General features: G+C 54.3%; 1 protein-coding gene across 2 annotated transcripts; it reads left to right on the top strand.

The window, feature by feature from the left end:
- The first annotated feature begins 24,463 nt into the window (after positions 1-24,463).
- Positions 24,464-68,590, top strand: Wnt7b (Wnt family member 7B). 2 transcript variants are annotated; one of them, XM_075960245.1, is made up of 4 exons: positions 24,464-24,945; positions 45,774-46,000; positions 59,890-60,161; positions 66,177-68,590. In XM_075960245.1, exons 1-4 carry the CDS (start codon positions 24,875-24,877, stop codon positions 66,654-66,656), a joined length of 1,050 nt encoding a protein of 349 aa, XP_075816360.1. In that variant the 5' UTR covers positions 24,464-24,874; the 3' UTR covers positions 66,657-68,590. The 2 variants fall into 2 exon arrangements, with proteins under 2 accessions (XP_075816360.1, XP_075816359.1); XM_075960244.1 differs by lacking the exon at positions 24,464-24,945 and adding an exon at positions 28,350-28,979.
- Positions 68,591-70,118: the final 1,528 nt, after the last annotated feature.

The raw sequence follows: 70,118 nt of genomic DNA, 5'->3' as shown, positions 1-70,118 counted from the left end.
CTCTGACTTCTGAGGCTGGCCACAGTGCCTGGCACCCGGGGCTGGCACAGGAAGGCCTTCAGGGCTGGATAGCAGTCTCTTGCCCAGCCCTGCAGGACCCCTCTTCTACAGGACTCGAGCCCTTAGCGGGATGAGGACACAGGCTGGGAGATGATTCTGCGAGGCAAGCAGGCCCAGCTGGTCCTGTCCCCGACTTGAATTTATTGTGCAATGTCATCCAAGCCCCCTTGCCCTGGCTGGGTCTCAAGTTCCCATCTGCAGACAGGAGGGGGGTAGGAGAGGCCTCAACTGGACTCCAGGACTCCCCAGGTCTGGCGGCCCAGACCTGCAGCTGTGTGGGCGCAGCCTCTCTGGGCAGGAAGTTAATTTCCGCATCGGGAGGCAATGCCTTAAGCAGGCCCAGCGCTCTCTGCATGTTCAGATGAGGGCTGGGCTGGTGAAGTCATGTGGGAGGTAGCAGCAGAGCTAGGATCCCAGCCAGGATTTCTCTGCTGGCCTGGAGTGACCTTGCTCAGCCTCCTTAGCTCACTTCCCCCCCCCCCCCCCCAACTCCCTTGCCTGCACAAAGCACTGGCTCTGGGAAGACAGGTCGCCTCGGAAGGTGGGCCTGCTCCCTCTTCTGCCCCCTAGTGGCCATAAAGTCATATGGCAATTCAATCAGGGCTTTGGACACTACAGGACCATTATCTGCACACGGTGACCACCATCATCCCACACACAGGTACAGACACCTCCAGGGTCACAAGTATACACAGGGCTACAGACATCCACAGAACCACAAGAAAACACAGGACTGGGAACCTACAGGGTTACTGACAGTCACAGAACCACATCCATCCACAGGACTTTGGACACCCACAAGATGGGCACCCACAGGGCTAGGGTACCATCTCAGGCAGCTCTGGCTGTGAGTGGCATCCCCACACAGGATGCTGCTGCCACCTATGTCTGAGAAGTGTGCAGTTCGAGTCGGGAGTGGGTAGGGTCTGCAGGAAATGACAGCAAGTTGGAGCAGTGTTGAGAGAAAAGTGCTTACCCGCCAGTTAGCGGCCCTCTGGTGTCTCAGGCTGTAGCGCTGGGGACCAAACAGAGGGCTGAGGCTCAGGTTTTTTAATTCCTAACAGTGACAGTGAAGGGAACGGCTCCGTTTACTGGTTCTTCCCAGTGTCTGGGGACAGATAGGACGCTGGGGTGGTGCTGCACTCTGCGTCCCCTGAGCCATCATCAGCACCGCAGGACGGCTGGCCACACACTAGCCTTGACCTGGTCACGCAACAACAGGCTTTCAGATTGGAGGACACCTTCCCCGAGGCCCAGCAAGTGCTGAAGGCTATAATACAACAGGGCTACAAGCCAGGTCAGCCAGGTCAGCCGGCCCAGCCTGGCCCCGAGGGACCAGCACTATGCCTCTAATATCACCATCAGGGTTAGGGGTGGACTAGCCAGTCTTTAGGATGTGCCAGAGGGCTGGAGAGATGGCTCAGTGGCTAAGAGCTGATCTTCCAGAGGACCTGGGTTCAGTTCCCAGCGCCCCCATGATGGCTCACAACGACCTGTAACTCCCAGGAGATCTGACATTCTCTTCTGGGCTCTGCAGGCACTAAACATGCATAGTGCAAAGATACACATGCAAACAAAATACCCATACATGTAAAAAAAATTCCCTAGAACCGGTCAGGTTCTCCTGCAGAGTGCACCCCCCCCCCCCAGCAGGCTTCTCCACTCCCAGAATCCTGTCTCGGCCCTATGGCCAAACATCTTCCCTACCTCTGACCCTTACCAGGACACCTGGCTCAGGAAATAATAGGGTCCCACCGAGTGCCACCATATTAGAACTAGACAGGTCATCATTCATAGGGACCAAACATCAACTGCACTGGAAGGTAAACTGAGGCAGCCATAGAGGCTCTGGCAAGGCCCAGGACTAGGCAGACACAGACCTCACTGGTCCAGAGTCTGTGGCATTGACTCCTCAGAGGGAGGCTGGAGACCTTCACTAGCCTGGGGCATCGTCATGCCCGACCCTGGAGGCAGGGGAGGAAAGGCCCTATCATGCTGGCCTGACTGAGGAGACAGAGGACTGGACTGGTGGAAGGAAGGACTGGGGTGGAGATCCAGAGCTTTCCATTTACAAGTCCAGAGGACCTGTATCGAGGGCACAGAAGGACAGTGAATCTTCATGTCACTTCCCTGTCCGATGTCCCCTTTTCTCAAAAATCTGAAGGAAGAGATGCTTGGGTAGTGAGAATGTCCTGAGGTGGGTCTATGGGTGAAGCTATGACCCCAAGATGCTCTGATGTAGAAAGACAGCATGGTGTGACCAGCAGAAGGAATAGGCCTACATGACTGGCAGCCCAGTGGCCTTGTAGGTTATCCAGTGTGTACCAGGGCAAGGTGCGCAGTCATGGGGATAATTGTCCAAGTCCTCTCCAGGCCTCTGCCCAACTCAGCTGTGTCTCAATGAGCAGTGGTCTCAACTTCTCTCCATTACGACCGTCCTTACTTCCCAGATGACAATGGATTAACACATACAGGAAATGGGCAGGGGACAGTCTAGCCATCCTAGAAGCTACTGTTCTTGATGCTGACGTTACAGCTGAGGATAAGGAATCGAGGTGAACAAGATATGGCCCATGCTCTTGCTCTTGGGGTTGACTGGGTTGAGGGGTGGACATGTCAGGCCTCTGGGAAGTCTGGTATAGGAAATGACTCACGTCAGAAACTTTGGAGATGGTCCCTAGACCTTCATGGCATTCCCAATGAGGACAGGAGATGGATGGGAACTCTCTCCATTGGAGCACACCAGGGTACCGGCATGAGCTGTATTGGACGGAAGATGCAGTGAGTAGTTTGAGGGCTGGTGGCTGTGGAGTATATGGCCTGTATCCTCTACTCCAGCCCAGGGCACCCAATGGAATAGGAACTACTGAGCTGTCAGAGGTCCCGAGATGCTAGATGCAATTCCGAAAGCCCAGAAGTTATCATTTGGGGGTTAAAGTAAATCTCAAGCCGGGCGGTGGTGGCGCCCGCCTTTAATCCCAGCACTTGGGAGGCAGAGGCAGGCGGATCTCTGTGAGTTCGAGACCAGCCTGGTCTACAAGAGCTAGTTCCAGGACAGGCTCCAAAACCACAGAGAAACCCTGTCTCGAAAAACCAAAAAAAAAAAAAAGTAAATCTCATAACTCTAAGATGATGACTGGAACCCCTTAGGGGAGGGCTTTGTGGCGCAGATCCTGAGCACAAAGGATTGACATCCCTGTGTTCCACAAACTGGAGGGCGTGGATAGTGAGGAATCACTTCCTGTACCTGTCTTGGATCTCTGGTTCATTCACCTCCCTACCAAGTCGGACAATGCCCTGCTGCTGGGTGGCCCATACCCTGTCTGCCCCTACCCTAGTCTCCTTTCCCAGGCTCTCATTTCCACTTGGCCATCAGTGAAGAGATAGCAGCTTGGTTGTTTGTTCTGAGACAAGGTCTGTCCTACTTCGCTTCTCTGTTGTTCTGGTAAAACACTGACAGAAAATGGCCCAGCGAGGTAAGAGTTCGATTCATCTGAGAGGCCACAGTCCGTCACTGAGGGAAGACCGCGCAGGAGTTTAAGGCAGAAACCGAAACACAAACCGTGAAGGAATGCTTCCTGGCTTACTCCCCAAGACTTACTCAGCAGACTTTCTTATATAGACCAGAACCACTTGCTAGGGGTGTCAATCATTAATCAAGAAAATATCTCAGATTTCTCTACAGTTCAATCCAGTGGAGCCAACTCCTCAATCAAGAGTCCTCCTTTCCAGATGTCTCCAGCATGTGTCAAAGGAACAAAAACCAACCAGCACAGATCTCAGTATGTAGTCCAAGCTGCCTTGAACTCAAAATTCTCCTCCGTGGCCTGCCAAGCACTGGAATTACAGGGATAGCCTCCACACTTGGTGAGGAATATTCTCTTTTATTTTTCTGATTTTTAAATTTTATTTTGTGTGCATGAATGTCTTGCCTGCATGCATAGATGCGCACCATATTCATGCCTGGTGCCTGCAGCGGTCAGAAGAAGCCGTCAGATCCCCTGGAACTGGAGTTATGGAAAGTTGTGAGTTCTGGGCACCAAACTTGGATCTTCTGCCAGAGTAAAAAGTGCTTTTAAGCAGTGAACCATTTCTCCAACTTTATTTATTATTATTAGATTTTAGTTTGTTTGTTTGTTTCTCTGTTTTTTGAGACAGGGTTTCTCTTTGTAGCTCTGGCTGTCCTGGAACTCGCTCTGTAGACCAGGCTGGCCTCAAACTGACAGAGATCCTCCTGCCTCTGTGTCTTGAGTGCTGGGATTAAAGGTGTAAACCACTACCGCCTGACTTCTACTTATTATTTTTAATTATTTTTTTAAATAAAATTTTTTGTGTGTTGTCCTTTTTTGTTTTCATTTCTTTTTATGTGTGTGAGTATTTTGCTGACATGTATGTCTGGGCACCACATGCGTGCCTGGTGCCTAGGGAGGCCAGAAGAGGGTGTCAGAACTTCTGGAATTAGAGTACAGGCATTTGTGGGCCACTATTTGGGTGCTGGGAGCTGAACCTGGCTTCTGGAAGAGCAACAAATGCCGAACCATCTTTCTACCCTGAGTAGAAACGGTCCATTCTTGGGAATGGGAGTGGCCAAGCCTTCATCAAACTTCTGGGACTCCCTCAGCCTGGTCCCTCGCTGCTGGCAACTGCCCTATCTGTTCTTAGGACAAAGGTGGGTGTTACCATTTCATTCTACAACTGGAAATATGGGTGGGGGGGGCAGGGAGACTGTCTCAAGGCAACAAGGTTGAAGTCGAGTCTGGATGGGTCATAAGGGCATCTAGCCCCTCATCTGTGTGCCAGGTAGAGACTCTGGCTGTGGGACCTAGGAGCAGAACTGGGAAGCTGAGGGGGAGGGGAATGTCATCTTCACAGAGGGACATGGCCGCCCTTGGCATTGAGGGGCCTCCACTCCTGTGGGGCAGCCAGACTGCAGGGTGCCGGGAAACAAGACCGACACTGTTTGTTCAGCTGCTGGGCTGGCGCCCGTCGCCCCAACTGGGACCTGGTCTCTCTGGAGTTAACACATGCACTCCTGTCCTCACAGAGCCTGCTCAGGCGGTGGCTGCTCCTGAGTAGAGAGCCTTTCCTACAGACGACATCGTGGGCAAGCCAGTGCACAGCTGTAGGTGAGACTGTAGTGGGGGCCTGGGGTGCTAACCTGAGAGAGTTAGGCACTGGCCAAACACGGTGGTCTTTAACAGAGGAACCTTGACCAGTTACCTCATCCTGCTAGCTAGGATCAAGCAAAATTCCACACTCAGCATATTCAGAGGTCTGGGGACTGCCAAGGTCAGCCTTCGGGAGCTGCGTGCACCGGTGAAATGGATCGGGGAATCCCACAGAGGCAGTTGCCGGGACCCTGAAGCCTGGCTACTAGAATGACCCTCCCCAGGGAGAACAGGCGCCAAGGTTATTCTTCACGGAAGCCACAGGGCACAGCACCACTGAAGCCACACCAGGGGCATCTCCTCCACCATTTACCCTTCATCTTCCGATTCTTCTGACACTGGCCATAACGCCGTCAAGGGTGGTGTCTAAGTCCCTGCAACAAGGTAGGGGCTATGACAGCTCCATGGTGCCACAGAAGTGTCACGTGGTTTCAGGGCTGGGCTGGAGAAGCTTTTGGCTTCAGTTTGGTACCATGGGAATCCAGCTCATGTGTAGCGGCCACTTTGGGGCCACTACCTTACCAATCCTGAGTAAGAACGCCCCTGGCCACCTTCATTTGAGGCCCCCAACCAAGAAGACCCAAGGCCAGGCACAGTGGCAGGAGCCTGTAATCCCAGCAGTGGAGAGGCAGAGGCAGAAGAATCCTCGGAACTTGTTGGTCAGTCAACCTTGCCTACTTGGAGAGCTCCAGGCTAACGAGAACCCTTACTCAAAAAGTGAGGTGAATAGTGTGATGATTTACTCTTTTTACTCTTTTGGGGTGCCCACCACCCAGCTCCCCCCAAAAAAATCACACAAAGAGGCATATGCTTAGTTATGAATGCCCAGCCTTAGCTTGGCTTATCTCTTGCCAGCTTTTCTTAAGTTAAATTATCCTGACTACCTTTTGCCTCTGGGCTTTTATCTTTCTCTATTTCTGTATACCTTTCTTTACTTCTTTCTCCATGGCTTGCTGTGTAGCTGGGTGGTTCCTGATGTTCTTCTCTCCTTGTTCTCTTGCTCCTCCTCTTCCTCGTTTCTCCTTCTATTTATACTCTCTGCTTGCCACCCCGCCTATACTTGCCCCTGCCCTGATACTGCCCATTCAGCTCTTTAATAGACCATCAGGTGTTTTAGACAGGCAAAGAGTCACAGTTTCACAGAGTTAAACAAATGCAGCATAAACAAAAGTCACACACCTTAAAATAACATTCCCCTAACAAATGGTTCCCGAGGAATGCCACCTAAGATTGGCCATTGGCCGCTACATGCACACACATACGTATGCACTTGAACATATATGAACTTGCCTGTATTCCTCCACATACACACATAAAAGCTGGCTGTTGGTGGGGTCTGTTTAGGGGTTCCCTCTTACACGGCAGGCACAGTACCTGGAGCAGACCCCAGGGTACAGACTGGCGCCAGGTATCTAGGCCACTACTGAGAGCAATGTGGTTGCTGTGAGCTTTGGGCTTCAGTGAGGACAGTGGGTAGACTGGATGCCTAGCGTGTCTGCCATGCTTCAGGCAGAGCTCAGAGCCCTTGGCTTTAATGGTGCCAGTGTCCTGGTCCCTGCGTGGAGCTATCGCCTGCTAAGGGAGAAGGGAACAGGGCCTCGAGAGGAAGGGTGGGGGTGGAGTGGCGTCTTTTATCAGTAGCAGTAGGAGAGGCCGGAGCCATTGGTTCTTCCAGCAATGGCCACTGCGTGGGTGGGGACAGCCACACTGAGTGAAGCCTCATGTGTCAGCCGCCCGGACCACAGCAAGACTGGGAGCAGGGCTGGCTGTGGTGGGGGTTGGGGGAGACAGATGTGGTGGTACCTGGACAGAGGGTTAAGTCTCCCAACATAAACTCAGGAGACATCTGGCTGAAGTTGTGGGGTGACAAAGACGTGTTCCAGGGCCCCACATTCCTGGCACAGACATTCTCTGCCAGAGTTTACTGCGTCTCCATGGCTTCATCTGTTGGCTAGAAGAGCAGCCACAGAAGCCTCAGCCCGTGAGAGGGAGCCGATGCCCAGGTGGTTGTGGGGATGGGATGAGGCCCTGTGGCAGGCATGGGCTGAGGGCCTAGCAAGCCTGATTTGAGGTTTTACCAGGAGTGCCCCAGGCCAGCCCCATCAGACCAAGCTGTACCTCAGTATGAAAGGACTCTCTAGAATAGTGTTTCTCAACCTTCCTAATGCTGCAACCCTTAAATACAGTTCCTCATATTGTGGTGACCCCCAACCATAAAATTATTCTTTTTTTTTTTTTTGATTTTTCGAGACAGGGTTTCTCTGTAGCTTTTGGTTCCTGTCCTGGAACTAGCTCTTGTAGACCAGGCTGGCCTCGAACTCACAGAGATCCGCCTACCTCTGCCTCCCGAGTGCTGGGATTAAAGGTGTGCGCCACCACCGCCCGGCCATAAAATTATTCTTATTGGGGGCTGGAGAGATGGCTCGGCGGTTAAGAGCATTGCCTGTTCTTCCAAAGGTCCTGAGTTCAATTCCCAGCAACCACATGGTGGTCCACAACCATCTGTATTGAGGTCTGGTGCCCTCTTCTGGATAACTGCATACAAAATAAATAAAAAAAAATATTTTAAAAAATTTATTCTTGCTGGGCAGTGGTGGCGCATGCCTTTAATTCCAGCACTCGGGAGGCAGAGGCAGGCGGATCTCTGTGAGTTCAAGACCACCCTGGTCTACAAGAGCTAGTTCCAGGGCAGGCTCCAAAACCACAGAGAAACCCTGTCTCGAAAAACCACCAAAAAAAAATATTCTTATTGATATTTTGTAGCTGTAATTTTGCTACTATTATGCATCATAATGTAAATAATGTAAATATTTTTGGAGATAGAAGTTTGCCAATGGGGTCTTGACCCACAAGTTGAGAACTGCTGCCCTAAAGGAAGAGAAAGCATAGAACAGACAGACAGACAGACAGATGATAGATAAAAGGGTCTCTATGGATCTACATGCAGTTAATGGTTGCTCGGAGAGGGAGACACTTTCTTCAGTGGTGTGTTGTTGTGGAATATTATTTTAACTAGGCAAAGATGTGTTACATTTGTTTATGCTCTGGAATATTACTTCAGCTATAAAGGTGTGTTACTTTTGTTTATGCTGCATTTGTTTGACAATGTAAGGATGTGTGTTTAATTACGTAAAGATGAGTTGCGTTTGTTTCACCTTGCCTGCCTAAGGCACCTGATTGGTCTAATAAAGAGCTGAATGGCCAACAGCTGGGCAGAGAAAGGCTAGGCAGGGCTGACCAGCAGAGAGAGAATAAATAGGAGGAGAAAGCTAGGTTTGAGAGGAGAATAAGGAGGAGAGAACATGAAGATGAGAGGTAGGAAGTCGGGTAGCCTTACCAGATACAAGAAGCAGTGAAAGTAATATATATATTAAAGACCCCCAAGGCAAAAGGTAGATAAAGAGAAACAGGTTAATTTAAGTTAAGAGAGCTAGCTAGAAACCAGCATAAGCTAGGCCAAGCATTCAAAACTAGTAATAAGTCATGATTTGAAAGCTGGTTGGTGGCCTAAAAGAAAAATCCTTCTACAGTGTAGCCACTGATGAGTTATGTTCCTGTAAACAATCCCAATGAAACAGACTGATCTGAGGGGGGGGGAGAGAGAGAGAGAGAAAGAGAGAGAGAGAGAGAGAGAGAAGAAGGAAACTAGCTGAGAAGGAAAAGAGGCCCAGTGGGCATGGAAGCAGAGAGAGTAACAGGAGGTGAGTATCATCAAAATATATAATGTATGAGGATGTCAAAATGAAACCCATTATTATTATAATTTGTATATGCTAATAAACTTTTTAAGAAAGATATAGCCAGGCAGTGGTGGCGCATGCCTTTAATCCCAGCACTCAGGAGGCAGAGGCAGGCAGATCTCTGTGAGTTCAAGGCCAGCCTGGTCTACAAGAGTTAGTTCCAGGACAGCCAGGGTCGTTGGCTTACACTAGAGAGGCTGAGTAGCCCCACAGTGGCCTCCTGCACTCTGGGGAGGTGGAGAACTCAGTCCCGGCAGCAGAACACCTGAGCAGACCCAACCCAAGGCCTGGCCCTCCCAGAAGAACCGCTGGTATGGGATGCACAGTAAAAAGGGCCGAGGAAACTGGCGTCAGTGGTTCACGGTGGCAGTGTGATTCACGACCTCCTCAGGACAGAAAAAGGCCATCAGCTCACACCACTGTCCTCGCCTAAGCCCTTTCGGAGGTTGAAGGTCTCACCCCTGTTCAAGACAGGGCATCCCCCACTGCTCATCACTGCCCTGAATACCAGCCCTCCCTAAAAGGGCTCCACGGATATGCAGGCGTAATCCAGAAGTCTTAGGCCAATCTCCTGGCTTTTTTTTTTAATGAGTGTTTGCCTTTATGTGTGTATATGTAACACAGCATTCTGTGTCCAAAGAGTCCAGAAGAGGATGTTGGATCCTCTGGAACTGGAGTTACAGATGGTTGTGAGCTGCTGCGTGGGTGCTGGGAACCGAACCCTGGTCCTCAGCAAATGTTTTTAACCCTAAGACATTGCTTCAGCCCCCTAGGGATTTCTTATTCCAGTCTGGTTGACAACCAGAGAAACTGTCACAAAGGTACCCATGTCATGCTTGTGATGCCTCAATTCCCTGGCACTTTCTCCCACTTGGAGTCTTCAGAATCAAAACCTCACAAATAGGTAGGTATCCCGAAGCCACTACCTCCCCTTTGCCTTGGTTGCTAAGGTTCTCCGAGTCAAACCTGCGAGCTCTTTGGCCGGCACTCTTTCCGTTTTCCCTCTGCCTTATGCTTTCAACACTCATCCTGCGGCATCTTCTTTCCTTCCAAATACTTTTTGGGCCAAGTAACCCTGACTCCTTCCTTTTGAGTTGTCTGTCCCTCTGACTTTTCCGTGCCTCCTTTCCTGTAATGCTGAGGATTCCACCCTCTTCCAAAAGCCATGTTCCATGTCCCTGGAAACACTCGACTCCAAGTTCAGAGCCCCTGTTCCTACTCCTATGCAGCCATCCAAGCGTCTTGTGAGGCCGGGAGAACGGAGGAAGTTTGCATGGCAAGGACCTGTTCCTGCAGGCCTTGCACAGCAGGGACAGCATCATTTCCATCCCCCCCCCCGTGTGGGGACGTATGCTCACACATGCGTGGGCACACGTATGTAGAGGCTAAGTTTGACGTCAACATTGAGCGTCTTCCTCCCTCACGCTTGACCATCTTTTCTGAGGCAGATTCTCTCACCGGACTCGGAGCTCAGATTTGGCAAGCCTAGCTTTTGCTTTGTTCAGCCGGGGTCTCGTGTAGCTCAGGCTGGTCTCAAACTTGTCACACAGTTGAGGGTGACCTTGAATTCGGGGTCATCCACTCTCCATCACCCTAGTGCAGAGATGACAGATCCACACTACTGTGCTGTGCTTAGCCTGTTTGTTGGTGGTTATTTCATCTTTTCTAGCAGACTGGGTCCTCCCGTTCATGGGTCCTCCCGTTCAGTGGCTGCCTCTCATAGGGTAGCGGCCCTGTGTTCTGGGATGTTCTAGATGTGAAGGGTTATGCGGGAGGGGCTGCCAGGCTCACTGGTGCCCACAGGGGACCATTCTGGGAACCAATGGCCTCTCTGCCAGGGGTGTGGCCATGAGTGCACTTGGTGTGGAAGATGGACCTCTGTCCCCAGGACTGGTATCCTACCCACCCTTGCTGCAGAATCCCAGGTGTTTGAGGAGGCAAAGCAGAGACTCTGGTCTGTCTTCCCCCACACCAAAGAAACTTAGGACCTTCCAAGCAAGTACCCTGCCACTGAGGCACAGCCCTAAGCCTTTAAAAAGATTTAATTCTGAGCTAGTGCCTGACTGTGTAGCTCAGACTGGATCTTCCTGCTATGGGAGCCTAAGCGTTGGCATCCCAGGCATGTGCCATGACAGCCTACCCCAGTCAGCTTTTAATCTAAGTGATACTTTGAAAAGCAAGGCAGACAACATTTGAAGGGAAATTAACAGAAGATTCTAGAAACAAGGCCCCTAGCCAGAATGAGTCTGTACCCCAAATAATGACTGTCTATGCAGGTAAGGAGCCAGTGCTTAACCCAGTACTTATGAGACAGGGCTCAGGTCCTCAAGGCAGAACAACAGCGTGCTGAAGGTCAGGCAGGGCTGGCCAGGTTGTCATGCCTGAGGACTCTAGTGTGTGACTGCCCTGTAGGATCCACTGAAGGGCATGAGGAAAGGACACCCACTAAAACTATGACCATAAGTGTGCAACCCAGGGTGTCCTGGCCCCTTAACAGGCATGGTGGCCAAATTGGGGTCCCAGGGCACCCCCGCTAGAACAGGTGCATCCGGGCCAAACAGCCATACTGCTGCAGGGACAGTTGTTTATCGCATGAGGTCATACAGTCAGAGCGGACAGATATTACAGCCGGTTTCTTCCAACTGAGACACACACACCCATTTTTCTTTATAGTTGTCTACACTGGACATGCTCATTGAAGCTCGGTGTGTGGAATGAGGAGGGAAGGAAGGATGAGAGATAGGGACAGAAAGGACCTAACCCAGGTCAGGAGCCATGGGATAAGGTGCCTGTGAGTTCCCAGGCTGGACGTCCACACCCGACCACCCTCACCCCAGGGGAGAGTGTCTAAATTCCCATGGGACCAGCGGCTAGAATGTTCCTCTCAGATGAGGAGATGGCCAGGACCGGAGTCCTTTCTCCTTAGATTAGAGCTTGGCCACTCCCCTTGGTCTTCTCTACTGTGTCCAGGCTGAGAAGTGACCAAAATCCTCCTCCAACTGGTTACCGTTGGCTGGGTGATGGGATGGAGCTCAGGCGACTGAGCAAGTGGACAGATGGACTTACACAATGGCGACCATCAGCCCTCTCGCCACATCCAGTTTCCACATCTCAGACCCTGTGCATGGCTGTCTGACTGGGATGGGCTCTGGCCTCTGCAGCCCTGCAGTCTCCCAGTCCATGGTCCCCGCAGGCCCCACCCGCCCTGGGCAGCAGCTGCTTCCGGCCAGACAAGCAGACAATGTGCTGGCGGGTGGCCCGGGGCCAGAGCCATCCATCCCCCAGCAACACAGGAAGACGGAGCACGAAAGAGGAGCCACCGTGTCCCCAAGTGAACCCACTGCCCAGGCACTGTGATTTAGAACTTCAGACTCCAGGGGGAGGAGCCTCAAGGGTGAATCAAACTGATCCCTCCAGCCTTGAACCCATCAGGACCCTGGAACGGTGCCTGGGAAATGGAGGGGAGTTTGGGGGGTGGGGTCAGAAATCTTGGCTTTGTCTTCCTCTCTTTGGTAACAGCAGCCTCAGACTGTGCAAGCCTTTCCTACCACATGGACTCGCATATGGCCGTCCCCTCTGCACTTTATCTAGGTCTGTTGAGATTGCCCCACCCAGGTCTACTCCAGTGGCCTCCTATGGTCTGCATTCTCCTCCTCGCTTGAGTCCCTTCCGTCCAGGTATTCTTGTTCAAGTGCTGTCTGTCTACTGGGCCCTCCCCTCTCCTGCCACAGGCACCTCCTGAGCCCACACGCCACAAACTCGCGGTGCTCGCTTGTTTGTTAGTCTCCTCATCCTTCAGAAATACCTGGAAGGCCAAAACCAAAACAAAACAAAACAAAAAAGTCAGGCGGTGGTGGCACACACCTTTAATCCCAGCAGTCGGGAGACAGAGGCAGGTGGATCTCTGTGAGTCTGAGGCCAGTCTGGTCTACAAGATAGGCTCCAAAGCTACAGAGAAACCCTGTCTCAAAAACAAACAAACAAAAAAAAGAAAAGAAAAGAAAAGAAACATCTGGAAGGACAGAACCTGTCCAGGTGGGGTCTTAGAATAAAATTCATGCACTTACTAAGTCCTCACAGAGGGCTGACAGATTCCTAAATAAGTTGGTTGCAGCAACTTCCAGGTTGTGCTGGGCTCTTTCTGCTGGGCCTGCCATACCCAGTGGGGTCTACCTCTGCCATTTTTGTCCTGGCCTCTTAGGTGTGAGGATGGCTGTCAGGTCTTTCAAACACCAACTATCAACTCTCAAGGAAAGAAATGCACCCCACTTGCGTCCAGCCTTACAAAGGAGTTAAGCGCAGTAAGATACGGGCTCCCACGTACCTGGATGTTAAAATAACAAAAGCAATGATAGGCAATAATAAAACACAATAGAAAGCAAAGAAACTAAAAGCGAGAGAGCAGAGAAGACACCCACACAGTGGCTGCAAGACTGTGAAGTGGCCACACCGGTAAGCCCCTCAGAAAGGTTAATACGGAGTACTACTAGGTGGCCAGCAAGCCCACTTCCACACCTGAGTCCTAGAGAAGCGACAGGAGGGGCCGGATCAGAGTCCTGAGCACCAGGGCTTACAGCAGCCAAAAGGGACTGGGTGAGCCAAATGTCTAGAGACAAATGCAGGGGTGACCTTTCTACATGATCCCTAGGTAGTCACCTGGGGGCTGGGCTGGCTGCGGCTGTTCCCATTCCAGTACTCTGTACCTCAGGAGTGGTGCCATAGCTTGTAGAACCCTTAGCGCCCCCCTCTTTAGGACTGTAGCTTCAAATATTCACCCCATTAGTCACAGGGATCCAGCCCTGTTCCTGAAATCACAACCCTGCTTGAGTCTTTGTAGGCCAGCACCAACCTGGTCCCTGTGTGTTGTCCCGAGAGCCCTCAGGTAGGCAGCACGACAGAGAGGCAAAGATGGTCACATAGCCTTTATGTGACAGCCAGCCAGGTCCTCGAGAATCCAGAATCTGCACTCTTTATCCTGTCTCGGTGTGCCCATTCCCTGCTGTAGAGCGCCCTCTGGTGGAGCTATTGGGAGTTGTCAGGTCCTAGAGACAGAATCCAGAACTCAGCAGATTCATGAAGGTCAAGGACATTTGGAGGGTCACAGGGTAGAGACTGGGCAGAAGCTAGAGCTGCCTGAATCATCCAGCCTTCTCCATGACTTCCATGAAAAAAAAGGGTCAAAGTTGTGAGTTTTTCTCAGGGACAACAATGTAGTGAGGGCAGACCCAGCTTGCAAACCGGACTCCACAGCAGACACTGCCATCCATGTTATTCTCAAAAGCACTATCACTCTCAAAAATAGCCTCCTATCATCGTTATCATCACCATCACCGCCATCATCACCATCATTGCCATCATCTCCGCCATCATCACCATCACCGCCATCATCACCATCATCATCGTCACCTTAACACTTGACAGAATAGGCTTGTTTCCTAAGTGAGTTTCAATTCCGTTTATTGCCGCGCACCGCGCCTCCGTGTCTGCGCTCTGTGCGCTGGCACCCAGTTCGTGAGCTTTGGGCAAGGGGGCTGGAGGTTAAAATACACAAACACACACACAGACAGAGAGACAGCGACACGGGTCATCCTTGAATTCCCCAAGAATGCCCCCTTTATTGTGTTCAGGGGCAGATTATATAGAGATAGCCACTCCCCAGCCAAACCCACCAGAAACCACTCTCCTGCCATCAGGAACTCCTGAAGGTCTCATGCTCAGAGCAGCTTGTAGGCACTCAGGTCAGGGGATTACAAGAAATTCGGGATCTGGGGTCTCACTGCTCCCAACAGTTTATAAAGGTATTTTTGGAAAGGCTGTATTGAGTAGAAGACCCACCCTGCCTATGGGTAGCACCGTTCCATGGACTAGACTGACTGTGGTCAACTGCCTCACGTTCTTCTTCCTGTCATGCCTTCCTTGCCATGATGGGCTATAGCCCTTCTTAAACTACAAGCCTGTGATGGCTTGAACAAGAATGGTCCCCATAGACTCATACATTTGATTGCTTCATCATCAGGGAGTGGAACTCTTTGAAAGGATTAGAAGGATTAGAAGGTGTGGCCTAGTTGGAGGAAGTGTGTCACTGAGGGTGGGCTTTGAGGCTTCAAAAGCCCATGGCAGGCCTAGGTTCTCTCTCTCTCTCTCTCCAGCCTACAGATCAGAAATTATCTCTACTCCAGCACCTGCCTGCATGTTGTCATGCTCCCCACCAATGGACTAAACTTCTGAAACACTTCTAAGACACACACACACACACACACACACACACGTACACTCAGACATACAGACATACACTCACCACACACATACACACACATTCTACACACACACATATACTCCACACATGTACACACATACACAAACACACATGCACACACATAATCCCACCTGACCAAAGAGTCATGAAATACACGTGAGAGTCAACGGAGTCCCAGCGGAAGGAAAATGTTAGCATTGAGCCATGAGCTGCACCCCCAGCCCCACAAAGTCCACATTGACATCATGGACCCCAGTAGTCAGAGATGACAGAGGAGGATGGTGTCACCCTACACACTCCCTGCAGGGAGTCTAAGAACAGTCATTCACAAGCGGCCTGGGATCCAACTTTCAAGGAAAGTTGCAGGATACAGAGAAGTGGACACAGCAAGCGTTTTCCATGTATGCCCCCATATCCGCCTCCCATCCTCCTTTGCAACAGCTCCAGTTTCTGCTGGGTTGGTCATGCTCAGCTAGAAGGGGACATATTCCAAACAGGCTCACAGCTTGATGTGGCCATTTAGCCAACTACTGGCCAGGGAGAAGCAGAAGTGTCAGAGAGGCTGTCCTTCTGTTTACCTGGGGTCCTCTAGGGGAACAGGATGGACAGGATGAATACACCTTACTAAAGGAATTTATTAGAGTGGCTTACACAGCAGGGGCCTGGGTAGTCCATCCGTGGATCTGCAACCCAAAAGGCTGGGAACCCACAAGGCCAGATGCCTCAGCCACAGGCTTGGGGCTCATGCCAGAGGCTAAAGAACTTTCTGAAGAGCTGTGGCTCTTCAGTTAACACTGGAAGGCCAGCAGGGCGGTGGTGGTGCATGCCTCTAATCCCAACACTTGGAAGGCAAAGGCTAGAAGCAAGGCACATGGCAGACATACTCCCCTATCAAGATAGACCGTGCCTGCTGGGCCCTGTGTCCTCACACCCAGAGAGAACACCCCAATGCCTCTTCTGCATTACACTAGAAGAGAGGCCTCTAAGTTCAGGCCAGATCAGGCTGGACCAGGGTTCAGGAACAGGGTGCTCCTAACCTCTGCTCTCTGCCCTCTGGGCCTGAGGAGGTACTTCTGTTAGAAACGCAGGTCGTCTGTTTTAAAGGGGCAGCAGATCTGTGCACAGAGCGCCCCCTAGTGTCCATGCCTACACAGTGCAGAGTGCCAGCTCCTGGAGATTACCATCCAGGCCAGCCTCTGGCTGGCCCCCTTTCCTGCTCTTGGCCTGTCAAACCCCTGGGCTTGCTCCATGGGAGACTCATCATCCCTCAAAAACCAGTACGTTTGCCTGTGTATCCCAGTAACGGCTCCCCACTTTTACTCCCTATCTCTCCCTAAGGGCTCTGCCCTTCCTTCACCTTACAGAAGTTGGAGTGGGACACACACACACACACATACACACTCACACATATACACTCACGCATGCACAGGATAGGGGCATCCGTGCAAGCTGCCAGGAGCTAGGTGACTTGGAACTACCAGTCACTGATGTCATGGTCCAGATTTCTTCCTAATCAGGTTTTGTCTCCGGCATGCATCTAGGACCTCCCCTCCTCCGCTTCTGAGGCATGATCCCAAAACCTGGCTAGTCAGGTGAGCAGAAGGCACTACATCCAGGGCCCACCTCTGATGCCTTTCTCTCTCTCCAGAAATCCCCAGTAGCTCCTCTGTGCCAGGAAATGAAGTCCCTGCTCCTCGGTCCAGCATGTAGGGCATGTCTGGGGCCCGGCCTCTTTCCTAAGCAATGCCAGGGGCCATTGCTTACACTGTCTTGGGGTTTGGGCTTCTGTTTCCCTCTCTGAGTGTCCAAACCCTGCCACATTGGTTTTATGTTTACCACAAAGTGCATGGCTTCTAACCATTGCCCCATCAGGAGTCCAGCCTGGCATGGCTGAGGGCTGGCAGGGGTGGGTGGGGGCCACCTGGAGGTCAGCAGGAGTGGGCCTCTGAGCTAGTCCTGGTTGCAGGCACAGAACTTTGTTCATGGCTATGGGAGGGCTGAGGTTTCCAACACCTTCTGATCCCTAGAGGCCCTGAGCCTTCTCCTGAGACGCTGTGCCTCCTCAGGGCGGCTGTCAGTCAAGTTCACCTGTCCCTCAGGTGGTTCCTGCAGCCCCTCCAGCTACAGCTGCTGAAGTTTCTAGGGGGCTTGGAAACTCAGACCCAGCCTGTGAGGGTACGCTCTGATGGACTCAAAAGATTATGACTTTACATGCATTGGTCTCACAGGCTACCACAGTCTTGGGGACCACTGGAACAAGGACAGGGCATCTTGAAGAACCCACCACATCTCCTCTTTTTCCCTCTGCCTCCATCTGCCTCAGTCCCTCAGGGACATCTAACCCCTCCCCCCCGCAACACCTTGCTACTGACCTCTGGCCATCCTTAGTGTCCCTCACCTCACTAGACTGGGGCTCCCAGCAGCGGCTGCCAGGACTTCCTCTCTGCTTCTGCCCCAGGAAGAGGTTGAGCGGCACAGGGGCAAGAGCCTAGCTCTCTGATTGACAGGCACAGGTGAGAATCCTACCTCCCCATCTCAGTTATCGTTTCTATGGCTGTGATAACATACCATGACAGAAAGGATTTATTTGGCTTACACATCCCAATCACATCCATCACTGAGGGAAGTCAGGGCAGGAATGCAAGGTGGGAACAGAAGCAAAGGTCATGGAGGAGCTCCATTTATTGGTTTGATCCCCATGGCTTCCTCAGCCTGCTTCTTACACCATCCAAGACCACCTGGCCAGGGATGGCATTGCTCACAGCGAACGCAGATCAATCATAAATCAAGAAAATGCACCACAGGTGTGTCCACAGGCCACTATGAGAGGGGAATTTTCTCAGTTGAGGTTCCCTCTTCCAAAAGGACTCTGGCTTGCGTTGAGTTGCCATAAAACCAGATAATATATTGCCCCAGCAATGTGAGCCTGGCCCCGCCCACCACTTTCTGCTTCCGATCTTTCATCTGCCCGAGCTTAGCGGTACATGGCTGCTCATCTAGGGCCAGTGCACACTCAGGGCAGGTGGGGCCGGAGCCGCTGAAGTTTAGGAAATGTCGGTGACCACATCACTCACATGTCCCTCACAGGATGCTACACAGAGGCTGCAACAACCAGAGGTGACTGATGCTAGAGACGGGAGTGATAAACCTCGGGGTTTGGGGGAGTCGGGTCAGGTCCCTCTCTTTTCAACCTGGAACACTGCAGGTCACACGTGCCTACTGCTTCCTGCAAAATCATTTATTCACCCCTTCATTCATTCAAATAATTATTTAATAGAGCACTTGCCTCCAGGAGAGAGCATTGAACAATCACTGCCATAGTCCCTGTGGAGTTCACATGTCAATGAAGCCTGACAGATAAAGCAATGATGCCTTTGGAGGAGGGTATCAAGTGTCATATTAAAGAATGCCAGTGGGTATATTAGGGGCCCTCTGATGTGGGATGCTTAAGCTGAGGCCAGACAGAACCAGAGGAAGAACACTGCTGGAAGGGACAGGGGATACAAAGGTTCTGGGACAGAAACTAGCTTGAAATGTCAGACCAACAGAAAGGACATAGTTGTCAGGAGAGACAAAGATGGGCCTTTATTCATCTACTTTTTACATCCATCTGCTCCTCCGTATTCTGGGTCTGTGCCCGACCTAGACTGGACTCGAGGCACTCAGCTATGGAAGACCAATGACTGCAGAGTGTGGGGACAAAGGGAAACCCATTTTGTTTTGTGGTGTCTAGTGAGGACTGTGCAGAGGTGGAGCCCAGCACACAGTGCCTGCCAACTGAATGTGAGCTGGTATTACCTTTCAAATCCCCTCACCCTCACTGCCCAGCCCTGTGAGATCATTCTCAGACACTTCTTGCTAGGGTCCCAGAGAAATGAGTTGCTTGAGGAGAATTCTGGTTTCTTTCTTTTTATTTTAGATCTGGGGTGGTTATCAAGGACTGACTAGTTCCTGCGATGGAGAACTTTCAGTGCTTAAGACTATCTGCCAGTCACGGTGGCATGCACCTTTAATCCCAGCACTCAAGAGGCAGAGGCAGGCAGATCTCTTTGAATTCAAGGCCAAACTGATATATAGCAAGTTCCAGGACAGCCAGGGTTATGTAAAGTACCCTATCTCTAAAACAAGAACAAAACCAAATAAATAAATAAATCAGACAAAAACAAAAACCTGGGAATGTGTAAACTGAGACTTTTCTGTCTCACCTGGTCCTGCAGCACTTTTAAAATAAAGACGCAGAGGCTTATTATCAATTACAAACCATTTGGCCTATTGCTCAGGCTTATTACTAACTAGCTCTTACAATTGATTAATATCAATTACAAACTGGCCTATTGCTCAGGCTTATTATTACTATCTAGCTCTTACAACTTGAATTAACCCATTTCTATTAACCTATATTTTGCCACGTGACTTTGTATCATTACCTGTTCTCTAATATAGCTTGTTGCTCCAGCAGCTTGCCGGCATCTGCCTAGACTCCGCCTTTCTTCTTCTGTATCTCTGCTTGTATTTCTCACCTGGTGCATCCTATCTTGCTATAGGCCAAAGAGGCTTCTTTATTAACCAATGGTAATAAAACATAGTCACCGCACACAGAGAGGGTATCCCACCGCAGAAATGTACCAGGCAAAATACTAAAATACCTAGACTTAATTCATCTCCATAGCCCACACTGGTCTACACGGGGATGGCTTGCTGCATCCTCCCACAACAAATCCATCCATGAATCCATCTATCCACCCAACTATCCATCCACCAATGTATCTATCCATCCACATATCCATTCATCCATCAATCCATCTAGTCACCCATCTGCCCAAACATTCTAAATCAACACATTCACATACCCATCCACCCACATACCTACCCATTCATTTATCCTTGCATGCATACATCCATGTATGTCTCACCTACCTTTCCATCCATGTATTCATCCATCTATGCATGTACCCATACATGCATGCATGCATCCATCCATCCATCTATCCATCCCCTACTCATCTATGCTAGCTAGTTTTATATCATTTTGACACAAACTAGAGACATTTGAGAAGGGGGAACTTCAATTGAGAAAATGCCTCTACTGGATTGGCCTGTGGGGTGTTTTCTTGGCTGATGACTAATGTCATAGAGCCCAGCTCACTGTGAACTGTGCTGTACTTTTGTGCTGGTAGCCGAACTTGATAATGTGTAAGAGTCTCCCGAGTGGCCGGGCAATGGTGGCGCACGCCTTTAATCCCAGCACTCGGGAGGCAGAGGCAGGCGGATCTCTGTGAGTTCGAGACCAGCCTGGTCTACAGAGCTAGTTCCAGGACAGGCTCCAAAGCCACAGAGAAACCCTGTCTCGGAAAAAAAAAAGAGTCTCCCAAGTGGTACTAGTTTTGAGGCTTGAAAGGGCTTGGCACCGGAGAGGCCATGAATTCGTAGATACATGAATTCATCCATACATGCATCCACTGACTCGCCTATTCACATATCAGTGCAACACCTTAGTTGAAGTAAAGCCCCAGGATTAAAGGGGTCATGGAAAATTGAGGCTTGGCGTCACGTGGTAGGATCACACTCCCTGATGAGAACCTAGGAAAGACTGTTGGTAAAAGTGCAGCCCAGTTGCAGAGAGGACCCCAGCATTTTGGAGATGCCAGTATTGTGAGAAGTATCTTGCACCTGCTGGTCTTTGGCAGCCAGAGGATCGTGAGTAAGTCCCGGATGTCAAGCACTAAACTCTTTACACCGTTGGATTTTGGTTTTGCTTTGATTTGATTGTGACGGTGCCCTGGTTCCTCCCTCTTAGAGTAAGGACTATTTAGCTTGGTTTTTGATTTTTATAGGAGCCTGCAGTTATGAGACCTTGTCTATTTTAGAGAAACTTTGGAATTTTAGAGATTCTTAGGATATTTTAGAGAGGCTTTGAACTTTTAAAGAAATCTTGGGTATTTTAAAGAGACTGAACTCGTAATGTGTTTGAGTTTTTAAGGACTGTGGAAGTTTTCAAAATTAGAATGTTTACCAGGAGTTGTGGCGCACACTTTTAATCCCAACACTCAGAATGCAGATGGAGGCGGATCTCTGTGGGTTCAAGGCCAGCCAGGGCTACATAAAGAGATCCTGTCTCAAAAACAAAAACAAGGGGCTAAAGAGATGGCTCAGAGGTTAAGGGCATTGCCTGCTCTTCCAAAGGTCCTGAGTTCAATTCCCAGCAACCACATGGTGGCTCACAACCATCTGTAATGGGGTCTGGTGTCCCCTTCTGGCCAGCAGGCATACAGGCAGACAGAATAGTATATACTTAATAAATAAATAAATATTAAAAGCAAAAACAAAGTTGGAGTGTTTATATTATGGTATTAATATTATGCCATCTTAGGGATAAATGAGAAAAGGAAAGTTCCAGTGATGTGTTCGTGTGTCAAGATGACAAGGGACCAGCTATACTGGCTTATTTTGTGTCAGCTGGACACAGAGTCATTTTGGAAGAGGAAACTTCAACTGAGAAGATGCTCCCCACTACAGGAAATGGTGTGTGGGCAAAGTCGATGGAGCCTTTTCTTGGTTGATGATTGCTGTTGGAGAACACGGCTCACTGAGGGCAGAGCCTGAACACCCCTGGGCTGGTGGTCCTGGGTGCTATAAGAAAGCAGGCTGAGCGAGCCTAGGGGAGCAAGCCAGTAAGCAGCATTCCTCAGCTTCGGTGCCTACCTCTTTCATGCCTTGAATGCCTGCCCTGTTTCCTGCGATGGTTGGCTGTGATGTGCTACTGTCGGCTGAAATAAACCTCACCGAGTCGTTTTGGGTTATGGTGTTTTATCCACAACAGAAACCCCACCTAAGACGCCGTCCATCTATGTCCGCACTCACCCATCTATGAAGGTGTGTGTCAATCACTCCTATCCTACCCATGCATCCAGGCACTCGCCCATCCACCTGCCTACCTACCACTCCATTCACCCCTGCGTCCATGTGTGCATACACCCACCATTGCATCATCTACCTGAATACCCACTCATCCAGACAGGCACCACTGTTCATACTCATTTCAGAATATATTCTTATACCACGGAGTATAAGAATGATGATAATTTCCAGGCTGGGGATGTTGAAAATTTTGCCTGAAGTCACACAGGCAAGGATAGCTGAGCCTGGCTGTACCCACAGATAACCAGGCCCTTAAGCTGTCCTGGTTCTGGAGACTTCTGTCTTTTTCTTACCAATCTCAACCCAGCCCTATGGAGAGAAGCGCCCCTCAGCAGAAGTGAGTCTCCACCTTGTTCCACAAAAAGTTGTGTGGGGGGGTGGGGGTGAGGGAGGGATACTGGAGCCAAATCTTAACCATATCTTCTTCAAACTGCAAGGTTAAAGGCCCACAAGAATGCCTAGGCGATGTCACTTCCCCAGATGCTGCCGGCAGGGGGCAGCACGACGCTGTACCTCAGACCTTCGGCGCTAAGTTTAGCAACCCGGTATTCTGTTTTTGGGAAACTAAGGCATAAAAGTAGGTCGGGTCCCATCTACCAACAGAAGTACCCACTTTTCTCGGCCACACACCTCCTGGAGAATCCCAGAGCCAATCCTATCTTGGGCCTTCGGATCTGACTGGACGGGAGAAAGGGTGGGAATCCCAAAGCCCCAGGTGGAGGACACGTGGGAATGTTCTTGTTGCTCCAGCTCCCGGCTGCAGCCACACAAATCTTTTGTCTCGCTAACCGACTCCAAGACTGAGGCTGTTGGTGGTGATGGGTGGAGTGGTCCCCAAACTTCCAGGCATGGAGGGGAACCCCTAAGTATCTCAAGCCCAGGTCCAGCTGCAAGCGTCGCTCCCTGTTGCCACCGGGTGGCAGCATCCGCCTGCCAAGCTGTTCTGCTCGCTCCCGCCATCGGGGCCCAGCACAGCTCCCTACCCACTAAGTTTTGCGATGTCCTGAGATTTTTGGTTTCAGGAGACTGTGGTGTGGGACTGCTACTGCTGTTTGATGTCTGTGCCTCAGTTTCCCTGCTCGTGATGTCCAAAGTCTCCTTTCTACAGAGTCCTCCGACCCAAAACGTTCTGCACAGCTGCACCTGCCAGCTTCTGAACCTGGGGCCCAGGAGCAGCTCTCTCCTGGGTCATGGCAAAAGTTCAGAGGATTTAAAGAGATTAAAAGGGGATTAGGGACAGGGAAGATAACTTCTGAGCTCGAGGTTACTGGCCGAGCTGAGCTAGGTAGGCCTGAGGACGAAGCCCCTCTTACCCCTCCTTATTCCCACACCAGACAACTGGGTACTGAATAGTCCTTAAAGACTAAGCGCTCTCGGAGTCTATTCCCTTGTCATAATGGCTCCATTTGATGCTATCCAAAGCCGAAGGAAGACACTAGGAAACCAGGAAACCTGGCTTGCCCCCCCCCCCAGCAGGTATCTGGTTACTGGCTGGGTCCACTGAGGTAGGACAGCCTTGACAGGCAGGGTCCCTGGTTCCCACTTGTCCAGGATAGAATCAAGCTCGACCCATCCAGAATGTGCCAGGCACCAAGGCTAGTCTAACTGCCCACTCTGGCTGGTCAACAGGAATCAGATCCCTCATCAGACAGCCCTGTGGAGTGGAACAGAGAATCCTGACTGGGATTTTCCAGGGACACCTTCCGATACCCTTCTCTGAGTCTCTGTCATGGTTACACTCTTAATGCTGGCCAGGCTAGGGTGAGGACCAGTGTTGAAGTCCCACACTCTGCTTGCGCTCTCCAGTGCGAGTGCTGGAACGATCTTTCACTGGAGTTTGCTGGGCAGGCAGCGATGTCTGATCGGGGGTGTGGCCCTGGAAGCCCCCATGTGAGTAATGTCTAGGGGGAGGATGTCTGCACTTAGAAAGGAAATGATGATGGGTGGTCTCTGTCTCCTCGACTAGAAACTGGAAACCAAGTGACCACCAGGCCCTGCAAGAGTAGTTTCTTAGCCCCCGCCCCTACCCCCACCCTCAGTGGTTCAGAGGAGCGCAGGTGTCTCTTCAGAGCCGCACCCTCCTCCTTCCCTCCCCCCCTTCCCACGCAGTCCTGGGAGGGCGATCGGAAGGGAGCTGGCCTGGGGAGGGGGGGCGCGGGGTTAGATGCGTTCGTGTGTCACGGGGGAGGGAGGAGAAAAGGGAGGGGAGAGCCAGGGAGCGCGCGAGAGAGAGCGCGCTGTGAGCGAGGAGGGCGGGCGGGAGGCGGATCCTTCTACCTGGGGCGCGCTCGCCCGCCTGCTTGCAGCTCGCTTGCCGGGGCCGCGAGTCACCTGGGGAGGCGGACAAGTGCGGACACATTGGCCGCCGCGGCGCACCGCGAGGAGCGCACGGCCCCAGGCGGCTGAGCCCAGTGGAGGCAGCGTCCGCCCACCCACCCGCTCACTGTGCCCGGCCCCGGCCTGCGCTCGCAGAGCCCCACGGTCACTCCGCTGGGCTCCGAGGTCGCGGTTCCCAGTCCGGGTCACTCCCCCGGGCGCACGGGGCGGCTGCGGCGCCCTGGGCTCACCATGGTGGCAACGCGTGCCGGGTGCCCGCGCGTCGCCCGCCGCCCGAGCCGAAGTGCCGGCTGAGCGTGGTCCTCTCACAGCCCCCTGGCCCCTGCCCGGCCCCTGCCCGCCCGCGCGTCCCCTCCGGCCGCAGCTGTCTATGGCGCAGCCCCCCTCCCTGGATCATGCACAGAAACTTTCGAAAGTGGATCTTTTACGTGTTTCTCTGCTTTGGCGTCCTCTACGTGAAGCTCGGGTGAGTATTCCTGTGGGCGGGGGCGGTAGAAGGGGAGCCGGCAGCCTCGAGAACCTCCTCCAGCGGACTTGGGGACCCGAGTTTGGGGGGGGAAGGGCGTTTCTCGGAGCGACCGGTGTGTCCGGCCCTCGCCTCAGCCTGGCAGACTCATCCGAGCCCAGGAACCCAGGAGTGCTCCCGAGGGGCGCGGAACCCAGAACGCAGCAGGAACAGCGCGGCCCGCGGACGGCCGCAGCGGGGCTCGCGGGTAGCGGCGAGCGTGCCGGGCGCGTACTTTCACCTGTTTGGGCTCCAGGCCCCGGGGGTGGGACGCGCCTTCCCTCCCCCGGGCTGCGCTGGGCGCTGAGCCCGGGCCGAGCGCTCGCCGCCCTCGGGCGCGCCGGGCCGGGGGGCGGGGGTCATCCCGGGCGGGGGAGATCGGAGCGTGCACCCGCCGCGAGCGCGCAGGCCCCGCACCCTCCGTGGCCCTGCGTCTCTATCCATCACCCGGACATGTTGAAATTACCTTGACAACTCGTCCGGCTGGCTCAGGATGGGCCGCGGGGCTGGCGCGGCAGCCTCGGGCTCCGTCCGGGGCCCGCACCCCCGCCCGCCTGGGACCCTGAGCCCGGCCCCCTCTCGCCGCGCTCCCCCTGGCGCGGCCGGGCGGGCGGGCGGGCTCCAGGCGGGCCGCGCTCGCTGCTCGCCGCCGTAGCTGCTCCGAGTCGTATTTCCACATTCCTGAACCTAGCCGAGTCCTTACCTGTTGAGCCGCGATCTCCTTTAGACGGAATCTGTCTCGGCCTCCCCGGATTGGGGGTGGAGGGGCAGTGTGACCGAACGGGGCGCAGTGCACCTCACAGGCGTTAGTCACTCTTGGCGGCCCAGGCCAGACCCCCCACCCCCACCCGAGCACCTGCGGGCATCTGTGCCGCGCCCCGCGCCCCTACTATGCGCCGCCAGGCCTCGGAGGCCAGCCTCATCTTGGCCCTGGGAAGGCCAGTCACCGACCAGACCTGTAGGAGGGGTGGGCTCCGGTACCTGGGAGACTGGCTTTCCAGGCGAGAGGTAGAAACAGTAGCTGAAGATCAGCACCCCTCCCAGCCCGTTGCACCTCCGCCATCTTACAGGTGAAGAAATTGAGGCCCCAAGAGAGGCAGGGACCAAGCCTGGTGGCCTCAGAGGCAGAATTGAAGTCCCGTCCTAGCCTTATTCCTGCAGACCTGGGCGGGAGTGTCTACGGCTGCTGGTGGCTGTGTTTATTGTAGGTTTGTGTGGGTAGGCTGTGTCCCTGGGTGTTTGTTTATGAAGGTGAGGGGTGCGGGCTTTGAGCCTGCTGGGGGGTGGGGGCGGGGTGGGCAGGCATGGCTTCCCTGTACTCAGCGGCCTGCAGTGATCCACCTAGGCCAGTAAAGAGATCACAGTCCTTTAGGAGAAGGCTCCAGGGTGATCCCAGCTACTGGCTCTGGCACAGAGGCCTTTGAGTTGGGTGCCTCACTTCACCGGCTCTGGCTTCCACTGCTGACCAGTCTTTCTTAGCCCCAGTTCTACAAGAGGCCTCCGAGAAAGCCTCCTATTGGACAAATGAGAAAAGGTATCAGAAGAGGGACCTGGTTCCCAAGGTTGGGCCCCCCTCTGGAGTGTTTCCTGGGTTTTATCTCTATACTTCTTCCTTCTGCTTCTGGAAGTAGGATTTTGGCTCTGGCTGTTTTGAACAGCATGGTGGTCAGTATTGAGTAGAGAATGGGTGAGTGAGACCCTGAAGGTCTCTCTTATAGCCTAGTCTGGGCACCTAGTGCCTATGACCACTACCTTCTGGAACCGAGCAAGCTTTCCTTTGCATGGTGGCAACTCTGCCCATGAACCCAGAAGGGGAACTCTTCCCTCTAGAAACTGCCCCCACCTCGACTTAAAAAGAAAAAATATTGCAAAGGCCTAATGGAATGACCTCCAGGGAAAGCAGAGACTGGCCCTGAGACCTGCAAAGAGAAAGCATGGACATCTTTGTAATCTCCCCCCCCCCGTGTGTGTGTGTGTGTGTGTGTGTGTGTGTGTGTGTGTGTGTGTGCATGTGTGCATGTGCTTGTGTGTCCTCCATGGTGGGCAGGAAAGTCAACTGGGAGAGCATGTGTCCTGAAGGGACAGGTGGCGTGGAAGCCTTGTGGTTGAGATCTCTTTGGAGGAGGAATCTCACATCACTTCTGGCAGGTGCCTCCGTGAACTCTTGCCCAGAGCAGCCTCTCACCCTCATCTGAAGATAGTGGAGTGGTGGTAGAAGCCCCTTCGGGGCAGTGAGGCATTGGTTCTGATGGCTTTTGTCCTGACCATAAGCAATGGTGGTGGAATAGTGTGACTCTCAAAGGTGTGGGAGCCCTAGTGGGGGCTCCTCCAGATAATTTGTTCCTGGGAGAGTGTCTTTTGTGATCTCAGCCCCCGAGCCTGCCTCTGCTGCATGTTTCTGTATGTGTGGTGGGGCCTCCAGAATTTCCACCCAGTTACATTTATCCTATGTGCCCACCCCCCGTACTAGCAGAAACCAGAATTTAGCCCTCACAATCCCAGAAGTGCCTTGGATTCTCAACAAGTTCCAAGTATAATAACATTAGGAAGTCACAGTGCCTAACCTAGGGTCCCCATGCATGGAGCTGCTGTCCTGAAGGAGGCCGAGGTGGGATAGGGAACAGCCGAGGTCACTGAGATACGGGGACCAGCCCTTCCCTGGCTTCTCTGTGCTGTTGTGGTAGGAGAACCAGAGGGGCAAACGACAGGGAAGTCTGAAGGTAAGGGAGGTTCCTGCCTGGATGGCCAGATATATCCTTGCCAAACCCAGGCGCCAAGGATCCCCTCTCCAGGATCACGATTGTACCAATACACAGCCCCCCTTTCCTGCTGTCCACCTTTCTCTGAGACTCCCCCAGCTGACATATACCTCTATATAAGTACATTCCATTACAGCCAGGCTCAGCAGAAATAGGAGATGGGACCCAAAATCTATTTGTAGGCTCTAAAAAAATATTTACAAGAAAAGGGAGGGTTCTTAAGAAGAATCCCTCCGCACCCACCCCAGCCAACTTCTCAAAGAGCAAAAGATGAGAGATAAAGATGCTAGAGGTGAGGGTCCTGTATGATAAGAGCAGCAACCGGGGGCCTTCACCTGCCTTCCTCCCCAAAGAGGTGCATGAAGTGGGTGGGTTAGAACATAGCCCCGGAGCAGGGCTGGCCCAGGTGCAGTAAGAGGGACCCACACCCAGCCATCCCTAACCAGTCTGCATGCAGGCAGAGGGGCAGCACACACAGGGCATCTGTGCACACACACCTGCGGACTCATAGACCGCCCGTGCTCCTGCAAGAACATGCAAGCACATGCATGCACACATGAGCACACGTTGCTGAGTACAACCCCTAAGAGGCGCACACGCCTCCGCGCAGTGCCTCCCGGAGATGCGCTCTCAGTAGCGGTGTTTCTAGCCAAAGGTTGTGGCGAGGGTATCCCGGCCAAGGCAACTTGGGCAAACCCTGGGGGCGGCACCCGCTGAACATTCTGGTCAACCTCCCCTTAAGAAAGAAAAAAAACCCGCCCGCGGAGGAGGCGGATGTAGGGGCGGCCTGTCCAATGGCAGCTGCGCGCTTCGGGAGACTTGGAGACTTGAGCCAGTGTGAGCGACAGAGCCCGTTCGCACAGACAGACGGACAGAGGACCAGACAGCCGCTAAGGAGCGCCCACTGTCCCCCGCCGGGCCCCCGCCCTGAACTCCAGCCTCAGCGCCCGCTGCTGCTACAGATACAGCACGATGCGCGGTCCTGGCGTGGAGACACGGGCGACCGCTGTCCCCCGGTCCCCGAGCCCTGGCCCCTAGCGCCCAGCGCTGCTGCCCTGCATCAGGGAGGGCCGCGGAGACCCTAGCCTCGTTGGCGCAGGAGCCCTGCGGGTGGGGCCTGTCCAGCCCAGCCAGCCAGGGGCGCCGGCCCATCATGCTCCTCCTGTCGCCGCGCAGCGCGCTGGTCTCCGTCTATTGCCCGCAGATCTTTCTCCTTCTGTCCAGCGGCAGCTACCTGTGAGTGCCGCCGGTGGTGGGTAGGGTGGATGGGAAGGGAGCCCCTAGCCATCTGCTATTGCTGTAGGAGGGAGGGCGGGAGAGGTGGCAAGAGGGTCCCCCGGGTGGGGAGCTGGGTGCCCTGCGTGCAGCACAGAAGCTGGTTTTAGGTCACTTTGCTGGCTTAAGCCGTCGAGGTAGAACACCTGGGGGTGCAGCTGTGGCAATAAAAATTTTAGCTTAGGGGATAGAGAAAAGGTGATCTAAGAGGAATTCGACTGCCTTGCAGATTAGGCTGTGTGCACTGAGCGCCAGGGTCAGAGCTAGCCAGTCAGAGCGAAGATTTCCTTCGCGTCCCAGCAGGATCCTGAGTTGGCGAAAGATCTTCTCCCTAGGCCATATTAACTCAACGCGGCGCATACGACCCGGCCCGTGCTACACTAAGGAGAACTACACGCACAGATCTGCTTCCCAACACACACAGTAGCAGACACGTGCATGTTGCACCCCACCAGATAGCGCACCCAGGTTGTCCCCCAAGGTCTCTGGTCACTCGCGCCATCCTGCCGCGCCTGAAGGCCTTGGCCCCTCTTCTGCTTGACGCCTCTCCTGGAGGCGGGGAAGGCGCGCATTGTGCGCGCTCAGGTCTAGGAGCGCCCAGGTATCAAGGCCTGGAGAGTGCGCTTGAGTGAGGGGTAGGGTAGCGCCCACCAAGCTACGGGAAGCTGGGGCAGGGCCCAAGGCGGCCGGCCCTGCGAGCCGAGGGGGCGCATCCGCACAGCGGTGGCTTCGCCCGATTCCTAATGGGACGCATATGCTCTGGCCTCCGATTTAAAAAGAAGTTTGATTTATGGAACCGCCGTTTGGGGGAATTGAAGCTGGATGCTACTGATTAAACCTCAGAGCCAGCGCTCCCTCTCCCTCTTCTCCCCTCCCCCGCCCCCTCCTTAACACGCGGGCCACGTCCGGGGTCGCCTAACGCGGCCAGAGGCGGCAGCCACTTTCCCGCTCCCTGCACTACCCCCTCCCCGCCCCGCGGCCACAGTCCTGATAAATTGCCCCGCCCCCACCCCTTTTAATAAAGACGCGGCCAATTTCTCCTCCAGCTCCTAGGAAATTACTATCCTACCAGTTTTCCTTCTATAAATAGTCGCGCATCTTGAAACAAAAGTTCGCAACCGCAGCCAGATGCTGCGAGGCCCGCGGTTTCCCCGGCTGTGGAACATAATTACAAGGTCCGGGCAGAGGGAGCGCTCCAGGCCCGGCGGGCAGCCCTGGCTGCGGAGGCATCGCCTGGGGTGGGGAGTAGCAGGCCTCCCGGGGCAGGGCGCAGGGCCCGTGGGCACCGCCTGATCAGTGGGGACCTGGCCAAAAGAATCCTGCTTCTGTAGTCCTTCCTTGAAATGGATCAACCAAGGACTCCAATGCTCCTGGTTCTGGAGTTCCTGAGCCTCCCCCCCACTCCATCCTGGCCATCCCAGTCTTAAGCCTTGCTGAAAAGCCTGCAGCTACTCTGTCTGAGAAATCATTTGGGGAAGCTAGTAGCTGAGGTTTGGTATTCCTGGGGAGGTGTCCAGGGGTGGAGACCAGGAGTTGGGTCTGAGAGGAGAAGATGGCAAGAATGATTGGGCAAACGGCAATTGCAGGGCTCCTTGGCAATGGTAGCCAGTCTACCTCCGAGGCCCCCAGTTTTCTCCTGGAGGGCCCTCTCCAGCTTAGCGGTGATCTCCAGCAGCTGTACCCGCCATGAGTTTCTTCCTGACTACACTGCCACTCTGGGGGCTGAAGTTCTTTTTAAAGGAACAGCTTCTCAAGTGTATTCAGGCCAGGGCTGGGACCAGCATGAGTGGTGGTAGCTGGGGGGAGAGGGAGTGGAGTTAGGCAGACCAGGTTCCTTTCTTCAGCACTAACTAGTCCTGCCTGGTATTCAGCCATGGGGTTCAGAGAAAGAGCCTGCTCCGGCCATCATAAGCCCTATTCCTGAGAGAGAGAGGGGGGCGGGCCTAATGATTTGTAGTGCTGGGCCATCCTTACCTTGCTGGTTATCATAGGGTTGGCTGTAAAAGATGCCTAGGAATGAAGCTACCTCTATGCCCAGAATGAAAGCGTGGCGTGCTAACCCACCCTGGTTTAGGTGCCCCTGAACTGAAGAACTCTGCTAACCATGGAAGGTGGTAGGGGTCAATGCGAGACACCCCCCTCTCTCACACTGCAGGAATGTCCCAGAGGATGCCACAGCTAGGAGGGGCCCTGAGTGGAGGCTGTGTTCTGTTCCAGAGAACTTTCCAGAAGGCATCTCATGGCTGGGATCGCAGACACTGGCCAACAGTTGATCCTGCCCCTTTCAACTGGGCTGTTCTCTCAGCTCCCCATGCGGGGCTATCATGCGGACATAGTGAATCCCAGACACATGCCTGGGTCCCTGCCACTGATCACACTGGACGGGTGTGCTGGCCTGGAAGAGCCCTGAGCCCCCTTAAGACCCAGCTGGGAGAACAGCTCTGGCTACCACTACCCATGTTGTAGAGTGGGAACCACGTGTAGAAGCAGCAAGAGACCAAGGGAAGGCAAGTGGGAGCTGAGGCCACAAGCAGCATTTGGAGTGCTGGGTCAGCTGGTGTGAGGGCCTGGCCCAAGCCTGGAGCCAGAACCAGCCTGAGCTACTGTAAGGGCAGGTCCTTTCCGGTCTTGGCCTCCCTGGCCTAGATGTGGTAGTTGGTTGTGATGACCCCCCCCCCCCCCATTGGCTTCCTGTATAGCCTGTCATGGTAACCGCCTGCTCTGGGGAGCTGTGAGTCATGGGTGACAGGATGGTTACTCACCGACCACCTGGCTTGGGGGGTGCAGAGGGTGCTCACCACTGTCCTCCCCAGGCCCCGGCAGGCCTCTTCCTGGCTCCTGTTGTGGCTTTGCCGGTGGTGCTGACCACAGTCCTAAAAGCCCTGTGGGCATGACCCTTGGTGAGATGGGAGCTGAATCAGGCTGCTCCTGTGGCATCACAGTCCGGGGGGTTGGGCAGTGTGGGTCACAGGACTTCAACATGGACAGGTCACCTGAAGGGTGGTAGGTCTCCTCACCAGTCACAGGGCAAAGAAGCTCAGGTCAGGCCGTTGTCTCTGGGTCTGGAAGCATGTGACACCCCATAGGACATTGGCACAACAGCCTTAGAGCTAGAACACCCGAGGACAGCTCCCAGGAAACCTGCCAACTGGAGCCCCTGTAACCACAGAAAGCTACCCCAAACCCACTGCGGTATTAGGACTTACCAGCTGAGAGGGGAGTGAGGTACAGTCTGGAATGGACTTTCCCCAGCTTGTGTGTGCAGAGGGGTTCGCCTCTTTGGGCTTTGGCTGTGGGGGGGGGGGGGAACTGGAGGGTGGGGCCCTTTCTAACCTGGTTTCCTTGGAGTCCTGGAGACCATGAGGCATGCCAAATCTGAGTTCTCATCCTCGGGCCACCTCTTCCCGTCTGACTGTATCCTGACCTTAACTAACACCTCTGCTCAGAAAGACTCAGTGGCGCTCATGCAAACCTCACGGGGTGGCCTGGAGCACTCAGAAGATTCAGGGCCAGTGCTCAGTTCAGATCCTGATGTTAGGGGTAGTTCAGGGGACAGGTGGCTCTTGGATAGCATGGGCTCATGGTATGTGTGGGGGGGGGAGGTGGCCTCTAGTGACACAGAGGGAGGTGTAGAGGGAGCAGTCGGGAGGGCATGGTGTACTCTCTAGGTGTCTCAGGGGGCTTCCTGCAGGTGAATCTAAACAGGAAGTTTAGAGGGGTGGAAAGCAGTCTTGGTCAGACTAGGTAAGATCACAGTAGAGACGCCTGAGTGAGCGAGCATGACTGTCAAACACATTCAGGGGTCCCCGTGGGAATGGAGAGGCAGACACAGTACTGGGGTCCTCAGAGATGAGCTCACCCAGACTCCATGCCATCACCTTGCCCTCCTAGCTCTAACCCCCACGTGGCTCTCCCGCAGCGATCCATCCCAGAGGGGCGAGGTGGCACTGCCAGCTGTCACCAGTGCAGAGAGGCAGGTGATCAGCGTGAAGGGAGATGTCTAAAAAACGATGCTTCCGGCTCTGTTTCTCCTCTCGCACTCTCCTGCTGAGCCTCCGAGCCTCGGGCTGGCCTGGAAGGGCACCTGGACCAGGGTTCTATTGCTGCAGGTGTTCTGGTGGACATGGATGCCCTGCTGGGGTTTGGGCCAGTGTTCTGAGCTGGGATGGAAACCAGTATTTTGGACCCAGGTTGTTCCAGAGCAGGGCCCCTCTGTGCAGCCCAAAGCCAGCCTACTAACCTCTCTGTCTCCCAGGCAGGTGAAACAGCTTCATCAGGCTCCCTGGAGGCCTCCATTTTGCACAGTCCTGAGTCCGGCTGGGATAGGGCTCAGCTCCCCTCCCAAGGGGACAAGAGGCTGGCGCCCTCCCTTGTCAGATGAAACCCCGGCCCAGGGCTCCCTCAGCCTGATGAAAGGGTCATTGTGTAGTACAGGCCGCCCGCTGTCCAAGGACAAAACGGCCGTTTGTCCTCTCTCCTTGGTGTGGGGCTGGGGGCCTCCCCTCAGGCTGGCCGCTGGGTGGGGGTGGGGACAGGTGCTCTCCAGGCTCCCTCTCTTTCCTTGTCTTCCAGCACAGTCTGCCCCTCCCCCCCAGCTCCCCTACCCACCCAGGGTCACCTTGCCCTTGAGTAAGTATCCCCAGACTTGGGCCAGGCTTGCTGCTGTCTGAGAGACAGTGAGCTTTCTGGTCCTAGAGGCATCCAAGTAGATGTAAGCATGACACCAGGGATTCTGAGGAAGGGCTCTGCTGGACCAGCGAGTCCGGCGCTCTGGGCACCTAAGCAGTTAGGTGTGCAGCTGAAACGGCTGTACCGGTGCAGATACGCTGCAACCATGGCCGAGACTGGGAGTAGACAATGCTAAAGTGCAGTGGTCCCGATGTGACCATGGCAACTATCGTAGTAAGGTTTTATATTACAGTGATTACAAGCAAAAGCAACTTGGGGGAGGAAATGGTTTATTTGGCTCACGTCTCCCAGATCAGTCTATTGGGGGAAACCAAGGCAAGACCTGTACTCAGGAACCAAAGCAGAAGCCATGGCAGAATGCTGCTTACTGGCTTGCTCCTCGTGGCTTGCTCGGCCTTTCTTAGAGTACCTAAGAGCAGTACCTGTAGGATAGACCCTCCCTTTTCTATCCTTAATCGCAGACTTGCCTACAGGCCATTCTTATAGAGGCGGCGATTCTCAATGAAGAGTCTCTTTGCTCGGATGACCCTAGCCTGTATCAAGTTGATGTAAATATTAGCCAGTACTACAGCTATAGGTTGTGAAGCTTCCCAAGAGCTGGAGCAGGACTAGGGACAACAGCAATCACTCAGGCAGGCACCTAGTACATAGGTGGAGGAGAAGCCAGAACCCCTGACTGAGAGTCCCATCAGCTGATACTTCAGGGCTTCCATCACCTTCCAGAATCCTCGGCCATTGTGCTCCCAGAAAGTCTACCACCAAACCCAGGTGAAGCTACTACATGTGGCCAGGTCCCTGGGAAGCAGAGGACAGGTCGGAGTCCAGATTGCTCTCAGTAGCAGGCCGTTGGGTGTAAAACTGATTTGAAATGCCCTTTCGGGGTTGCACACCTGTTATCCTAGCACTCAAGGCTGAGGCACGAGGATCACAAGTTTAAAGCCAGCATGGATTTAAATTGAGGCTTGTCCTAGATGAAAGTCTTTAGAATGAGAATGGATCGGCTGTCTTGTTGACTCCAGACTGGGAACATAGGTCCCAAGTTTCACAGTTTCCAGAAGGCCCTCACCTGGGAGTCTGGCGTGACCAGCCTGTCTGGAGTCTCTTCCCTGACTGCTGGCATGGGGGCTAAACCAAGCCACCTCTAGCGTAGGAATGTGAGGGCGGGGCAGCCAAGGCCAGGCGTGTCTCTGGTCAGGGCGTCTGGGGCTGGATTTGAACCCAGGGACTGGTTGGGCGGGTAGGTTGTGTGGAGAGAGCACTAGTCAGGGCCTGATAAGTCTAGATGCTCTTTACATTGCCAGAGCTCTGGGACAGAGCGGCGTGGCTTGAGGGACCCCAGAGGCACAGCCCTCAAGATGGCCAGAGAGAAGAGTGTTTAGACTTCCGTCTTGTCCCCCTACAACAGGAGGTCCTAGGGCTGGACAGGTTCCCTTCAGACTGTGGTACACCTGTGGTGGGGGCTCCTGGCCCTGCCCGAGGTTCTGTGTTGCTTTCCCGCCATCTTTGCAGTAGAGTACGCGGTGACTCCACCTGAGGGAAGTCCTCCTTTTGTGCGATGGCCCCATCTGAGGAGCAGCAGAGGCTGAATGGCCAGTGTTGCCCTCTGGCAGTTTGCAGGTCAGCCTGGACTCCTCACAGAGTAGTGCAGAGGGGGTGGGCGGGACTAAAGCCTTCTGAGGTGGGGATTCCTGTAGCGGGAAGGAGCAGGGTAGCCACAGCTGCCTTGGGAGGCAGAGGCAAAGCACTAGGCTTTATCTGTGTCAAGCTGCTGTTCAGCCTTGGGTAAAACACTGCCCTCCATTGAGTCTCCTCTGGAAAATGGGAAGAGTGAACTCCTAGCCAGGCTGTCCACTAGGATTGAGTGGCACCTTTCCCAGGGCATTCGATCAGAGGCAATTGGCTGGGGAGGCCACTGAGGTCATGGAGAAAGCCAGAAGGTGAAGGATCGGGGAGCAGTGCCCAGGGGTCTTCTGACTCAGTTTCCCAGTTATGATGACAGCAGATGACAGGGCTGGGTCTTGTTGCTGTTTCAGGCTCACACTGTCCTGGGTGCTGTGTGGCCAGCAGGCCCCATCCTCTCTAGGTTCTGTCTCTCATCTTACGCTGGGTAAGAGCTCAGCCCTGCCCTGAGGTCTGTGAAGAGATGGCGACTCGCTGACCTCTGTGTGTGGGACTTGGTCCCCAAACTTACAGCTCACAATATGCTCAGAGTGTCCCAGGAAGTGCTGGCTCAGCCATCCAGCGTTTAGACTCCCAAACTGGCAGTAGGCCAGTGGGTCCTGCCAGCTCCCTCCCACCTTTTACACCCACCTGTCCATCTGTCGCTAGGTCTCAGGTTGGTGTCTTGGCCAGCCATGCCTCAGGGCACCCCATATCACATAGGCTGTATAGTCAGTGCCATGATGGACTGTCGGGGGGCTCTCAGCTCCGGTTGGGCTTCAGCCATCTCAGGAGCCCTGGCGTCTATGGATGTGGTGATTTACATCTGTACTGTGGGAAGCAAAGAGAAAAGCTAGGGCTCAGGCCAGAGAGATGCCACCTCACCCCATGTGCCGGACTGGGCACACATGGCCATGCTAGGAGCAAGAATGAAGCAGGGCTTCCTGGAGGTGGTGGCAGTGAGCTGGGTAAAGATTGGTCCATTAGGGCCAGGACCTGGCACATTATGGGGGGCCTTGTGTGCTAGGAGAGGTCCTGAGACTTCTGAAGTTGGAGGCCAGTGGCATTACAGTGACCCCTATAAGAGCTCCGCGAATCCATCAGCCCCCTTGACCCCTCTGCCCATTGCTTTGTGTACCACTCTACGGCTGTGGCTTTCCCATCTCCAGCAGGCCTGCTCACCGTCCGCTTTCTCCCAGACTGCTTTCTTTCTCTCCAGGGTGGGGTCCCGGGATGCCTGGATGGAATGCCAGCTATGTGGAAGGGTGGGAAAGCCTTTAGCAGAATCTCTACTCTCTTGCCTGGGAACACCAGGAGCAGCTGAGTGGATCAGTGGCCTGGAAAGACGGGAGCCAGTGGGAGGGGCTGCCTCCAGGGGACCCAACCATGGGCAGGCTGTTCTCTCTCCTGACAGATAGGTAGACTGAGGCCCAGGTTGGTCAGAAAGGGTCAGAGATTGAGCAGAACTGGACCCAAGACCCCATAGGATCTAGCTTCAGGTACCCTGGTTTTCACCTCAGTCCCTTGATATTCAAATGGGGAACTGAGACCCAGGCAGGTCAGGGAGGGGCTTTAGGATGGCTGAATTCCTAAGCAGAGCCCTAGAAGTATCTACCCTCAGCCCTTTCCAGTCCCCGGGTACCTCCAGGCCCTTCTAGGTTTCTTTCAGTCTGTGTTTCCTTCTGAAAGTTTAGGCTTTAAGGTCCACTGTGAGGAGCCACTGTGGGGATGGGTAGAACAGTAGGCACCACTGTGGGTGCGTGACTCTTGTGGCTCTGTGTCTATGGGTGCAGGCTCTGTGTCAGGGCATGCTAAAGGGCCAGTTGGATGGCCAGGCTGGACCAACCCTCTGGCACTCCCTACACAGCCTCTCCTGGGTCCAGGTACTTCCTTCTGAGACGATGCACACCTGTAGCCCCAGAACTTTGAGGTCTAAGCGGAGGATCAGAAGTTCATTGTTGCCCTTGTCTACTTAGTGGTTTTGAGATTAGCCTGGTCTACATGAGACCCTGAAAGGGAGAGATGGGGAGGGAGGGAGGAAGAGAAACAGAGCTCAGCTCTGGAGCGGCGTGCTCTGCCCACGTTTCCGAGCTGGGGTTACCAGCAGAGGAAAAGAGGCTGAAGGAGGACCAAAGGGAGGACAGGTGGCCTGAAGGTAGTGGCCTTGTTACCTGTTGTGTTCTACTCTGACCACTTCTGCCCTAAAGACTTGCCTAATGGCCTGGGTGGCCTCTATGTGGTCAGTCTTGCCTGATTCAGAGCGTAGCTAATGCTGTGTGTTGGGGGACTCTGATCTGGGGACCAGTCTACACTGGGGAGACATTCCTATCCCCACTTACCTGCAGCAAGACCATTGAGGTTCCTCTACCCCTGTCTTCCAACCCCTCCCCCCCACAGTACCCCTCTGTGCTCCAGAGCCTGGGAAGAGCCCTTGGGCCTCTCAGTGGCTGGAAAAGCCCAGGACACACCTGCCCACCCGAGGGAGAGCTCAGCGCCACCCTCCAGGGGATTTGCTCAGTTACTTCCTGGATGAGTGGACCCAGGCCCGCCTTCCTGGCTGATCATAGATAATTAGAACATTCCTCAAATATTTTGCCGGAGGATGCCCAAGAAGGAAGAATTACAAAGCGCCCTGGGCCAGGAGCGTGGGCTGGAGTTGCTGAGCAGCTGGGCAGCTGGGCAGCTGGCCGGGCCAAGTCTTGGGGGCCCAGAGGGGAGCTAGACCAACCTTTCCCTACCTTCCAAAGTTGGGACCAGGGCAGGAAGGCATGAGGAATGGGCGTTTCAAAGCCAGGGCCATTTTCGGACTGATCCCTGGCAGGGATGGGGAATACGTGCTCTGAGCAGTCAGCAGCAGGCGAGAGGCAGAGCCTGCTGCAAATGGCCTTTGGAAAGGACTTAGGGTCACATACTGAGTCCAGGAACCCCATGGGGGCTGGAAGATGCGATGCCTATGAGGAGAGATATCCACAGTGGGAGAGTAGATGAGAAAGTAGGGTACAGCAGGAGGGAGAAGAGAGGGGCCCAGTGCTGGTGCCACGGGGTAGGTGGAATAGAGCAGAGAAGGTTGCTCAAGAGGCTGCGTCTAAGGCTGGGAGGGCCGGGCCAGGTCCTGAGATGGGGCAGGTTGAGCGTAGTGCAGACAGGGCCTGGGGCTAAGCCAGGAGCTGGAGCATGTAGGGGTAGTGGGACAGGAGGGTTAAGGGGCCTGTCCTGGGGGAGTTTCTTAATAGGCACCCGCTTCTGAGAGAGGAGTGCCCAGGTCCCTGTGAGCGTCCAGGCCAGGGTGGATTCAGTTCCAGTTCTAAACTGGATTCTCTGTGTGTTTGTCCCAGCCCAGCAGCCTGGGGGCAGCCTGGTCCCACGTGGAAAGGGCTCGGGCCAGAGAGAAGAGCCCTGCAGAGGTCACTGCTATTATGGAACCATTTGCTCTTGTGCGTAGTAGAGATTTAAAGGGGATTCTGGGGTGAAGAGGCCTGGCTCCATGGCCACCTTAGGACCCATCTGGGGATTTTGGAGGTGGCTGGGGGCTTCCTCTGGGTGGGAGAGACTGCTTCATCACGGTCCCCTCTACGGCTAGCAATGACACCATTCCTCTCTGGCCATTTCCGTGGAAAGGGACCATATAAATGGTGTGGTTTTCACGGACCCGGCACCCAGGATGAAGAGAGGGAGCCCCATGACTTCCCTACAGCTATCGCTTGCCCCGCTACACTGAGGGTGTCCCATGTTTCACTCCGCTGGGCGTGTGAGCCGTGAGTCAGGTCTTGTGAGGGGCCCCTGGTGTGTGTCAGTGCATCTGAGATGCCTGTGGAAGGCCTTCATCCCCTCACAGACCTTCATTCGTTCACCCAATGAGGTGTAGGGCAGTGGGCTGGGCTGCATTCCCTGCTCCTTGCCTGCCTGCCTGCCTAGGAAGCCGAGCCCTCTGAGCCTCTGGGGGAAAGCAGTAATAATTGGTATCACGTTTGGTCCCCGATGTTTTCATATAGCAACATTAAGTTCAGTCTAGCACAGAGTAGGTCAGTAGGTCTTTTCTCACTCAAGCATTTTAAAACTTGGCCATCATGAAGGATAGGTTCGATTCCCCCCCCCCCCCCCCCAAGCAGAGGCTTTGGAGGGCCTGTTTCCTGAAGGAAACAGGAGTGTTCTCCATACCAAGTAAGGAAAACACCACCTCAGTCCTGGGCCTAGGGAGTACTCTTTCCCCAGACTTTAATGTGAGCTGATGCTGGAGAGAGGGTACTTGGAGGAGACCCCAGGGTGAAGCCTGGCCTGAAGAAGGGATCTGGCCCTCCCCCGCGCACAGCCACGGCTCATCTGGTGGTTGGTTGGTCTCCATACTGTCTGGGGTCCCTAATACTGTTTTCCCTTGGTTCTCAGACCGTGAGTGAGCTGACTAGATGGGAGGGAGGAAAAGCCTGAGAGGACTTTGGGTGGGCATGGAGCCCGCAGTGGGCACAATTCATTGCTTCTGGTTCCCACTGGAGGTGTGGGGCACTGCGTATCCCAGAGGGACTGGTGGAGCCAGGAATGCATCAGCCATGTGTGTCCAGTGAAGGACCGAGCGACCCCAATCTCAGGCCTGCAGGATACAGATGACCCCCACACACGGAATGTCAGCACACGCTAGCTGTGGTGTGGTGCGCGCGTATGTGCCAGCGCAAGGCTTCTGACATGTGTCCAGGATGTTCTCACATCCCTTTACTGAGGAGGAAACCGGAGCACGGAGAGGTTAGGGAGTGTGCCTGAGCCTTCCCATTCACCCATGAAGAGGCATTGTTAGGGTTCCCACAGAGCTTGTCCGCACCGGAATTTGTGGCCCTAGCCACTGTATTAGAGGACCAGGCATAGGTAGCCTGTATCTACCACTGGGAAGTGGCAACAAGGTTGAGCTCTTCTGTGCCCTTCACTCCTTCCTCTAGCCCCTCGTCATGAACACAGTCCCATCCCCTTAAGTTTCTGGATGGTAGAAGGGTCATCTTGTTGTCCAGGGCAGTGCCCCTTGTCACAGTGCCAGATTGTCAAAGCTGGGCAACCCAAGACTCAGGTCCCCCTGGTGGCCTCTCCTATGAGCCTGGAGGTCTCGTCTACAGCTCCTCTGAGCTGTTGCTAGGAGCCTGATCCAGGCCAGAGGTGAGGAAGGTTTGTAGGCTCACAGTGTGGCCCACTGTTCCTGGCACTTGGCCCATGTCCTAAGGCTCAGGAGCAGTTTGAGGGACAAGCCCAGAACAGAAGAGTTCCACGGAAAAAGTCAACCACAGCGGCACATGACCCCTGCCAGCCAGGCTTCTCTGCTCACAGGCCACCCTGGTCTGGTCACTTGGACACCTGAGCAGGCAGCTGCTGGCTGAGAAGAGGGTTTTCCCAGGTGGGATGAGAGCCGGGGCCCACCTGCAGGGTGGCCTGTTGAGGAGGCCAGGCAAGCTCTCATCCCACTGCCAATAACCTCGGCAAGGCCCCACACACCACTAGTCTCCTGCTGGCACAGGTTACTTCGGTTTTAGAATTTTAACCATGTTTCTCATTCGTGGGCTCTGCTTGCAGCCCCCTTACCCTGTCCCAAAGACTTGGATCAGCCAGGGTCTAACCTGCACTGGGAGCCTGGGATCTGATCAGTCAGTGCCAGGGGCTAGGGTATGGAAAATTGCAAACGGATCTCTACACCATAAGCACAAATGAATGAATGAATGAATGAAGGCTTTTTCAGCAAGGAGGCAGCCCAGATTGGGTTTTGAGAATGCACCCCAAATTGGCTTTGCCCAATAGGGTTGTACTCTCCTACAACCCCAAGTAAAAGGGCCAAGGTGAGATTATAGAGTGAATTCAAGGTCGGCATGGGTTACAGGGTGAGACCCTGCCCCCCTGCCCTGTAAAAAGATAGAAGAGGTTACTCAGCAGATAATGGTGCTTCACCAAACCTGACATGAGTTTCACCGCATGGTGAAAAGAGAGAAAGGACTCTCGTGAGTTACCCTGTGATTTCCACACATGTTCGGTGGCACACCCATACACATACGAGCACTAAATAAATAATAAAATCTTTGGAAAAAGAACGGAAGGAGGCCTGGCCCCCTCCCCCACTCCCTGGTCTCTCTCTGGGCTCACCGAGTCTGTGTGGTTTCCCAATGCACAGTTCAGCCTCCACCCCTGAGCTCTGGAAGAGGAGTGCTGGCTCCGAGTGGGACTGGAGGCCTCCCAGTGCTCTCTGAGCACTCGTCCCCACCCCTGCCAAGCAAGAGTCCTTGCAGGGATGGAGTGAGGGAGACCCCACAGAGGCTAGCCTCAGGAGAGTGTCAGTGGAATTCCCACTAGCGCAAAGGAAGACAGGTTTGATGCCTTCTTCAAACTGTAACGGTACCTGGTCATTTAGGCTATGCTCCTGAGAGCCTATGATGCACACACTGGTGAGAGTGTGTGGGCACAGCAAACTGGGTTGTGGGGCTGGAATTCTCATCCCGGCAGCTCCAACACACACATTTGGTGAAAGCTGACTTCCGGCGGGTCCTGTGTATTGAGGTGTGTAGAGTCCTGGGAATTGCAGGTTGCTTTTTTAAAAAAATTGAGAGACACAACAAATGAAATTTACTGCTCTGTCCATCTTAAAGAACAGAATGGTGACAGTTCGTGTTTTCCTAGCACCCCACGACCACCAGCCTACATAGCTCCAATCACCCGGATGGGAATTCCACAGTTACTCAGCAGTCAGACTCTGTCCCCTCCCCCTCCCCTGTTTTCTGTCTCTGTGGGTTTACCCATTCTAGACATTACCTTTAAATGGACTCAGGTGACATCTGGGATTCTGTGTCTGCCTTCTTTCTCATGGCATAATGTTTTTTGAACTTTTCCCATATTGGGGCATGAATGCATGCTTCATTCCTTTTTATGGCCGAATAATATTCCATGGTATGGGCATACCACATTTTGTTTTCATCCACTCAGCCGTCGATGGAGAATTGAGTTATTTCCATCCTTTGGCTACTGTGAATAGTGTTGCTGGGAGCATGTATACAGAAGGTTTTGTTTCAACACCTGTCTTCAGTTCTTTTGGATCTATGCCAAGAAATGGAATTTCCGGGCAGCTTTGTGTGTGTGACTTTTAACTCTCTGCCAGACTACTGCCCACAGTGACTGTGGTGCGGCGGGAGGACCCTGCTCCTCTACCTCCTCACCCGCAACTGGTGCTTTGCAGATTCTCAGTTTTGCTCACAGGGATCCTGGTGGGTGTGCGGTGTTTTGCATTCCTGGAAGGATGGGCGAGGTCACATCTACTGTGTGTGCTGCTTGCTTCTCCCGTGTCTCTGCGGGAACATGTCAAATCCTTTGCAAAACAGGGTTGTTGTCTGGTTGCTGAATTCCAACCGTGGTTTCCTGTGGGCTTCTGGGGCGTCTAATCTACTTGTTCATTTATTCAGGCATCCTATTTGAGCTGAAGAGGGCCCTTTCTCTGCAGATCGCTCTTGGGGCCCCCAATTCAACTGGGATTTGTCATTGTTCTTGAGGCACCTACATACTTTTGGAGGTGGCATAAATACAGTAACATCAGGGCAAGCAGGACTGGCGTTTAGACTCTCAGAACACATGCCCACTGTTCCCCTCCTCGATGCCAGGGCTTATGGAAGGAGAAGTAGTTTTCCAGAGAGGAGAGACAGCATGCTAACAGAGGGATATGTGGACAGAGTCAAGGTGGACAGTGGAGGCAGAAGGGAGCGATCATGAGAGCCAGCTCCTAGGCTTATATTTTTAGACAGAATCAATGGGGAGCTATGGATGAATATTGAGCAGGGGGAGTGATGTGGTCAGATCTGGGTAGTAGAGGGAGCTGCCTGTAGGTGGGAAAGTAGGCCAGAACCACTGCAATGGTTTCTTGCTGCCCGCAGTTCACCCTGTATCCCCTTAACGTCCCCACGGCTTAGCCTGTTGATCTGGGTAGGCAGTTGAGGCTTTGAGGTCCAAACCTATTGCAGGAATTTGGGATCAAGGATCGCCCTTGAGGTCTGGTCCCAAAGTGACTGCTTTGCCGTGGCGGTGCCTGGTGGAGTTCTCATCCATCTCGTTTCCCCGGCTCGGTTTCCGAGGATTCTACAGTTACTTTGGGCTAGATTCCCCAGATTCCAGCCCGCTCCCAGCTCCACCCGCCCAGATGCCCTTCCTCAACGCCAGCCTGGGGCGTGTTCACCCCATTGTGTCACAGGAGACGCAGGGGGGCTCTTGGCCAGATTAACAGGTAGAGCAGGTGGGCGGGTCACAGAGATTGAGTGTCACCGAGGTTGCGGCACATGCTGGGGGCTCAGGCCACACGGGGACTGCCCAGCTGCCTGGGGAATACGGTGGCCTGGAAAAACACAGAGTTCTCAAAGAACAGGCAGTGGGCAGAGAAGGGCCCCCATCTTTCCAAGGGCCCAGGGCCTAGTTGTCAACTTTGGGGACTCCTGGGCGTCCCTCTTCACCATTGCTCCCACTCTGTTTTATCATCATCATCATCATCATTTGGTTTTTCAAGAAAGCGCTTCTGTGAGTAGCCCGGGCTATCCCGGGACTTGCTCTGTAGACCAGGCTGGCCTTGAACTCAACAGAGATCCACCTGCCTCTGCCGCCCGAGTGCTGGGATTAAAGGCGTGCGCCAGCACTGCCCGGCTCAGACTGTTGTTTTAAAGCTGGAGATTTTTTTTTTTATCATTTTTTAGTCAGAGTCACCTGTCGCCCAGACTGACTTCAAACTCTAAGTAGTTGATAATGATCTTGAACTCGTGATTCTCCTGCCTCCACTTGCAGTGTGCTGAGATTACAGGCATGAGCTGCTGCACGTAGTTTATGTGTTACTGTGTTTTAGCCTCGGGCTTGGTGCATGGAAGGCCAGATCACCACTAACTGAGCCTGAGCCTTGGCCATTAACCTGAAGACTAGCTCTCTGCTTCCTCTTGATGCTCCTTCTCTGAGTACCTAGAACCAAAAAGATCAGTAAAATGGCTGAGGCAAACTTTTTTTATTTGTGAAATTTATTTTATTTTTTAATTAATTAATTTATTTATTAAAGATTTCTGCCTCCTCCCTGCCACCGCCTCCCATTTCCCTCCCCCTCCCCCGATCAAGTCCCCCTCCCTCATGAGCTCAAAGAGCAATCAGGGTTCCCTGACGTGTGGGAAGTCCAAGGACCACCCACCTCCATTCAGGTCTAGTAAGGTGAGCATCCAAACTGCCTAGGCTCCCCCAAAGCCAGTACGTGCAGTAGGATCAAAAACCCATCTGAGGCAAACTTTTAGCAATTCTTCAGGAGATCAGAGGATCGCCAGATGATCCGGGAAGTCCATCCCCAGTGGTAGGGTACTCAAAAGATCGAAAACTCAGACAGAAAGCAGCAGACGCGTGCACCTTCACAGCCGCAGCTGAGAGGTGGAGCTGGTGTCTGTCTATGGGAATGGATCAGCCAGTGAGGGCACATTGTGCAGGTGGAATATTATTCGGCCTTTAAAAGGAATGAGGCACCGATGTGTGCTGCGGCTCGGATAAACTTTGAAAGCATTTATTTTACTGAGTGGAAGAAATCCGGCCCCAAAGACCACATGGATTGTAAGATTCCACAGACTGTCCAAGTGAGCGGCAGCCCCGTGGGAACAGAGACAGATTAGTGGCTGCCGGGGGCTGGGGGAGGAGGGGCTGGGAGTGTCTGCTCATGGGTACAGAGTTTCCTTTTGGGATGTTGAGAAAAGCTTGGAACTTGATAGAGGCGGAGGTTGTACAATACCACGTGTGTGCTAAAAGCCACGGGGCTGTACATTTTTAAATGGTTAATGTTATGTTATGTGAATTTCCCCTCATTACAAAAACAAACAACTGTGTTGATAATACTCCAAGCTCAGAGTGAACTTGGCAAGAGGCTTCCTCCTTGGGAGTTGCCAGAAGTCATTACAAAGGCAGCCATAGGCTCTGAGCCCAGCCCAGCACACAGTAGGTGCTTACCTCATGTTGGATCCTGTCTGTTCAGAGCACACCCCACTCATGTGGAAGTCGGGGGCACTGTTTCAGGTGTGTCTGTTTGCATGCTGGGATCAGCAGGTGTTTACACCCATTCTCTGAATGTGAAGCTTAGAGTCACACACAAGTAGGAGCTGGATGTTCTTGGGGCTCAGAAGGAGGAGATAGGAAAGCCCAGTGGTCTGGGAGTTGAGCGTGCCACTCCAAAACCACCGGGGACTGTGCCAAGGCTGTCAGATCCCAGGTGGGTCTGCTCAGGGGGATGTATGCCTGACTCAGACTTGGGGACCATGGCTTCTGCAGGTATGAACTGGTTTGTGGTTCTAACACTTCCAGGGCCAGTGAGGTTCAGCGGAGGGAGTGTTGGGTGTCAGTGGGGGACAGTAGACTACCCGAGGGGTTTTAACCTCCATCTTCTCTCTGCCTCCACAGAGCACTGTCGTCCGTGGTGGCCCTGGGAGCCAACATCATTTGCAACAAGATTCCTGGCCTGGCCCCACGGCAGCGTGCCATCTGCCAGAGCCGACCCGATGCCATCATTGTGATCGGGGAGGGGGCGCAGATGGGCATCAATGAATGCCAGCACCAGTTCCGATTCGGCCGCTGGAACTGCTCCGCCCTGGGCGAGAAGACCGTCTTCGGGCAAGAGCTCCGAGTAGGTAAGGGTGTCTCTGGGCCTGTGGGCTGGGGGCGAGGTCACCCACCAGCCAACCCAAGTTCAGGCCAGACAGCCCACACAGCTTGTGTGTATGGATGAGCATCCTAGGTCTGGGCTGTGAGGTGGGGGCACAGTGACCCCTGTAGACAGGAGCAGAAGCTGGGGAGTCAATGCAGTGGGTGGGGCTGTTCTGTATCTTCAAGTACCCAGGCCCCTCCTCTGCTTTCTGTGGCTGCCTTGTGGAAAGCAGGGAGACGGTGTGGGGCTTTAGACAGGAGCTGAGATGCCTCCTGCTCCTTGCTGAGGGATTCCAGCAGCAGAGCCTACAGGATGCTCAGGTGTGATCGCTACGACCCTGCAGGAAGGATGCCACATGCTTGGGTGGATCTGGGCGAAACGGGTGGTCTTCTATTTGAAGACAGGGATCGTCTCAGGTGGGGTGGCTGCTGATGTTACAGCCCTTGGGGGTGCATGGTGGTGCCTGCCCCTGAAGCACTGCATGAGCAATATGGTGCCCATTTCACAGATAGGGAGAATGAAGCCCAGGAAGGACCCCACTCAGGATTAGAAAGAGGCTTAAAAGAAGTTTACAGAAAGTATATAGATCTTTATCCAGCTGTGTGATCTTGGCTGTGTCTCTCAGGGCTACTCTGAGCTTCGGTTCTCTTACTTGTACTGTGAACTCTAAGCCCGTAGGCTCTTGTCTGGGTTTCAAAGTCAGTAGGTGTTCAATAAACACTGTGGACAGCATGTGGGCAGGGACAGTGAGTGACTCTGGCTTCCCTGTAGACTATCTCTAGGTCAGATGGGAGAACAGTCCAAGGCTTGCTGGCTGCCTAGCCTTCAGGCCCACAGTGTCCCCTATACCCCAGAGGACTGCAGCTGCCACAGGGCCCAGGCAGGAGCCGGCTCTACAGGGCTGCAAATGCCAGCGTAGGGCTGGGGTGGTGTAGGGGAAAACTCCCGCGGGCCCCTTTGTGGTGAGCAGCCTGTGGGTGGCACCTAGTGCAGCCAGGAGCGTGGCGCCGCCCCCTCCCTGGGGCTCTGCCACCCAAGTGCAGATCACTCCCTCCAGGTGCCAGCTGGGGGGGGGGATGGTGGGAGGGCAATAGTGGGCAGAGGTACCCGCCTTGTGTGGCTTCCCACCCACTTCCCCAGGTGCCATGTTTGGAGGCATCTGTGAGCACAGGGAAGAAACTGACGTTGTAAGGCCATCTGCTGTCACTCAGCCTGCCCAGGGCGTAGACCCAGAGTCTGGTGTCACCTCATCTGGCAATCAGGGCAAGCCTCAGAGAAGTGGGGGCTTGAACTTTGGGAACACAAGATACAGGGAGAGAGACACGTAACAGCCCTGAGCCTTGCCCAGTATGCCAGAGACTGCACACTGTCCTACCAGGAGCAATGCTATCCCCCACTCAGTTGTCCCCTTACCTCAGTGTCACCTTTCAAAGAACTTCATAGCTTGTCCTCAGGAAGTGGGCCCACCGGCAGCCAGGAAGGGCACAGCTCTGTCCACGGAAGGAGGCCACCGAGGGAGTGCTGCCCCGTGTGTCCCTCCTGCTCCTTGCTCCCTCGGGACCCAGGCTGCTAATGTCGCTGTTGTTCAAGAGTTTGTATTTCCCCCTGTTTGTGCCCCCTGCTCTTGAGAGGCTGTTCCTGCCGCCGGTGCTTCTCCTAGGGAGAGCCTGCACATCAAGAACTTCAGGAAGACTTCGGAGTCCTCAGCAGACTCTCTCATGCCCAGCCCATGGCTGTCTGCGTCCACACAGCTCCTTGTCCAGGTCATTAGTGACCTGTGTTGCTGACTGTTCCCTTTCCTTGGCTTGCATCTGGACTCATCAACTTGGGTTCTCCCGCCTCTTGCTCTTCCTTGCCCTGCCCTAGAAAAGGTCCTGTCCCCAGGCACACATGGATGACTGTCTTCACAGTTACCCCTGACAGCTCATTGTCACCTGATGCTCTGAGTCTCACTGGTCCACGGACACCTTGGCTCTTCTGCATGGCATCCGGCTCCTCAGATGTACTCTCCCATAGCCCTCTACTTCTTTGTTCCTACCAGGATCTCTTCTCCGACCCTCCCCTGGAAGTTCTGAATGGCCTCTGGCCGCCACAGTCCCAGTTACTGGGTCAGACAGAGGCCACCCTGTGTCCTTTTCTTTCTGCTCTGTAAGTAGATGTCTAGACTAGTACATCAAAGGATCTAGGTTCGATTCCCCAGCACCTCCTAAACCAAGGGGCTGCAGTAGGGTCCTGTCACCCCCATATTTGCCAGCTACTGACCCTCTTAGTCTGTATGAGACTGTTTCAAATCCATTGCCAACAACAACAAAAGCAATGTTTAATCTTTGCTGTAGCTGTCTGCTGCCCTAAGGTAAGGTTACCTTCCTATCCCAGAGCCCCTCACCTTGATTTTCTCCCACCAGAACCCCCAGTCCCATTTGACTCTCCTGTCTGCCCAAGTAGGCCAGATCCCTTCCTGTCTCGTTTCTCAGCCCGAGAGGCCTCTCCCCGTGTTATACCTCTTTACAGTTCATCTCCCTCCCTCCTGGGGGGGCTTTTCCACACCCTCAAGCTGGGTCAGCCTGTGCCTGTCCCTAGACCTTCCTGGCTTCCTGGAGCCCAGCCTGGGTCTTGCTGCCCTGCCTTAGCCTCCTGTAGCTTCCTGCTGCACTCAAGCAGGGCAGCTCTGGCCACAGGCCGAGCTGATGGAGCAGGGGCGGGAACCGCAGGGGCTTTGCCTATATAGTCTCAGTGGCTGAAAGTCAGGATCAACAAGCAGGCTGTACTATGAACAGGCCACTTTGAGAGGCTTGCTGGGTGCCTGGCAGGCAGCTGGGGCGCTCTCTTGGGAGCAACCTCTTAAGCAGGGCCAATTAATGATGGTCCCCAAGAGGGGCAATGGTCTGGATGGTGGGACAGCCCCCTTTAGGTCTTGCTCTAAAACTTATGTGTGGAAGAGAAACACCCTGAAGACAGCAAAGCCCCTCAGCAAAGTCCCACTCCTTCCCCAACACGTTTGCAGTGACTTGTATACCTCCATGGCCAGGATGCTCAGTGCTCCCATGCTGACCAGGACACTAGTCTTGTCTGGCACACTGATAGTGCTAGTGGATTTGTTCTTTTGAGAAGGTCAAGACAGTCTTTAGATTCCCAGTAGCTGACATGGTATTCCATGTTTGGTACCCTCTGCTCTCTGGCCTGACTAGTACAGTTCCCACAAGGCTCCAGGGAGGATGGAGCCCTTTCTTCCATTGACTGAGAATGAACTTGGGGGTGATGTCTTTTAAGTACGGCCCAGCTGTGTGCCCTGAGATGGGAGGGCGAACAAAGGTGAGGGGTGAGAGTGTATGTGTGGGGTACCTGTATATTCCAGGGGTCCCCTTGCAAGTGTGGCAGCTTCTAACAGTCACCGTAACCAAGCCAGGACTTCCATCGAAGTCTTCCCTAGAGGAGAGCCCAGGGAAGGAGACCAAGAGAACGGAATATGCCAAGGCCCTGAGGCCAGGAAGCAGAAAGTGTGTTTTTGAAGCACAGGTGCTTTGTAGGGGCAAGCTGGGATGGCAGTGTGGGGGACCTGAGGCTGAAGGGTGCAGAAAGACAGATGGAATGCCATGAGCCCCCCAAAGAGCTCAGAGCATCAGGAAGATTCTGAGCACACCTGAACCCCAGTTCCTCCTGAGCCTAAAGCCCCTGACCCGCTAACCTGGCCCCGACTGCGCTCTGTAGTCCCCAGCTCCCGCATGCAGCGTTCCGCCCTTCATGTGCTGGTCTCAGACATGACCAGGCATAAGGGCCGCCCCTAATCTGTGCTCACGTGAGCAGACCAAGGCTGACTCCTGCTGAGCTTTGTTATGGGGACAGTGTCCCTATAGCAAGGTTTCCCCCCCCCGCTTCCCGTCACCCATGTTACATCAGGAGAGCAGCTGAGGCCCTTGGGGAGGGGGTAGGTTGACCCCTTTTTGGTCACCTGAGAATGGAAGGTCCTTGGAGAGGGAGGGTGGCTCCTCAGCACGTGCATGTGCTGGTTGCTCTTCCAGGGCATTGCACACAGGCTCCTGTGGAGCAGGGAACACTGTCCCCAGAAGGTCACTGACTGCCTGATGGATGGCTGTAGGCCTCTGCTGGCAGGTGTGCTTCCTCTGAGTGCAGAGCAGTGTAAGACACAGCAGGGCTCAGACCCCAGAAGTAAGCTTCCCTTTATCCTGCGTTCTATTAGAGTGATACTGTTTGGAAATACCGGCTAAGTGAAAGATCACCCATATTGGCCTCCCATGTTATTTATGTTTTGCCTTAATGTGACCACATTGGGAAACCACAGAAGATACCCATGACACTGTTCTGAGAAGGGATGAAAGCGACTTGGCTCACCTGGCCAGGGCAAAGGCAACATTTGAACTTAGATCTGATGGTCTTTTTCCAGGGCATTATGGGTCAAGGCAATGTGAGGGACAGTGGTTGCCATTATCAGCCCCTGTGGTGGTTCAGCGTGCTGGCATTAAACACCTGCAGTATGCCAAGCCAGGGCCCTGCCTAGGGATGAGACAGGAGCTCACTCTCTTTCAGTTTGAAGATTTGTGTAGCGGTAAGAGCTCTTTAGTGGTTGGCTGCTTTGCTTCTCTGATCTTTTAACTTGAACCCCAATATCTATCTCTGGGTTTTTATTATTGGTGCTACAGTCGCAGGGCTAGAGGGACCCTAGCCTTGAGGTCTTCAGATACCTGGTCTGAGAATCTCATACTACTGTTCCATTGAACCAATACCAGGGCCAGCCAAAACAGCGGAACAGACATTTCTTATGCATGGGATTCTGGTTGCTGGGACTCTGGGGACAGTCAGGAGCTTGAAAGTCAGTTGCTGGCTTGGGATGTGATAGGGTCCCAGACTAGTGCCTGAACTCCACCCCTCGTTGGAAGGTAGCTCACAGATGGGAGGGCTGCTCCCAGAAGACCATTGTCACTGACTGAGCTCTGCAGCCTTAAGCAGCTGGGCATGGTGGCCTGGGCCATCCCTCAGCCCCTCAGAGGCCACCTGGGACTTGTCCAGGATTGGAATTTTCACCTCGTTGGCAGGCCCTGTCAGGAGCATAGTCAGGCAAGGTCTGGGAGGAGAGATCTTTCCTGGGCCAGTGTCCTAGCTCACCCAGATGACCTTTAAGATAGCCTCATGTCCTTGGGGCCTCCATTTCCCCTACTGTGTCAGGAGGGGCTGAGGTCAAGACCCCACTTCTCCCCAGAGCATTGGGTGGCTTTTGTCAGTAACCCTAAGGGAGGGAGAAGTGGAGGTGGCTAGCATTATCCCAAGGCAACATGGATGAGAGACCATGGCTGTCCGGGGACCTTCTGCCTTCCCTTAGAACCTCGACACAGACCCCTTATGTCTCCAGTCGTATAGCCAGGTCCTCTCCTCTGGGCCCAGTGCCCCCAAATGGGGCACTATCTACAGGGCTGCACAGCAGCTTGTGCGGGCCACCCTGGGTCGGAACAAAAGCCTGGGGCGCAGGCAGGCCTGCATGTTCGGACCTGGCAGGCCTTCCCCTGGTGCTCTGTTTATGACAACGGCAGAGAGGAGCTTAGAGTGGAGTGGAGACACTGACTCAGCCAAGCCGGGTGGGGCCGGGTGGGGTGGGAGCCAGAAGGGACCAAGGGACACAGAGAGATAGAGAAGGACAGATAGGCACATGGAAACACACACACCATCTGCGTCTAGACAAATGCATCTGTACACGCTCATAGATGCATACTTGTACAAACACACATTCACGGACTTCCACACAGGTATATACCTACATACATATGGAAGCACGCACACAAACAGTATACATCTCTGCATACATACACACACACGTGCGCACACGCACACACACATATATACATATGCACACTCCTCACTTATACAGCACCTATGCAGGCCCAGGGTCAGACTGTCTCTGAGAGGGTGGGGTCTGTAGCACATAGAGTATTCCTCCGTGGTACTCAGGCCCTGGCACATGTAATACCTCTCCAGCTCTGTCAGAGGCCTCTTCAAGGGGTGTTTGCTACCACCTCATTTTACTGGGGTAGAACTAGGCAAGAGTGTGAGGATGCCAGCTTAACCTGCACCAGGCAGAGCCCGGAGATCCCCATGGGGTTAGAGGTATCATGTGTCGGCCCACCTCACCGTCCCTGTCTCCACCCCGTCCCCTGCTACACACAGATGCCCCTAGCTTGAGACACTTGAGTGCTAGGGTGCCCGCCTGAGACCCACATAAGCAGGGTTTACATTTAGACCCTGGTGACTGAGTCCGTGCTAGGAGTAAGGGGCCAGGCTGGGGCGTGGACAGTCATAAGGGATATACTGGGCACTGCTCTGGCTTCCAAGCTTTCTTCTTCCCAGTTCCTGTGCCCAGTAGCCACTCGGGGCCCTGTTCAGACAAAAGTCCCCCTAAATGTAGGCACTATATCCATTGGCCAGTGGCGCTACCCACAGGTCCCAGGTACGTCCTTATTTCTGTGGGTCTCAGTTTTTCAATGTGTAGACGGATCCTGTTGGATCCTGATACTCCCTGATCAGTTCTACACTTAGGAGGATACTGGGGACCTGGTAGGCTGGGTGAGGGAAGGGATCACCAGTCGTGTCTCACTACCAAGGCCCACCCTCTTACATCCCTGCCCGCTGCAGCCTAGGAATTCTTCTGGAAGGTGCAGAGAGCACAACTACCTTTTGAAGGAGATTTTAAAGGGGACCCATTACACATAAGAACACTGAGGCCTTAGAGAGAGGGGTCCAGCCGGGGTCTCATAGCACAGATCCAGTACTTCCTGGGGCTGGCTTTGATGGTGAGGGGTGGGCACGGTAGGGCTGTCTTCTTGAGACTAAGTCTGTGTGCCAGTTGTCCCTTCTCCCTTCCTGTCCTCAGGCCCCTTAAACTAGCTAAAACTTCCTTTGATTCCCCTAGGCTTGATCCCACCCTTCATGATGTCCTCCAATACTACGTCTGAGGCCTTCAGGAATCTTCTGTCCCCTCCCTCACTTCCCTCTGATCCCATTGGCTCACCCATAGGCACCCTTGCACCTGCCTCTCCTTGATGTCCCCAAACCTCAACAGTTGGCCAGAGGGTTCCCTTCAGTTCAGATCAGAGCCACACCCCAAAGGATGTCCTGTCTCTCAGAAGAAAGCCCTAACCCTTCCTGATTCTCTCCCAGAAGCAATGATGTGGGGCCCCTGAGGACCATCCCTAATTTCTTGGGATAAACAGTGAGTTGTTAATACCTTCCTCCTCCAGACTTCAGTCCTCCTGCCTGAGGCACTGGTCCCTGTGTCTTGGCTACGGTTTAGGGCTCACCTTCAGTACATTTCCTGCCTGGCTTTCCTAGTCCCTCCACTGCCCTCCAGCTGACCCCTGCACAGTCTGACGGCTGCCCTCTGCCTCAGCAGCTAGGAGCCTTGTCTAACCTGTCTGCCCTGGGTCAGCATATTCTGCCACCATCACATGCTATCTTGGCCTTCTGAAAAGCTTTGCCAGATGGGGTGGACATGTAGATGTCTCCCCCGGGATCTGGACGCTCTGGCCAGGAACAGAGCTACATTTGGCGGTGTGGGACACACAGGCTCTGACATAGTATATGATCAGGAGGGGATGAGATGTGGGGTTGACACAGGTGTACAGGGTTCCAGTCTGAGGCAGGAGGCAGAGGATTCAGGTTTTCCAGTTTGGCACTTAGGCCTCAGGGACATCAAGAGCTCAAGGTTCCCAGATCAGACTCCAGCTCATCCCTGTGTGCCCTGAGGCTAGTCACCCGTTCTTCTTTGCCCCACGTCTTAGCAGAGCTGAGCACCTACTGAGGCTGATAGAGCCCTTCAGACCATCAAATGCTACACTTCTGTAATGGGCTGCAGCCATACGGCTCCGGGGGTGGTACTGCAGGTCTGGAGGCTCCGCAGTGCCACCAGTATAGATCTGAGACATTTTCTCAGCCGCAGAAGAAACTGTGCGCCTTGAGTTAACTTTTCCTCAGTTCACTTCCTCTCTGTGGAGTGGCCAGCTGTGCACATCCCTGGAAATGGGCTCCTGCAGTGTGAGGCCTGTGTGTCTGGCTTTATTCACTTCATCTTTTCAAAGCCCAAGATTTGTTTTAGCGTTACTTCTCTTTGAAGACTAAGTAATAGTCTGTTATATGAATGGAATGCATTTTCTTCTTTTTTTTAAAAAAATGTGTGTGTGTGTGTGTGTGTGTGTGTGTGTGTGTGTGTGTGTGTGTGATGCCCTGGCGCTGGAGTTACAGGCAGTTGTCCCACCCCACATGGATGCTGGGAACTGAACTTGGATCCTCTGCAAGAGCAGTAGGGCTCTCAACCTCTGAGCCATCTCTCTAGCCCCAGTAGCCTGCATTTTCTTTACCCATCTTTGATGCATACTTGGGCCTTTTCCACTGTGAGCTGCTGTGAATGTTTGTGTGTGGGGTTCTGTGGGTGTGTGACTTCATTTCTTAGCATTTACCAGAGCTGTGCAGCCGCTGCATCAGGTAACTCAGCCGTTACATTTCCAAAGACACGCCAAGCTTTTCCATGGTGGCTTCCTCTTTCCCATCCCCAGTGGAGTGTCCAAGGCCATGAGGCGTCAGGCCCTCACCAGCATGTGAGATTAACGGTCTTTGGTTTCAGTTGTCCTGGTAGGTATGGGCTGCATCTCACTGTGATTCAGATTTGCTAAGGACACTGGGCACTAAGAATCTCTTCGTGTGTTTATTGCTCATTTTCATACTCCTTTTGAGAAATGTCTCTTCAGAATCTTTGCACACACATTCCCTTCTCTGCTGCCTTTTTTTCTCTTTCAGTCCTGGGAATGAAACCTGGGGGCTCCCGCATGCTAGGCAAGCAAGCGCTCTCCACTGGGCCATGCCCATTTGCCCTCCTTTGCCCATTTTTAATTGGTTGATTGCTTTTTTATTAGGGACCTGAAGACAACTTTTCTAAGGAGGAGGGAGCAGGGTTGGTAGGTAAAGGCGAGTGGGACTTCCTTGGTCCCTAGTGCAGGTCACACACTCCCAGCTCCTTTGTGTGCACTCCCAGGCGCTGAGTTCAAACAAAAGCTCACGTATGTGCAAATACATGGACATGTGATGCACACACACCACATGCAGTTGCTCAAGCATGTGCATACCACAAAGACCCTGTCTGTGTAACGTATGTGGGTACAAAGGCTAGCCTATCTGGGGGAGCATGTATGACCCCCCCCAGGACCAGTCACCCAAGGAGCCGATTTTAGGATCTGGGCTTTTAGAGGACTCTACGCCCTGGGTGACCCCTCACCTTTGACCTCTGACCTCAATGAGGTGTCTATGAGCCCTGGGTCCGCCATATCCTGAGTATGATATTGGGCAGTATGCTATCCTTCTCTGGACCTCACTTGGTCTCCTTGCTTAAGGTGCGTTACTGGAAAGTCCTCGAGGCCCTTCCCAGAACTGATTTCCTGATCCCTGACTCCTCTTTTGAGAGGGAGCTTTTGTAGCCCGACCTCCCCAGTGTAGCACATGGGGTCATTGTGAGCCCAATTCTGGCTTTTATAGCATTCTAAAAATAGCATGTGGCCCATGGAGATGCCAGGAAGTGGCAGGTAGCTTGACTGATAGGTCTGGGATAGTCTTAGCCCCAGCTCTGCCCTGGGGCAGGAGGCCCTGTCCTGCCTCTACTCTGGGCATCAGGCCCATTGTTTCTGCCTACTCTGCCTGTGTTCTCTGGGGGTCAGTGTGATAGGCCAGCAGGCACATGAGTCTCAGCTCTAGTCCGACACTGTAGGTAGGTGGCAGGCAGGGGCTGAATCTGTTGTCCTATGAGCCCAGCCTGTGCCAGCTGGGTGGAGAGACCACGCGCCCAGTGAGGGCTAGAGTTTGAATAACCTAAGGAGAGCACCGTACTGGACAATCCCCCTGTGGCTGGGCCAGCCTCTGCTCTGCAGCTGTGGTTCTCCCACATGGTAGTGGACTCAGAATCTGCTGCCTTGGTAAGCCGGGTTAGCTTAGGATGAAGACAGTGGACACTGCTGGGAAGCGCTGGAAGGACCAGCCTGGAAGAGGATGTTCCCAGCCAGCTTCACTGAGCCCTGAGCAGTACCCAGTCATCCTACGGTTCCTTCTGCTGGCCTCAACCCTTTTCTCCCTCGTAGTGATGGTTTTGTTTGTCGCTGGTGTTGTTTGTACCCATAGCTGGCTCCAGGCAGAGGGGCACAGTTCTAGTCCCGCAAGGGTAGTAAGGACATGGGCTTCTAGAGGAGTTGTGGTTTGCTTTCCCACCCCACCCCTCAGTGCTCCTGTACCTTCCCTGCTCCAAGTCTCCCTCCATGCTCCCCTCTGCTTTCCCCTTTATTGGCCAGGGCCCCTTAGCTAATAGTGCTTGCTTTGATGTAGCCAAACATCATGGACACGGGGCTCTGTATCTCCTTGGTCCCTTGGGGACCATCAAGACTCAGAATCCATCCAGGGACCCTGGAGGACCAGAAATAAGGGCTGGACACTATAAATCCTACACGTCCATCTCTGGTGTTTTCCTGGAATACTGGGGGCTCCAGTCCTTAGGCGTGCAGACCCACGGAGGAATTATTTCAGGTCCCAAACAGCTCCTAGGTTTCTGGGTCAAGTGTCCTCTCAGGACAGCTGGTGACTGCCCAACAGATTGTGAGTGCTGTCACCGTTCACATCATCCTTCTTCCTGCCATAACAATCCCCCAAAACAGCCCGAGCCCAGGCGGCAGCCACTGTCTAGAGCAAATAGTTTACCACTAGGAGGCTCAGTTTTCCTGTCTGAGAAATGTGCCCAATTAAAATGACCCATTCTTGGGGTTGTGGGAAAGATAAGATAAAATGAAGTGGTCAGGTTCACCCATGTCCAAGGACTTGGGAAAGGGCCTTGGTTGGGAGATGCGTGAGAAAACAGCCTCCTTGTTGCCCAGAGGAAGCTACCTCTGCCTCCAGGATACACTCTGGATCAGGGAGAGTCCCGGCTGCATCCAGAGCCTGTGACATGGGGACACTGAGAGTCACTAAAGGCAGAGTTGCCAGCACCTTCCAGGCAAGAGGCAGGGAGCTGGGGGTTCCTTTCTCCACAAATAGAGTCTCTGCGCTGAGGTGACTACAATTATCCCCAGATGGGCCACCATTCACCCTGGCCACGTTGGGCTGCAGCTCATAGTGGGAGAGGGTACACTATCAGGCCTTGGATGCTTTGGGGACAAGGACAGGACACTGGAATTCATCTCAGAGATCGTGGGAGCCATGGATGGCTGTTGAACTAGGTCCTTGAGCCCAGGCTGTCTGCGTCTGGAAAGGTCAGGTTCTTCTGAGTCAGTTCTTCTCTCCTGGAGGAAGCAGGCTAGAGCCCTGAGCAGTCCCAGCCAAGGCCCCAGGAGGATGGGGAAGCCTGGAGTCCCTCCCTCCCTACTCAACACTTGGGCATGCCACAGCCTGGGGCGAGTTACCAAGCCCTCCGAGCCAGGCTCGTTCAAGCCTTGAAAGCGAACACATTACAGCATGATAGTTGCGGGGACCCTCAGCCCATGGCAGCCCCTCTTGCTTGACCTCACGTGGGTTGTTCTTCTCTACAAACTACCACTGGCCTCTTGTTCCCCCCTCCCTGTCTCCATGGCAACAGACGGAGGGCTTGGCTCATTAAAACCAAATAAAAAACGGCCCTAGCAGGAGTGGCAGCCTGATGAGTAACTGCTGAGTAACTGAGTCGGAGCAAGTGTGGGCATAAGCAGGTGAGAGCTGAGGCCTGAAGCAGAACCCATGTGGGATGCCTTGGGTCGCCCCGAAACACACCTGCCAGCCAGGGCATCTGCCTGCTTGCCTGGGGCTTCAAGATAGGCTTCCTGGATGGACCAGAAGAGGTTGAATACCTCCAGTGGCTGCTTTGGCCTGGGTAGTGGTGGCGGTGTCAGCGGTGGCGGCGGCGGCGGTGGTGGACGATGACACCCACTGCTGTTTGCCCCTGGTGCAAAATGGTTTGAATTTTCTAGACCCCTACATTGGATACTTGCAACATGGGTACACTAGAAAGTCAGCTTGGCCTCCACAGAGCCCCCATCCTGGGGTCAGTGGCTATGTAGTTCCCTTGCATTCCAGGACCCACCCTGAACTGGCCACCTCTATCATCCCTCAACAGTTGGTCAGACGAAGTTGCCAGACCTGATCAGAGGGCAAAGGGAATCTGCAGGCTTCCCTTAGGGACTTGGTGACCTAAGTTAGACCCAGAAACATTGATTCCTGCACCTTTCCAGTTTCTGCTCTGTCTGGGGCTCCTGGCCAGCATCCACCAGGGCAGGGACAGGTCAGTCCTGGGGCCTCTGAGAACGACACTAGCCACACGGGACTGTGCAGAGCCCATCGGGCTTAGGGGTGATCTCTTATCTCTCATTTCTCCTGTCATAATGGGAGCCCAGAGCCCACAGATCCTGGGACTGTTCTGGCAAAAGAGGTGACGGTGGGGGGAAGGGCAGCCCAGCAGGGCATCAGGGTGGAGGGGAGACTGCTGTAGGCCTGAGATACTGGGCTCCACCCTGTCTTCACCTTGAGGGAAGAGGGTCCCCCAATGAGAGCCAGCCGAGGAGGAAGATGCCCTCCTGTGCACCCCCGCTGGTTGGTGGGTAGGGAGGAAGTTAGGCTTAGGCCAGGCATAGAGTTGGTCCTTGGTGTGGCTTATGGACCTGACTTGACTCAGAGCCATTGTTCTGTATTGGTGGGACACAGCAGACACAGCCCCCAGTAGCAGGGCCTGCAGCGAGGTACCGAGGACAGGCCAGGACAGGCAGGTGCTGGCCCCTGGGCCTCGCTAAGGCTGGGTCTTGGTTTTCCACCACCCTACCCATATTTGACTACTGGCCCTGCTGTCTGCAGATGAGATGGTAGAGAACCATTTCTTACTGGAGCTTACCCTAGGGTCCTGAGATGCCTTTCATAGCCTGCTGGGCACCCATCCACCACCATGAGCTTGAGTCCTGAAGGAAAGAGAGAGTTGGTGAAGAGGGAGGGAACTGAGAAGACTGAGCACAAGATAGAAGGCTTGCATGGCCCAGCCTGGGGCTGAGGTAGATAAAGAAAACAGGGCAGGTCTTGCCCCTCTTGAGGAGCCTTTGGACCTACAAGGACCAGGCATCCCCTGTAGGGCTAAGCTGGTAGAAACGGTCCCCATGCCAGCAGTGAGGATTTCATCCTAAGAAGGCTGCCTGGAGGAGGAGACAGTAGAGCCTGGCCTCAAGAGGTGCAGGGACTCTCATCCCCAAAGAAGAGTAACTCTGCAGGAAGTGTGAGACACACCCGGAAGGCCTGAGTCATCGTCCCTGATGGGGAGAGGGCCCAGGGAGGCAAGCAGGTGTCAGCAGGGCTGGGGTGGGAGATGGCTTCCCTTCTTAGCTCTGTTGGTCATGGGCCTGGCTCTGCAGCAGAGACGGGTGACAGTGTTAAGGTGTGTGGGTGGGCGTTCTGACTAGACTACACCTGGGTAGTGGCTACTGATGCATGTCTGCTGCCCAGAGGCTGGAAGGAGAGGGGACCCTGGGAGAGACCGAGGCCTGAAACGGACCGAAGATGAGCAGAGAGGGAGGCTTCTGAGCTCTGGAGTACAGAGACTCTACTTCCTCGTGGCCCAGAATATCACCTTTCACCCAGAACACAAATGGCTTGTCCCTTGGGAACAGGAAGACAGAAAATGACAGTGGGGTGTGCAGGTGGGTCACTGCAGAAACAAATGCCATTCGGATGTCCTTGTTGCCCCGTTTTAGGGTGGGGTTCATCAGCCCCAGTGTAGTGAGTTCCGAGTTCTTAGAGGGCAGGTTCTCAGGCTAGGGACTACATCCCCTGTGACCACCTGGCTCAGGACTTTAAGGCCTCACTGCCCAAACCCTTTGTGTCTTTCCACAGGGAGTCGTGAGGCCGCCTTCACGTACGCCATCACCGCGGCAGGCGTGGCCCATGCTGTCACCGCTGCCTGCAGCCAGGGCAACCTGAGCAACTGCGGCTGTGACAGGGAGAAGCAAGGCTACTACAACCAGGCAGAAGGCTGGAAGTGGGGAGGCTGCTCAGCCGATGTGCGCTACGGCATCGACTTTTCCCGACGCTTCGTAGATGCTCGCGAGATTAAAAAGAATGCCAGGCGCCTCATGAACCTCCACAACAATGAGGCAGGCAGAAAGGTAGCATGCGGGCATGGTGGGCATAGTGGGCACAAGGGGCATAATACCTGCCTACGAAAGCGCTTGCACCCGACCCTCTTAGTGTCACTTCCGTACCTCTCTGCAGCAATCTTCCTGCCTGGTCTACAGGCGTGACATCTAGGGTTTGGACTTGTGGGACCCATTTCTATGTAAAGCATGAACTGGGCCTGGCTAGGGACCTGCAGGTAGGCCAAGGCCATATCATAACAGCCAGATCACATCATATTATGATCCAGATCATAACAGCCCACTTCGTGGATCTAGAAGCTACTCAGCCAGCTGACCAAACAAGCAAAAAACAAACAAACAAACAAACTGCCCCCCAAACCACACAAAACACAAACAAACGAAAAACAGACAGCTGAGGACAGAGGAAGAAGAGAGATCACTGTCTCAAGATGGGCAGGTCCAGTCAGCTGTGACCTCGTGGAACAGTCAGGTTTGCATATGGGTGGGGATGGAGGACAATCAGGTCAGGACACACTAGGGAAGAAGTCAGAAGGAGCCCAGCTGCCACAGGGAGATGAGGGCCGCAGATAATGCGCTAGGAGGAGCGGCTGCCACGGCGGCAAGATGGCCCGAGATAGGGCAGCCAGCCGAGCAGAGCACGGGCTGAATCTGGTTCCTCAACTCTAGGGACTGCACCCATGCCTGCAGGGCCTAGGGGCTTCTTGGGTCTGGGATGAACTGGCCTTCCCAGGCAAAGAAGAGGGAATGAGTCTCCTCAGGGAACGGCCAAGCCCACTATCTCCTTCATTTATTCAGTTAACACTCTGTGCTGGGCAGTAGAGAGGAATTCATCTGGCTAGGAAGTCTGGGCTCACCTGAGGGTATAAAGGACCCAGGTGTCCCTGGGAAGGCCCAGGAGCTCTTTGGAGAGGGTGGCATGGGAGTGGGGTCTTGAAGGATATTCAGGGGAAAGGCAAGATCCTGGAGGATGGCTGCAAGCAGTTCCAGCCAATGGGAGCCAGATGGGTGCATGAGTCAGACCCCAGGAAGCTAGAACAGGACCAGGGTTGCCTTTGATGTGTGGTGTCCCCCAGAGGGGGCTGTTAGATTATGGTAACAAAAGGATGAGGAAAGCGTGACCCTGTGGAGGCAGTGCATGCACAGAGAGCCACCATCTACAGACAAAGTTTGGTTCCTTAGCATATGATTAAAACCGCCCTGGCAGGGAGGCTGACAGGGACGGGGGGGGGGGGGGCTCTAACATGGAGGGTAGGCAAGGCTGGACCCTCATAGGAGCCCCTCGACTCGCTTCAGTGGCATGTTTCTGAGCAGATTTTTTTCTTTCTCTTGGAAGGAAGATTTCACCATCCCTCATTTGCAGATAAGGACAGTGAGCCCCTGGGTGAGCTGCTGCGGAGCTGGTCAAGTGGCCCCTCAGGCCTGAGTTCTGGTCCTGGTCATGGGGGCAAGGGTTTCAGGCAAAGGGCCATCTGAGGACCAGCTAGCATTATCTCCAGTTTAGGTCTGGGATCAATCTGGTAGAAAGGTGCAGGTGTTAAGGCAGAGTGGTCCCTGGAGATATGGGAAGAGGGAGGCTGGCAGTGGGACTGGGGACCAAAATGAAGGGCAAGGGGTGAGTCCTGGCAGCTGCTGGCTGAGGGGATGAGGGCATAGAAACAGGCCACGCACCATACAAAGGGTTTGGGGGAAAACAGTACCACGAACCAAGATGGAGAATAGGCTACTGGAGAGCAGGCTAGGTGGAGGCTGGTTAGGAACAGGGAGGCCATGGGAAAAGGCTGTTAAAGGGTCAGTGGTACCCAGGCATGGCAGCACATTCATTGAAGCTGAGATGGATTGTGAGTTTTAGGCTAGCCTGAGATGGAGAGAGAGAGAGAGAGAGAGAGAGAGAGAGAGAGAGAGAGAGAGAGAGAGAGAGAACAGGATGTGGTAGTGTATGCTATTAATCCCAGCATTCAAGAGGCAGAAGCGGGCAGATCTCTGTGAGTTTGAAGCCATCCTGGTCTACATAGTAAGTTCCAGGCCAGCTAGGGCTACATAGTAAGACACTGATTTCCACCCCCATCCCCTAAAAGAAATACTGATTAAAGGTCACACTCCTTATACCGGCTCTGCCCTTGGTTGTGTGGGGATTGGCCCTATCCCTCTTCTGAACCTTAGTCTCCCCTTTGGTGCAATGGATGATACTTTGCCAGATTCCTCTGCTGCACCTCTAGTAGCCTCACCCCCCTGAAGCTGTGAGCACACGTTGGCCTGAACCCCTAAAAGCCAGCTGGTGGCTACACATGAGCTTTTTCTTTCAAGCAGCTTGGTGCTAGCACTGGCTGTGGTGGGGCGGGAGAGGGGGTTGAGGGCCTGAGGTCACGGGACTCCAGTGCTGGGTCCTAGGGCATCAGACAGATGTCTCAGGGCACCTCAGACTCACAGTATAAACAGGACAGACAGATGCTCTCCCACTGTTCTAGCATTGAAATCTGGCATCTAGGTATGACGAGGGCCATGCTCTCTCCAAAGGCTCTGGGAGGCAGGGTATTGGGGGGGGAGGTCCTGTTTGCCTTGACCAATTTCTAGAGGCCCCAGCACTTGTTGGCTTTTGTCTGTTTTGGTCTGGCCTCTGCTGGTGACTGTGTGGCGTCTACTCGGATATTGTCTCTTCTGTCTCAAATGAGGACACCAGTAAGACTGAGACTTTGTATACCACCCTATTCCGGATGGACACGATTCCATTTTACCTTCATCTCATCCTGGTGAGGTCACTTCTGAGATTTTCTGTGATACAAAGTATGGGCAGCAACCTTCAACCATCTCACTCCCCATTCTCCTCAGGCTGCAGGAACTCAGGCAGGGATCCTGGATGGGTTGGGGTGGGACGGCTGAGCTCAGAGTCCAGCTCATCATGGCCAACAACCCAGCCCTGCTGCTCATCCCCAGACACCTCACAGGCTCTGCTGGTCGCTAAAGAGAGGTGCCCCCTGGTGTCTGGGCAGAAGGAGACTGTTCCCAAAGAAAACTCAGATGTGGGGGAGCCATATCAACAGTTTTGTCCCTTTTGGGTCCCCACCATAGTGTGGAACTAGGGCAGTAGGCAGAGAAGGTGGCGTCAATGGTTTCTTACCCCTATTCAGACATGGTGATGGCCAGGGCTGTCCCTGTGGTCAGGTGCTAGGTTCAGGACAGAACTGGGGTCCTTCCGAGAGCTTGGGGATAACACCCTACCAGTTGGCCACAGGCCAGGTCCTGACCGAGGGTTTATGACAGGGTTCTGGTTCCTGTTGTATAGATCTGGGAGGGAAACCCACACCAAGCCCAGAGTGTAGCTGCTGCTCAGAGGCCAGCAAGACCCACAGCCATTCCTGGACCCAGAGTATGAAAGAACAGCAGGCAAAGGCCATGTCCCTACAGTTCCCAGGCCCCTGGAGAGGCCAAGCCACCCACGGGCTCAGGAAAGGAAGTGTTTTAAGAACTCTACTGACATCCTGTCTCCGAGACCTCAGCTGCTCCCTGGCTGAATGAATGTGAGGGACCTTGCCCACCCAGGCCTGCCCTGCTGAGATAGATGGATGCCTGACTCCCCTGGGCTATCCAACCTCCTCTTACAGGACTTCGGCCCCAGCCTGGTGATTCCCCTAGCCTGGTCAAATGGAGTGCTACTCCAAGGCCCTTGATCCTCCATGTCAGCCCTTCTCCTGGGTCCCATTGGCCCCACACTCCTGTGTATTGGAGGGAACCAGGCTGCAGAGCAGTCAACCTCTGGAAGGGGACCCCTTCTGCAACCTCCAGGTGTCTCCTGAGCGCCTGGGCTGGCCTCAGTGCCCCAAGCTCCTGGCTGTCCCTGGCGCCACGGCTGCTGTCGCTCTGATGGAGAGGGCTCTGGAGAAGGAAACGGCGCATTCTTGAATCCTGTGATCACCTCCCGGCGAGGCTCCAGCTCAGGGGACCCAGCCAAGCGAGGATTCGGCCCCTCACTCTGCAAACACCTGCCCAATCAACTTCATCTGCCCTTGTCACCAGCAGGGCTGTGCAGGATCTGATGTCCTCAGGCAGGCAGGAATAGAAGAGATCCCAGATGAGGCTCAGGAGCTACAGACAGGGCAAGGGTGTCCAGCAGGCTACAGTGGTACTGGTAGCTGACCAGTGGCCTGCACAACCCCAACCAGAACCCCCACTGATCTCAGCTATTGGAGAAGAGTTGTCAGCCAGGCCCTGAGGGACCTGTTGCTCCTGCCAGGGACTTGGGAGGACCACTCTAACTAGCTGGTGGGTAGGTGGCCAGAGCAGGGGACTTACTGGGTTTGAAAAAAAAATGTAGAAGAGAACAGAGCCAAACAAAGCTGAACCAGGGGCCGGAGAGTCACCAGGATGGACACGGGATGGGGCATGTACGTAACAGATCCCAAGTGTTCATGAGGCGGGCCACTCTAGTCTGACTCTCAAGCCTTTCCGGCCTACCCATTCTACTCAGTCTGGAGCCCACACTGTTCCCCTTACCCCACATGAAACCCGAGGCAGCCCTACCTCAGTCTCCCACTTCCTCCTGACCAGCTTCTCTGGTCCTCACTGCAAGCCGTCATTCACTTAGCTGGAGTCATGGTGATGCCAGCCCAGGGTCCATCCAACAACGAGAGGCATAGGAGCCTCATCTTCCCCTGAATTCTCAGCAGCTCTCTTGTGTCTTTGGGTGGGTCCTTGTAGAGCTCCTTCCAACTCCCTGCCTATCTAATGAGCTCCTACCCATCTGCCCACACCATCTTCTCCAGGAAGCCTCCACAGCTAACACGACGAGGTAGCTGCACACACTGGCTTGCTTCCCACAGATATGGTCTGAATGAGGATGCCCCCCCCCATAGGTTCATATGTTTGAATAACTGATCCCCGGTTGGTGGAACTGTTCTGGAAGGATTGGGAGGTGTGGTCTTACTGGAGATGTGTCTCTGGGAGCAGGTTTTGAAGTTTCCTAAGACTCTTAGCATTCCCAGTGTTCTGTCTCATGGTTATGGATCAAGATGTGAGCCTTTCAAAGTCGTGAGCTCCCTCAGGCCCTGGGAGTCATGAGTCTGTGTCCTCATGTTTATTATACTGGACCATGCGTCTCAGAGGTCCTCTGTGAGGTCCAGGGAAGGTGCTGAGGTGGAGGCAGTATCTGTGGGATTCTTCCCACCATGCATTGTTTTCATCTGTCCATCCCTTTATTCATTCACACACTCACTGACTAGGCTTCTTGTCTAGGGCAGAGCTGGGGCTAAGAACAGGTGCCCTTGACAATGAGTTCTACGGGGGTGGAGGAAAGACGAGGGGCCAAATGCCAGCAGGCCTAGACGGTGGCGGTAAGGCAGTGAAGCAGGGACAGCTGACAAATGGCCCCTCCGCAGCCACAGGGCTGCAGCTAACAGTAATTCCCCATTTTCATCAGGCTGGCTGGCAGGGCCATTTCGATCTGGGTAAATGAGTACCTGGGGTCAGGGCTGGCTCTGGGAACCGGCCTTCCTGGGCGAGAGGGAGGCCCAAGGAAAACACAGGGTTGCACCCATCCCGGGCCCTCATGCATCTGGGAGAAAGAACAACAACCGGCTAGGCCTGGCTGTTGGCTTCCCAGAGGATGGCACGACTGGGCCTCGCTGACCCGTGCCCTCACCCTCCCGGTTTCCTCCATCACTGGCACGCCAGGCTGTCATTAAGCAGCTGGCTGTTAAGCTCTGACTGCGTGCCAGGCCCTGAACCGGGCATGAGGCAGTCACAGGGAGATGGAGACACGAAGGGCCTGTGTTTATTAATCACTGCTCTCGCTGGGCCTCTCCCAGCACAGCGTCCCTACCTGCTGCCCTGCAAGTGGCCCCTGTCCCATTTCCTCATTAGGGCTGGATTTAACCAAATAACTCTGATCAGATACACCACTCTCTACTGAGAGGACACGGGCACCCATTTTTAGCAGCTTAAGCGAATGAGCTCATAGAGGAGACGCCGGGGATTCTGGAGAGCCCTCAGCCTCTTCCACTTCCTTCTGAGCCTCTACTCTGTCGCTTGTAGGTTCTGGAGGACCGCATGAAGCTTGAATGTAAGTGTCATGGTGTGTCGGGCTCGTGCACCACCAAAACCTGCTGGACCACTCTGCCCAAGTTCCGTGAGGTGGGCCACCTGCTCAAGGAGAAATACAACGCAGCCGTGCAGGTGGAGGTGGTGCGTGCCAGCCGCCTGCGCCAGCCCACCTTCTTGCGCATCAAGCAACTGCGCAGCTACCAGAAGCCTATGGAGACGGACCTGGTGTACATCGAGAAGTCGCCCAACTACTGTGAGGAGGACGCGGCCACGGGCAGTGTGGGCACGCAGGGCCGCCTGTGCAACCGCACCTCTCCCGGCGCCGACGGCTGTGACACCATGTGCTGTGGCCGCGGCTACAACACGCACCAGTATACCAAGGTGTGGCAGTGCAACTGCAAATTCCACTGGTGTTGCTTTGTCAAGTGCAACACGTGCAGCGAGCGCACCGAGGTCTTCACCTGCAAGTGAGGCCGCGGTGCAGGCGCACAAGGCGCCTGCCCATCCCGCGGCCCTCGCCATTTTGCACATCCTTCTTTGCTTCCGGAGCTGCCAGCTGTGGGCACAGGAGGGTAGAATTGGGGGTAGGGTACTGGGGTACTTCAGGCTCCTTCCTACCTGCTTTGTCCCCTCCAGAGGCACAGCAGAGCCCTGACCTACCCGGCATCCAAGGCCAATGCATCGGTCTGGTACCCAATGGAGACATATTCCTTTACTTCTCTTCGGGAAACTGGACCTCAAAGTGACCACAAGACTCTAAGGATCACCTCCCTGCCTGGTGGCTGGACAGAGAAAGGCCACACCCACCAGTCACACTCAAAACTGTTTCCTGAGCTGTGTTCTGCTGGCCCCTGGCAGGATGGATGTTGACAAAATTATTTATGTTTTCTTAGCATCAGTTGAGAACTCAGTACTAACGACCGGGTAGCCAGACCTAACCCTATCGGAGGTTGCCCCACCACCATCTCTCTTCACTCTCTTCTCCTCAACCCCTCCCCCGAGGGTCCTCTGCTTCTTGCAGGACCCAGGGTGTCAGGGTTGGGCTGGTAGGGGAACTCCTTGGCAGCACTCTGGGAGGGGTTTAGCGGGTCTACAAGGCCTGAGATGGCCTCAGAGGACAGCCCATCCTCCATTCCATTTGGAAACTGTCATGCAAATCAAATGTGGCTTGTGTCAGGTTCCAGGCATGCCTCTTCCTTTTTCTAGCCCCCCCCCCAGCCTGCTGCCAATCTCCACCTCCAGTTTACAAATCCCCCTCTACCCTGGAGCCAGCCTGATCCCCAAGACTGCCCCACAGGTTCGGGAGAGGCCAGGGACGGTTGCCCTACGTGACAGATGGACACAGAGCAATCTGAATCTTCTCTGGAGACCCCATGGCTCTGTGAATTATACCCCCAACGGCCCCATCCAGCCCAAACCCTGGAAGCAGCCAAGGTGCTGGGAGGCTGAACCCTTTTCCATTCTGACTCCGATGCCAGAGAATCGGCATCCAGAATTTAGGGATGTATCTGCCAGGCCCCCCTGCGTACTGTCCACAGATACCTGCTTGAGGGTCCTCACATTATGAGGACATGGGGCCTTCAAGCAGGGGTCTGTGGGAGGCTTGATGTCCTCTTTCCTCAGGATCTTCCAGATGGGGACATAAGAGCTCAGACCTGGGCATCTCCCTCCCTCTCCTCCACAACACATGGCAGAGGTAAGGGATTGCCAGGGCTGATGGCACAACTGCCCACAGCCTTCCCTACACTAAGGTGTTTTCATAGCAGAAATCCACGGGAATGTGGGGTTTGGGGGCCACCAAGCCAGGTGGCCTGGACATTAACCTGGAGAAGGTGACCCTTGTTTGACCTTGCCTTGCATCCAGCTGTGGGTCCTGTCACATCAGGATGTTCCAAGCCTCTGGGCCGCTGGAGATGCCCCACCCTGATCCTGGCCCCATCTCCTCATCCTAAGTCCTGGGATGCCCTAGTCCATAGCCCAGTGTCCCCTGTGAGGAGCCTGGTTAACTTATATTGTTATATAGCGTCCCCTGTCTGTCATGTCTCTTAAGTTATTGTGACCTACACTGGGTACTGGAGGGGATGGGGGATGGCTTTGGCTGCTGTCCCCCAAGCCAGGCTCCTCCTTCTGCTTGAAACAGATCCTTGGGGCCCCTGGTGCCACCGAGGCAATTCGCACTGTCCCTGGGCTGCCAGGCACCTGCGCCTGCACTCGGTCAGCCGCAGACCTTGCCTAGGGGAGAGAGGTGGTTAGTGGACCCAGGCAGGGCACTGGCTGTCCCAATGCTGTGTGCTGGGGTGGAGGTGGCCGGGCACCACATGTCCTTGAAGTGCCCTACTTCTGATGGGCTGTGTTGCTGCCTCCTCTGGAGGGGAGCACTTGGCCCCAATAAAAGCTGGAATCAGAAAAGTCTGTGTCTGTGTGTGGAGTATACATGGGATGCCCCCGCAGTTCCTGCCCTGAGGGTGGGGACACACACTGCCCACCAAGGCTGAACCCCTTAGTCTTTCCCACTTCCTTCACCTCCTCTGCTGAAGGAGGCCTGCTTCCTTCCATTCTGTACTTGAGGTCCTTGGCCAGGCTCTGATGGGACCGTCAGGCTGGCCTGCCTCTGGCAGCCGGTGAGAATCTTTAGATGTATGCTTGTACACAGGCCTAGAAGCTTCTCTGAAAGGGTTCAGGCTGCAAGGACACAAAGCCTAATGGCCTGATGTCCAGGAGATCAAAGATCTGGGCCCAATATGCCCTCAAGTGGAAGGGCGGGTAGAAGGCCCTTTCTCTACTTCATTCCCCTTGACTTCAGAATCCTAGGCCTGAGTATCTGGGGTCACCCCAGATCTTTGTGGTGAACTTCTGGGGGCCTTGTGTTTTCCTAGGGACTGAGCCCAGAGTCCCTAGGGGCTTGTAGCCCTAACTGATTGCCTGGCCACAGCCTGTGATGACCATGCACTGCCTACGGTGAATGGCATTTCTGCCCAGGGTCAGAAGGCATGTGGCGGGGCCGGTTTGGCTACTGCCCGCTGTCCTGGGAAGCCTGGCATCGGGTGGAACTGCTGATCCCACAGCCAGCCATAGGCCCTGTGAGGCACCCACGGAACATGTGTTAGATCCAAGTCTTCTGGGGGAGCCTCCAGCTCTGCACTTCAAAAGGGGATATGCAGGACCCTGCGTCTGACCCTTGTTCCGTCCTGAGGCATAGCCTCAGTCTCTCCGTCAGAGAGCAGGAGGTGGCCCAAGACTGGGGCTTGATGATCTGTAGGCTGAAGCATGCCTGGGGCCCAGGCCAGGGCTGGGCAGGCTGGCAGGAAGCCCTGGGTCCCCATGAGGCAGTCATCAAATCCCTGGTGGCGCGGCTGCAACGGAGCGCAGGGTCCGGCTACTCCCACAGGGCCAGGAATGAGGAAGGAGCCCTGAGAATGCCCTGGCCCGGGTGCCCAGACTGTACTTACTTCTTGGCCGTGATTCAATCCCAACCCGGCCTCCCAGGGCCAGGGCACGCATCCTTGGGGGCCCTGCCTGAGGCATGGAGTCCGCACTGCCTGGTCTGGCCCCAGGCTCTACCTTGAGGCGCTGAGAGAGCATTCACCTGGGCCATCCCAGGTGTCCCCGGTAGTTTTTTTTGTCATCCTTTCAAGTGACGCCCCCTTCCCCTCAGTTCTAGTCAACATTGTACCTTGCTGGGTACTGCCCGCCCTGGCGCCCTTTCTTCTAGCATGCCTAGCACGTCCCTTCCTAGAATGGCCTGCCTTCTGTGCTCCAAGAACACAGGCTCCCAGGCAACAAGAGTCACATGGACTCCAGAAAGGATGTGGGGACACTGGCATTGGGAAGCCTGGAGTCGTAGCCCACTGCCCCCATCACCCCTGCTCCCTCATGCCTGTAATCTTGCCCTAACCAGGCTGAGTTCTTACCTCGTAACGCTCCAGCCATGTG

This window comes from Microtus pennsylvanicus, chromosome 2 (genome assembly GCF_037038515.1).
Source record: "Microtus pennsylvanicus isolate mMicPen1 chromosome 2, mMicPen1.hap1, whole genome shotgun sequence".
NCBI lineage: Eukaryota > Metazoa > Chordata > Mammalia > Rodentia > Cricetidae > Microtus > Microtus pennsylvanicus.
This window is presented reverse-complemented; position numbering and strand designations above follow the sequence as displayed.

What these genes read in the sequence shown, in the direction of transcription:
- Wnt7b (XM_075960244.1), top strand. Translation starts at nt 28,897, where the DNA reads ATGCTCCTCCTGTCGCCGCGCAGCGCGCTGGTCTCCGTCTATTGCCCG. An exon ending in CTGTCCAGCGGCAGCTACCT is followed by an intron (nt 28,980 to 45,773) that starts GTGAGTGCCGCC and finishes CTGCCTCCACAG; the next exon opens with AGCACTGTCGTCCGTGGTGG. An exon ending in CGGGCAAGAGCTCCGAGTAG is followed by an intron (nt 46,001 to 59,889) that starts GTAAGGGTGTCT and finishes GTCTTTCCACAG; the next exon opens with GGAGTCGTGAGGCCGCCTTC.